At 32.7% G+C, this 72,089-nt stretch overlaps 2 protein-coding genes across 2 annotated transcripts; both read right to left on the reverse strand.

The window, feature by feature from the left end:
- Positions 1-15,723: 15,723 nt before the first annotated feature.
- Positions 15,724-18,625, reverse strand: LOC104900728 (uncharacterized). Its single transcript, XM_048634678.2, has 6 exons — positions 18,535-18,625; positions 18,228-18,402; positions 17,899-18,065; positions 16,820-17,117; positions 16,484-16,653; positions 15,724-16,241 (listed from the first exon to the last, which is right to left on the reverse strand). The coding sequence occupies exons 1-6, from the start codon at positions 18,551-18,553 to the stop codon at positions 16,081-16,083; spliced, it is 990 nt and encodes a 329-aa protein (XP_048490635.1). The 5' UTR covers positions 18,554-18,625; the 3' UTR covers positions 15,724-16,080.
- Positions 18,626-38,815: 20,190 nt separating this feature from the next.
- On the reverse strand, positions 38,816-41,715 carry LOC104900727 (uncharacterized). Its single transcript, XM_010688224.4, has 6 exons — positions 41,625-41,715; positions 41,318-41,492; positions 40,989-41,155; positions 39,919-40,216; positions 39,583-39,752; positions 38,816-39,338 (listed from the first exon to the last, which is right to left on the reverse strand). Exons 1-6 carry the CDS (start codon positions 41,641-41,643, stop codon positions 39,178-39,180), a joined length of 990 nt encoding a protein of 329 aa, XP_010686526.2. The 5' UTR covers positions 41,644-41,715; the 3' UTR covers positions 38,816-39,177.
- Positions 41,716-72,089: the final 30,374 nt, after the last annotated feature.

Below are 72,089 nucleotides of genomic sequence, written 5' to 3' on the forward strand. Positions count from 1 at the left end.
TATATATGTTAATTTTCTTCTAACATTATGAAATTGGAGTTGTGTTTGCTATGGAGACGTTGCAATACGTGTCAATATGAGGTATGGTATTAGTTATAGAGACGTTGCAATAGTTAATACGATGGTGTTGCAATATATTTGGAGGCGTTGCAATAGACGCCAAAATGGGACACAATGTGAGTACTAGGAGCGTTGTAATAACTATTGTGTGGCGTTGCACAAACAATATAGGCGTTCCAATAGGTTTTATAGCTGTTGCAACGATTATTTACACCTATTGCAATGACTATTTCGTAGCCGTTCCAATAGGCTAAAAAGTCGTTGCAATAGGTCTAATGCAGTGGCAGCAACAACAATGGTTGTTGGACCATTGCAATAGGAGCTATTGCAACAATTTTTAGCTTTATTGCAACGGATTTTAGGGGTTCCAATAGGTCAATTATGTAGTAGTGGTATATTTAGTCTCTCTATTCACGACAAACTCTTATGCATAAATTTTGAAACTCTTGTACTCTGTCTTAGTTTTCTATTGTCTTCAAAGTTTTGAACTCGACGCAAATTAAGGACAGATGATCTGCGTCGAATTAGGACTCGACGCAAATATCAAGCTATTTTGTGTCAGACTTAATCGATGTCCGATGCACATGACCCGTGAGCCCCACCAGCATTATTTGCATCGCATGTTGCACTATTGTGTGCGATTCAAATCTGGCATTTTTATTAAAAAAATTGAATCTGCTTCGGACTTCACCAATCATCCGACACAAAAATGATAATTTTTTATTTAAATAATGGAATCTGCGTCGGACATCACCAATCATCCGACGCACATTTCTTCTGCTCCACCAATTTTAACAAAAAAAATTCAATTGTCACAAATCAGGCACAAAAATTCGTTTACAGCGTGGTCTACAATTGGTAAACAAGCGCACCATCATCATGAGTTTACAACATAATGTAAATTAATTCAAACCACCATCATCAGTTTACAGCATGAGAGAAACAAATGAAAAACAAAAATTTCATATCTAAAATGATCGAAATGCTTGGTCTGGAGATTTCATCTCCTCCACCAAATAAGCAAATTCAACAAATTTGATTTTAATTGAGTTGAGAAACTGAAAAAAAATACTAGAACTACCAAAAATAATCGAACAATTGAGGAAGAATACTTTAGATAATTCACAAAGAAGACCCAAAAAACTTCATCGAACAAACAAGCGCACTCAAAGAAAAACACACAAATATTATCAAGTCTTATATTTTTCTCAAACAATCAAATTTTAGATTTTGCTACCACCCCCCATTTAAAACAAAATTATAATAGTTTCAAAAAATCATTTAACCCTAATTCCCCAAAAAAATTCAAAAAAAAAAAAATATACATTATTGGAGATCTAATATTTTCCTCAAAATATGCAAATTTTTATTCAAGCAAAATAACGCATTTCAAAAAAAAATTAAGGTGTTCTACCAATCAACAACCACACTTTAGGGAAGAAACATCGAACAAAACAATTAAGTAAAACTCAAAAACTGTAAATTAAAGATTTTTCAGCGAATGTAAAACAAATCAATCCTAATTCCCAAAAAAACTCGACAAAAAAGAGAAATTATAAATTTTGCCTCCACCACACATTAAGAAAAAGATTAAAAATTTACCTTAGTGATATGCATCGGCTCCTAAAGCCCATCCGACGCGCTTCGCTTCAAGGCTCCTATAATTTGGCTCGCGAATTTACCACCTCAAAGATCTGCGTCACACCATGGGACAGTCCGATGCAAATGGTCTTAATCATCTACGTTGCGTGCTCTGAATTAAACATCCGACGCAAATCTTTTTTATACTTATGTGTTGCGGTTAATTGTTTCGGACCTTCGTTAACATCCGATGCAAATCGTTTGTTCTGCAACATTTGCGTCGGTCTTTTCTATGTTCGACACAAATAGGGTGACGCAAATTATCATTTTTCTACTAGTGATATATATGCATAAATATCTTTTTGTTTCTTTCAAACTCTTATAATTTTATATTTATTACTTATTAAATTACAGTACATCTGCACTTTATCTTAAAAGTTTATATTTGATACTTATTTTTATAGCTTATTGGAACATATGGTATCTTGTTTTTACAAATATAGAAACTTGTCTAAATTAAGTAAAAATTATCAAAACTAATTTTTCCAAACAAATTTTCCTTGGATCATTTATAGTTAAATGTGTTTGTAAGGTGTGTGTATTTTATGTTATACTTAGGAGTTGCGGAGGTCATTTAAGGGTAAGCGACAGGCTTGTGTTGCATCTCGCGCCGTACTTCACAACTCACGAAGAGTGTCTGTCCGCAAATCTAGAAATGCAACATTGTTGGACAAAAGTGCACCGCACCTCGCACGGGAGTTCACTATTATAATATGTGCTTAGTGAGTCGGCAAATAACATAAAAGAAAAGCATATATGATATGTGCTTGGAAGTTTATCCGGTTACTCGCTACTATACCCATATACATCTCGAACATTTTTCAGGTGGAAAAAAATGCACGTATGACAAGGATGCACTTATGACAAGGATGTCCTTATGACAAGGAATATGAATAAGAGCAGTGACAAAATTACGTCATTCGAATTTAAATTGTCTTTGGCATTTGCATTGTGTATTGTGTACATGCTTGTTATTTTATGCTAAACGACTGTTGTTCTTTAATTCTTTGTTGCTTTATACATCCATGATAACAACTTGTTATACTAGACGATACATCAAGTGGAATATAAATAATCTCTACGTTCTTAGTCAGTTAATGATATATCTTACACATCCCTACCACCCTGTATGTTATCCTCATATAATAGTATTTTTTTTCAATATGAGGATGTCTATATTTATTTAGAAGGTATTGTCTCCTATAAGTGTATACTCTATCTATCTTTATATTTATATTTAGTCACCCCAAGTTAATTATTATCACTAATATGTAATAATGTATAATAAGGAGGCTTGAATTGACTAATAGTTTAAAATAATTAATGCTACTAATGAAGTCATTTTTTATGCTTTGCTCGTGAATCTTATCAAAATTTGGACAGAGTATTATGACGTACTCCTACGTATTAAGTTTGGTGTCAAAAGTCAAACCATTTGATGCCAATATTAACTATTCTAGATTACTTCATGTTTCTCAAAATGTAGTTCTATTTTTTTTTATGTGTCCTATAATATTGTTCTTATTTTAATTCTTTCTACCTTGATTATTTACCATTTTTTAATCCCTATTGGTTGTTTCAATTCACTTAAATACATTTTATTAATTGAAATAATCAACGTAATTAACCTAAAATTTTAATAAATATTATTTTGTTTTTTACATAGTAAAAGAAAAAATGATTTACGTACTAACACAAATACACTGTTATGAAACGGAGAAGTAGTAAATTATAATAACGATATGCAATTTTCTTATTGAAGCTTACAACACTTTGTGTGTAGAGTTTTTTTTTATAATATATTTGTGTTAGAGTTCTCTTATGAGATTATCTTTTTTATTACGTCGGTTTTCTTAAGCAATTGGAATGAGAGTATTTTTTTTATTCAATTTCAAATGAAAATTTGAAATCACTTTACGCTTAAATTTAATTTCTTTTGTGAGTTTGAAATCAACATTAATTGTTGTCACCTTTTCCCAACAAAATAATTAGTCTGGTTATTTTTTTATGATTTAAAGTTTCATTTGTAGATTTCTTTCCTTCTTGCTCTGGTGATTTGGAGAAAACAAAGTACTCTTTCGTCGTCAATGAAACTTTGAGTTATAGAAAATTTTGAAGATCTTTTTTTGTGACCGAAACTCTCATTAAGGAAACATATTAAATGTTTATTTGGTATCAAAGACTAATAACGTGTATCACACACACTTTTTAAATATCACACTAGTGAGTGCCCTAGGTTATTGCTTTTCGTCACTTTTTATCCAGTAACGAAAAATGTTAGGCCTAGATGAGTAGATAAATTGCTTTGTTGTAGCATATTTTGCAGCTTGTATGCTTATCTTTTTAATGTTTTATACTTTGCAGTATTTTGTCAGAGTTATAACTGAATTTTCTCAAAATAAGCTTGATGAGCTTAGAGACTTATGGATCAAATATGTGGATGAATATAAACAAGTGGATGAAGAAGAATCAGAACATAATGACCATTTTAATTAGGATCTGTGTATTTTCTTTTTGAGCGGGATTAGGGAGGTGCTTTTATTTTTGTGCACATGAATTGGAAGAAACATGCCTAGGTGCTCTATTATTTTCTTATAACTTAGTTGAATTTTTTGGAATCTTCTAACATTATATTGATATGCATGTGATTTTGTAGTGAATGATATTGAATGAATGAAAAGGTATTCCAATTTTAAAGTCATCTGAATTATCTCAATACAAGTGTCTAGATGTTCTATATATATGTAAATTACTTGTAGATTATGAAAGACACGCATAGAGCAGGTGAAACGGATTGGAAAAGCGTATACTAATATTGAAATATTGCCGTTTTTGAAAAAAAAAATATAAGGTTAAAGAGACCACATTTTCTTTTCAGGTGGTGTTTTCAGGAATGATCAAAAAGACCACCTACATATTAAAAATAATTTCTTTGTAAGATAAAAAAGACCACCTATTTGTAAAATGTGGCGCCTTATCCTTCTTCTTTTTTCCTATTAAATTCATAAATAACCACTCATTTTAAGGAAGTGGTCTCTTCTATCAAATTAAGAAACCACCCGCAATAAGTGGTTATTTATCCGAGAGACCTATAAGCTGAAGACCACCTCTCATGCGGTCTCTAAATGAGATTTTGAGGGTCTCTTTAAGCTTTTTTTGTAGTAGTGGAACCACGATTAATCTTATGTCTATTGTTCTTTTATTCTTTGTTGCTTTATGCATCCATGATAACAATTTGTTATATTAGACGATACATCAAGTGAAATATAAATAATCTCTACGTGCTTAGTCAGTTAGTGATGTATCCTACACATCCCTACCACCCTGTAAGTTATCCTAATATAATAGTGGAACCACGATTGATCTTATGTCTATTGTTCTTTAATTCTTTGTTGCTTTATGCATCTATGATACACTAGTAGAATAAATGCTATTTGTTGCGGTTAAAAAGTGCCCTATTGCTGCGGTTTTGGGTGCGCAGTAATTAAGGGGGCAGCAATAGGTAATAATTATATTGCTGCGGTTTTAAACCGCAGCAATATCTACAAATATTGCTGCGGTTTTTAGGCCAAACCGCAGCAATATTATTATGTATCATCTAATTAACACGAAATATTGATGCGGTTTTGGGTCAGAAACCGCAGCAATATGCTATAATTAGCAATAAAAAATAGGGATATTGCTGCGGTTCCTATTGAAAAACCGCAGCAATATGTACTGCTACAGACAATTTTTTTTTTTTTTTTTGCATATTTTCATCAAATTTGATAAATAAAAATGCTGAAAAAAAATAAAACACAACAAATTCAAAGTAATGATAAACAAAACTTTCTCAAATAATTGAGATACCAATTTTAACTAAAGCAACACAACATATGCATACACAAAAACTGACTTCAAACATTTACATTGTTCTTTACAAATCTGATAAATAACCCTTTTCATTTCTTCATTTGTTTTTGGTCGACTCTATCTGTCATATTGCTCAAATAAGTTGTATTTTTCGCAGTCTTTTCTTTCACCTGAAATTCTCTTGAACCTTCCAACAAACACAGAAGACATACAGAGAGAATTACGGGTGAAAAAAAAAATACACAAAAAAGAAACAGAACTGGATCTATATATCCAAGTATTGTCTATCTGAATCTAAAGACTCTGGTATCTCATAATATGTACGCACAAACACAGAAGACATAAGAAGTATTGATATCAACTCCTGAGATACATCTCAAGTGGGTCCGTGCTGACTTCTGTTGATGAATAGTAATATGTACGCACAAGCAACAGTTCCAAGTTTCCCAAAAACCTTCAATTGGAAATTGTCGACGGCGAACGGGCGACGGCGAACACGGATGACGGAGAACAACCGGCGACGACGAACACGGGCGACGGAGAACAACCGGCAACGGCGAACACGGGCGACGGAGAACAACCGGCGACGACAAGTAGAACTAGAACTGAAGCTTGTGACGGCGACGGCAAAAGGGCGAGACCACAAGGGGAAATCTGAAAAAATCAAAAAAATGAAAAAACCGATCTAAAATAATAAAAAAGGGAAAAAAACAGATCTGAAATATAAAAAAAACGAAAAAAATACACAAATATGAAAAAATCGAAATGAAAACAAAACGAGAAAAGATAAAAAAAAATGCAAGGACTTTCGATCTGAAAACGAGGAAATCTTCGAGTCTTCATGAAATCTTCGAGCCTTCATGAAATCTTCGAGCCTGATAATGACAGAACGGCCGACGAAGAGGAGAGAGGAGAGAGGTCGCGTGAGGGAGCAACGATAAAGACGAAGAGGAGAGATATCAACGACTGAGGAGAGAGGAGAGAGATGAGAGAGAGGAGAGAGGAGAGAGAAGCGCATGAGTTGGAGAGAGAGGCGCATGAGTTGGAGAAAAGGTTTAGGGTTTGGATTTTATCAGTGGGGAGGCGCGAGAATGAGGAGCGTGTCTTAAGTGGTTGGTTTATATTGCTGCGGTCCTACGTGGAAACCGCAGCAATATTAGCTCGCTTGGCCCCGCATTTTGTTAAAAATTAATCCGTTGGATAATATTGCTGCGGTTTTGGGTGGGAACCGCAGCAATATTGTCAATTTCTATTTTTTTTTTTGGCGTGTTATATTGCTGCGTATAGGTAAAACCGCAGCAATATCACCCCAGCAAATATCATTTATATTCTACTAGTGATAGCAACTTGTTATACTAGACGATACATCAAGTGAAATATAAATATTCTCTACGTGCTTAGTCAGTTAGTGATGTATCCTACACATCCCTACCACCCTCTAAGTTATCCTACTATAAAAGTATTCTTTCTATATGAGGATGTCTATATTTATTTAGAAGGTATGTATTGTCTCCTATAAGTCATAAGTGTATACTCTATCTATCTTTATATTTATATTTAGTCACCCCAAGTTAATTATTATCACTAATATGTAATAATGTATGATAAGGAGGCTTGAATTGACTAATAGTTTAAAATAATTAATGCTACTAATGATGTCATTTTTTATGCTTGGCTCGTGAATCTTATCAAAATTTGGACAGAGTATTATGAAGTACTCCTACGTATTAAGTTTGGTGTCAAAAGTCAAACCATTTGATGCCAATATTAACTACTCTAGATTACTTCATGTTTCTCAAAATGTAGTTCTATTTTTTTTTATGTGTCCTATAATATTGTTCTTATTTTAATTCTTTCTACCTTGATTATTTACCATTATGTAATCCCTATTGGTTGTTTTGATTCACTTAAATACATTTTATTAATTGAAATAATCAACATAATTAACCTAAACCACATCCGTTTCATTCTTGATTCCAAAGCCATACCACTATATGGACCGAACTCCCCCTAAAAGTTTGGGGATCGGATGAATGCAATAATTCAATTTTTTCTACAAGGAATGGAGTAAGAGTTTATGTCTATAATACTACCTCTGTTTCCTAAAGATCTTCCTTGTTACTGTTACTACAGATACCAATGAGAATTAATTTGTGTGGGGTGTGGGGTGGGTAAAGTAGGAGAGAGAAAAGGGTTAAGATAAATAAACAAATAAAAAGAGGTTAAAGTATGAGAGAGAAAGGGAGTAAAATTGAATTAATAATGTAATAGTGGACCATATGATATGGACATGAGAGGGTAAAAAGGGAAAAAAAAATTCAAATAAGGAATAAAGTAAAAGAGGGAAGATTTTTTTGAAAACGCACTTAAACGGAAAGAGTGAAGATCTTTAGGAAACGGAGGGAGTAGTATCTTGTTATTATTATAAAAAAGGATAGGTATTTAACTGCTTGTGCAATTGTTTTAAAGAGATATAATTATAAGACCTTATGATAATTTATTTTCAAATACTAAACAATGGTGTTATGATGGATTAATGGTTAACCTTTAACTTTTGTTTCAAAGGTTACGTGTTCGATACCTTGTACAATATATTTTTTTTAATTGAACATAAAGCATTTGCATTAGATCCTTATAAAAGAGTACTACGTGACACACAAACTTTTTTATGAACACCTTAATTTTAAGATAAATTAACTAGTTATTAGGCACGAGCTATGCCCCGGGTAAGAAAAAAAATCATTTATTAATATAATACTTTATGATACACTAAATACAACGTAGCCTAGTGGTTAGAACTTTAATATATGTACTTGAGGTCTCGGGATCAAACCTTATACTATGAAATTTCTTAATTTTTTTTATTATACATGGATTACATGAACTAAAACTCCCTAGGGAAAGCGCCACGTGACACAGTTTCTTGTTTTCGCACGCCTATTATTTGTATAGATTATTGTACTTGTATATTAGCACAATTGGTATAAATAATATTGAGTTGTAACTATTAATGTGACTATATCCCGTCATAAGTGTATATCAATATAATCATTGTATATTTTCAGTCACCCCGAGTTAGTTATTATCACTAATGATGTATAATTAAGAGGCTTGAATTGATTAATACTTTAAAATAATTAATGCTGCTACTGATCGAAGTCATTTTTTATGCTTTTTTTTTATAGTTTGTTAATTTTTCATTGCACCATTTTTTTTTGTTTTGATGATTGGTGTTATTTTATTATTCCATTCTCAGCTTTGAAAAAAGTACTTGAATACAAGTCTGTTGCCATACAATTAGGAACAATACTACTGCAGACTTAAAGTGAAATAGCTAAATAGTTGCCTGAGTTTTGGCTACACCAGACTACAAAGTCATCTAGCCTCAATAGTCCCTGTTTAGCTAGTGAATCCGCAACCATGTTCGATTCTCGAGACTAGTACACAATCTGAATATGCTGGCTCGAGTTGAGATGATGTCGAATGAGATTGATGTGGAAGGTAAGGTTCCATGTACCATTATTCTCTCCATCGCACCATTTGACTTCGTTGGCCGAGTCTGATTCTATTATGAGCCCATGAGATTCAATGCGATTTGTTGTGATAGAAATCTTCAAGGCTCGGCTTATAGCTAGGACTTCCGCATTATTAATGTCCATGGACCATAAGTGGGATTGGACTTGAAAATAGACATTTGAAATGCCCATGATGATCACGGAGTACGCCACCTATTGAGGATTTCATTAGTCCCTAATTTAGCGACGCACAAACAATTTTGATGGTGTGCCTCCAAAGAAGAGGAATACCATGCTACAGTAACAGATCTAAGTACATTGCAATGGGCTACATGCCTACATCCACGCTACAAATTCATCAATACGACAGCAAGCTTTGCTTGGCGAGGCTATCCGCCACGGCGCCACCACATTAGTCTCTCTATTCTTGTGTATGATGGTCACTTGGAGTTCCGATTTCATGGTGTTTCGGATAAAATTAAGGATGAAGTTGAGGTTCCATGGCCCCCATGACCTTCACTACACCATCTAACCACATTACTTGAATCAGATTCCACTATCAACATAGATGGGTTGATTCTATTATTGCAACTGAGAGTAAGTTTTAATGCTCGGTGGATGGCAAGTATTTCTGCTGAATTAATTTCAATGGGAGGTATGGGGGAAGAGAAGTCATTTTTTATGCTTAGCTCGTTAGAAATTTAGAATGTTTAATTTATTACTTCCCGTGTCTTCAAATAAAGTTCATATTTTAAAATTATTTTTGTTCATTTAAGTTTAATTTATTGGTTGAAATAATCAACATAATTCACCCTCAAATTTTAATTAATATTGTTTTTCTTTTTTTACAGAGTAAAAGAAAAAATCATTTATGTACTAATACAAATACACCATTGTGAAACGGAGAAGTAGTAAATTAGACAGTATGGACTTTTCTTATTGAAGTTTGCAACACTTTATGTATAGAGTTCTCTTATGAGAGTACATATCTTTTTTTTTACTACATCAATTTTCTTATGCAATTATAAGGAGAGTATTTTTTTATTTGACCTTTCAAATAAAATTTGAAATCTCTTTAAGTCTAAATTTTAAATTTTATATCTGAGTTTCAATTCAACATAAATGGTTGTCACCTTTTTCCAACAAAATTTTAAGAAATTATTTTAGTCTAATTTTTTTACCGACTTTAAATTTTATTTGTAGGCTTCTTCCTCTCTTGCTCTGGTGATTTGGAGAAAACGAAGCACTATTTTCGTTGTCGTGAAACTTTGAGGTGTAGAAAATTTTGAAATATTTTCGACACAGAAAACTCTCATTAAGAATACATATGAAATGTTTATGTTGAACCCTAGTTTTGATAATGACAAAGAAACAAAGGAACAAACTAAGTAGTGAACTAATGAATTATTTAAGTGTATGGTGTCTAAGGTATCAATGCAAGGAACTGGGAGAATACAAGTCAATGAAGAAGTCAAGAGAGGATTTCAAAGGCTAAGTAAAGAAGTTTCTATGTTGATACTGGAGCAAGCATTGGATCAAGAATAATAGAAGCTAGGCGTTTTATTTTCTAGTTCCAATGTAAAGGAACAAAGAAAGAATGGTAAGGAACTTGGCAGAATATTTGAGAATGAAGCGTTTGTTCCTCTGTAAGGAACAAACTCAGTGGCACTTAGTAAATATGTTAAAGGAATGAACTAATTAAGGAACTAGACTTAGGCGTGTAACGGTTATAAAGATAATGGAGTAAGTCATGCCTAGATTATAGGAAATTAGTTATTTCTAATTTCAAATGATAAAATCAGTTTTATAAAAAGAAAATCTGTTTTGAAAGATATTATTTTTCGGAAAATAAGAAAAATAAATATCCGGTTGTTAGAAAGATATTATTTCAAAGATATTATTTTCTTAAAGATTAGAAATTCAGATTTAAAGATAAAAAGAGTTTATAAAAACTGATTTTCGGATAATGTTGAAGGAACTCCTATTATTTAGGGTAATGGCTGCATTTTATCCACGTTACATTTTGAGTTCATGGGATCATGGGACATGATGTATAACGTGTTCCTTAGGGGAAGGAACATCATGGGTAAATGGATTAAAACGTGTACTTGAACATTACTCCCACGTTCTTCATGATTACCACTATAAATATAGAAGTCTAGATAAGTTCCAAATTGTGTCTGACTAAGTAATTAAGTGAGTTTAACTTATTAAGTGTCAGTGCCTTCATTCTCTCATAATAGCCATTTGTTCTTTGCCTTCTTACTCTAATTCCACTAAGCTTATTTGATCAATTGTATTTTGGTTTTTGGGGTAAGGGGACTTTGAGTGAAGTTCTGTAAGAGAAAGGCTTTGAGTGAAGCTTGTATGTGTGAGAAAATTCGAGTGAAGTTGAGAGGAACTGCTGTTAAGGGAACAGTGGTTCAGGAACTTGAGTTTAGGAACTCAAGGTAGGGCTCGAGTTAGAATTAGGTTGTAACAGAGTTGTTTGGCCTAATTAGTGAAAGTGTTGAGTTTAAAATCCCTAGTGGTCGAGGTTGTTTCTTCTTGTTGGGCCCAAGAAGTTTTTCCTCGTAAAAATCCCTTGTGTTCCTTTAGCTTGTTTATTCGTTTAAGTTTTAATTTCCGCAAAAAGTTACGTTTATTTCTACACCTACAATTCACCCCCCCTCTTGTAGTGTTCCTAGGGAAATAACAGTTTATTTGGTATGAAAGACTTATAATACACTTTTCAAATATCACATTAATTAATGTACATATATATTAGCACAATTGGTATAAATAATATTGAGTTGTAACTATTAATATGACAATACCCCCATCATAATTGTATATCAATCTTTATATATTTTTAGTCCGTCCAAGCTACTCTCTCCGTCTCATATTATAGTGCTTTTTTCTCTATTTTGAGGTCAAACTGTAAAATCTTTGACCAAATATTCTCACTTGTATATGTAAAATTTTAAAGAACATATTCATGTCGCATTTTATTATGTTCGCCTCAATGTATAGTTTCATAAATCAATATTTATATTTTTATCAAATAAAATATCGAATATATCGAAGGTCAAAAGTGTTGGAGACTATTTACAAAATTACAAGGATTATATTATGAAACGCAGGGAGTTGTTATTATTAGTTATCACTAATGATGTATTTACCTTTTCGTAATTCCTATTGGCTGTTTTTTTCATTTAAGTTAATTTTATTGCTTGAAACAATCAAAATAGTTTACCTAAAATTTTAATTAATACTATTTTGCTTTTTTCACAGAGTATAAGGAAAAATCATTTATGTTCTAATACAAATACACCATTATGAAACGGAAAAGTAGTAAATTACAATAACAGTATGGACTTTTCTTATTGAAGCTTACAACACTTTATGTACAAAGTTATCTTATGAGAGTATATTTTTTTATTACATCACTTTTTTTTATGCAATTGGAGAGTATTTTTGAATTTTGAAAAAAAAAAAATGAAATCACTTTAAGTTTAAAATTTATATTTTATTTTTGAGTTTCAATTTAACATCAATTGATGTGACCTTTCTCCAACATAATAATTAAGAAAGTAGTTTTAGCTTAATTTTTTTTACTAACTCCAAATGTCCTGTAGCTTATTCTCACCAGTAATGCTCCATTTTCTGATTGCAAGCCTATAATTCTGAAACCTTGGGATGCCAAAGTTGATTTTTTAAAAGATGAAATTCGAACAATCCCTACATGGATTTAACTCAAATTAGATTTTAAATACTAGGGGGAGAGTTGTTTGTTTAAAATTGCAGGGAAATAGATAAGCCTATTAAATTAGAGGCCACAATAAAGAGGGAGAAGCTTAGATCTGCTCCAATGATGATTGAAATTATGTTGGATCAGCAGTTCCCTAGTTATATTTCTTTCATTAATATGAGTGGAAAAGTGAAAATGGTGAGGCATGTAAGAGGAAGGCTGGTTATAAAGTTTGGAAGGCCAAACAAGTTCCTGTAGAAGCTGCTGTTAGCCTGTTAGTGAGCCTCATCGGGAGGAGGAGTTTCAGCCTGTAAGATGTCCAACTCGGAGAAGATGGGAGAATCAAATCCCTCCTGTTCTACATAAGGGTTTTGAGGCATACTTGAGATCATTAAGTCCAGGAACTATCAAAAAGATCGAAATGCTTAGTCTGCAAATTTCTTGTCCTCCACCAAATCTTCAAATGCAACAAATTTAATTTTAGTTGAGTTGAGAAACTGAAATAAATACCAGAACTATAAAAAAAAATCGAACAAAGGAGGAAGAATACTTGAGATAATTCATAGTGAAGACCCAAAAAACTTCATCGAAGAAACAAGCGCACTTAGAAAAAAACACAAATATTATCAGATCCGATATTTTCCTCAAACAATCAACTTTTAGATTCTGCCACGATCACGCATTTAAAAAATTTATAACAGTTTCAAAAAATCATTTAACCCTAATTCCTCGAAAAAACTCAAAAAAAAAACACATTAATGAAGATCTAATATTTTCCTGAAAAGATGAAAATTTTAATTCAGGCAAAATAACGCATTAAAAAAAGAAAAATTAAGGCGTTCTACCAATCAACGACCTCACTTTAGAGAAGAAAAATCGAACAAGAAAATCAATTAAAATCCCAAAATTGTAAATTAAAGATTTTTCAGCGTTTGTAAAACAAATTGACACTAATTCCCAAAAAAAGTCGACAAAAAAAAAACAAAATTATAAATTTTGCCACCACCACACATTATGAAAAAGATTAAAAATTTACCTAGAGTAAAGGAGCTCAACGACATGACGTTTAGATTTTGACTAAATAAGTCGTCGGAAAGTGAGAGTGAAGGACACACTTAACTGAAAGTGACGATTCATTGGGGAGACGCTTTCGGAGGAGTTAACGTGGAGACAGAGTGCGAGAAGAGTTGCGGAAATCGTCATCCATGTTTGAGACGAGTTGGGGAGAGAAAGGCGTAAGGGGAGATTGGTTTTGTCGGCTGGTGAGAGAATGAGAGATTGAAAGTATGTTTGGTGAAAGTCCAATAAATATAAAACGGGGAAAAGTGGGCTGAGCTTAGTGATATGCGTCGACTCCTAAAGCCCATCTGACGCATTTCGCTTCAAGGCTCCTATATTTTGGCTCGAAAATTTACCACCTCAAAGACCTGTATCGCACCATGGGACAGTCCGACGCAAATGGTCTTAACCAGCTGCGTCGCGTGCTCCTGAACATCCGACACAAACCTTTTTTTTTACTCATTTGTTGCGACTATTTGCATCGGACCTTCGTCAACGTCCGATGCAAATCGTTTGTTTATGTACGTTTGCTTCAGTCTTTCTTATGTTCGACGCACATAGGGTGACGCGAATTGTCATTTTTCTACTAGTGATATATGCGTAAATATCCTTTTTGTTTCTTTCCAACTCCTATACTTTTATATTTATGACTTATTAAATTATACTCCCTCCGTCCTTAAATACAGTTCTCATTTCCCTTTTTTCATGGTAATTTATGCCAGTACTAGAATCTAAGAGGGATAGTAAAGATTTTTTTGTTTATTTAAATAAATGTAGTATGGGAAAAGATGATTTTAGGAAAGAGAATGGGGAATAATTAGTGAAATAGCATTAATTGTAACATTTTGGTTGAAAAAACAAAGAAAAAACCAAAATTCAAGAAGCAAATAAATGATGGGACACGATTTTTCTAGACAAACTACGAAAAAATGTGGAACTAAATATGGAAATGGGAACTATATTTTGGGACACCAAAAATGGAAATGAGAACTATATTTTGGGACGAAGGGAGTAGTACATTTACACTTAATCTTAAAACTTATGTTTGATACTTATTTTTATAACTTATTGGAACATATGGTATCTTGTTTTTACAACTTATTCGAACTTGTCTAAATTAATTAAAAATTATCTAAACTAATTTTTGCAAACAAATTTTTGTTGGAATATTTATAGTTAAATGTGTATGTAAGGTGTGTTTATATTTTATATTATACTTAGGAGTTGCGGAGGTTATGTAAGAGTAAGAGACAGACTTGTGTTGCATCTCGCGTCGTACTTCGCAACTCAGGAAAAGTTTCTGTCCGCAAATCCATAAATGCAACATTGTTGGACAGAAGTGCACCGCACCTCGCACGGGGCTTCACTATTATAATATGTGCTTAATGAGTCGGCAAATAACTTAAAGAAAAGCATATATAATATGTGCTTGGAAGTATATCCGGTTACTCGCTATTATACCCATACACCTCTCAAACATTGCCCGTATGACCAGGATGTCTGTATGACAAGGAATATGAAGAAGAGCCGCGACAAAATTTCATCATTCGAATTTAAATTGTCTTTGACATTTGCATTGTGTATTGTGTACTGTGTACATGCTTGTTATTTTATGGTAAACGAAAATACTTCCTTGCTTACATGCGGAAAAAACTACTGATAAATTGTTTCAAATGCTAATTTTGTGATGGCACAATATGTCAATATTGGTACTTTCATCTTATATTTTGTTTTTGGATCAAGTTCTTCAACATGTCGTCCATCGAATTAAGCTTTTTTTTGATCTGATCTTCCATCAATTTTTTTTTTCTTTCTCTAATGACGAGAAATAATAATAGTTAAGCAAAAACATATTAAATAAGATCATGATTAACAAACATTACATTAAAATTCAATTAGAAATACAAGCCAAGAAGAAATTGAAACACACTTCCAAATGAAATACAAACGATAAGGCAAATATTATGATATGAAATCATCAGTGTATCTTGAGCATATATGAAAGTGATCCAATCTCATTTAGTAGAATAACAACTTCAAATATTATGATAAGAAAAACTTTGTCTTGAGATTGGACCCAACTTTCATATAATTCAGTGATAAACAAAAACAATATCTCAAACATATATTTGCCTATGTTATTATAAACTTGAAATTAGAGAAAACCAATAAATGGTGAGCAAGCAATGTATAATGCTTTATAGATGGTAGATTGTGACCATCTTAACCTTCAGCATCATCGATTATGAAGATGGAATTAAAATGAACTTTCACATCCAAACTTCCTCCTTCGAAAAACCTGTTTGTCGAACTAAAGAGCTCATTTCCTTTAATAAATTCAGGAAAACCAGATGAAACCTTAGAATGTGTGAACCAGTCAATTACTGCAAGAAAAAAAAGTTGATTTGTAAATATAGGATGAAAACTGAAAAATCCTTGAACCAATAAGCATAAAGATTTAATAATTTTAGTACAGACGCTGTTGTCTATCGTCTTGGATAGACGTACTTGTTTCCAAAGACACATAATATTAAGCAATAGTGTGAAGGATAAATGAAATTTAGAAATACTAATTTAATTAGGGTAAAGAAAGTTGAGCATGAAATTCAAAAAAAGATCAACTTACAAGTTTTTTCATTAGCGTATGCTCCGGTATATTTGTTCAAAAGACTGAGCTCAAAATTAACAAGCATGGTGTTTCCATTTGAGAGCTTGTCATTGTCCACAAGTACCAAATATAGGGAAAAATGGGTGCCATTTCCAGATCCATATCCTTCACGATATAATTGTAGTTTCCTATACATATATAATATGTTAAAGTTAAATTTAAAAGAAAATATATAGTACAAAAAAAACAATGGAAAATATAGTAATAATTATAATGTACGACTTGTATGTAGCACGAATCGACAAAATTTTTTTTGAGAAAATTGGGAAGATAATAATTTTCATTAATACGCACCAAGTGTAAGGTTCACCGTCGAAGCTAGTAACAAATGTGATATTAGAATCCACTGGTTCAGGAGTGTTGTTATCGAAAGGTCCTAGTTTGATAATATTAAATGTACTTCTTGAAATGGTGGTGACATGAGACATCTTTGAGTAGTGAGGTTCAGTGCTGGTAATAGAAATCTCAGCCCCAATGGTGCAACTGTTGTCAACATAAAATCCATTGTCTGGATTCTTAAAATGTTTGAACTCAAGAGCTTGTGCAATTCCCCATTCTTTACCGCGAACATCAAAATGCTTTTCTCCCAAATCTGCATGCCACACATTATTATATTTCGGTACACATATACTTCATTCGTTCTGAAATAAGTGAAACATTTTTACGGATCTGGATCAGCTCTAAGATTCATTAACATACTAAGTACATGAACTTAGCAGTTGATTTTTGGGTTTGCTAGTTAAAACTCCCACCAATTTGCAAACTCAATCCCTTAAAATTAAATCCTTTTGACTAACAGAAAGTTTGCAGTCCTTCTTTCTCACTTGTTGGATCATTTATTACTTAATGTCAATCAAAACACACATTTCAAAACTATAAATAATTTATAATATTTTTTTTTGTTTACATAGCTAAAAATATTAGTATTAATTAGATTTCATCGGAATGTAAAAATGCGACAGGGTGAAATGCATATTGCACGTTTTGGATGATATAATATGCAAATATCATGTTTTTCCTAGCCCTTGACTCTTGAGGGTAGATTTGAATGCTAATCACTCAAGGCCCATGGCCATAAGAAGGGCAAAAAAAATCAAAATAGCGTATATATACTGTTTTAATTCATATTTTACTTTTATATTTGTCACACCTTACTTTGACCATTAATTTCTTGAAGTACTCCTATTATGTTAGGAAAAATTCTTAAACCTAACAAAAAATTTACATCCTCTCACATTTTCTACCTATATATTCATGTTCTAAGTACATGATGGAGGTCAATACGAGAGGATGTACACTTGGGTATAGGATTAATGAGGTCCTTTATGTCTAACTATTGCATTATTATTGTTCCTGAAGTAAAAGGAGCGTACCTTCAATGACTAGATATTCACCACTAGTTTGATCTAATATGAAAAATTTGATGGCGACATTAATTTCTTTGTTTCGACCCGCACTATTTTTTTGCCTCTTTACGTACATGGAAATGTATCCTTTGCCACCTTTTGCCACATTCCCTTCAGGATAGAAGCACATAGTCCTGATCAATTAAAAACAAATAGTAGATCAGTGAAAAGTAAACATTATGTGCCCTAAACATGTAATAAAAATTAATGCAACTAAGTGTGATTATGAATCTTTCAACTCAAACATTTATGTGCCTTAGACCCTTATAACTATTATTTATAAATAGAGGAAGTACCATTTTTCATTTCCAGTAGAAAATTCTGGTGTCTCAAATGAAAACTTGTTGGCTTTTTTAAGTGATGCCACAAGCTCATCATACGATTCAATTTCGAAGATGAAGTGGCAAGGCCTTCGTGATCTGAATGTTCGAACTGGTTTACTTGGATCAGTGAAGTCGAAGTCGTAGTTCCCTGAATATTATATTCATCATTCATGGTAGAATATGACCACGTAATTATATTAGGCAACAATTAAAAACATCCATAATAGACAATAATTAAATATATAACATGAAACTTAAGATGTAATAAAATGAAACATACTGCCTTTCCATTCTTTCATGGTGGAATGAGTGAGTTAGTTTGCACAAAGTGTGAGAGAGAGAGTTGACAATGCGACAACAGTGTGTTCCTTGTCTTAATTGTGTGGAGAACAGCAAAGGGTGAAGCCGTTTATATAGTGTGATCAGTAGCTAGGGAGTGGTTGAAGAAATGATTAAAAATTAAGATTACTTGACTTTAGAGTATTGTCATTTTTTAATCTCATATTAATCAATATTACAACTAGTTCTAGTTTTGTTACACTTGAGCCAATAATAATATGATAATGATAGGTACTGGGGTTCAAACCTCAATCTTGTATTATGGCCAATGGCCTTGAACCATATCATTAATAACATCCCAAATTATCAAATAATAATAATAATAATAAGACAATTCTTCAGCGTTTTAGTTTCGAATCAAAAATGAAAACCAAGGTGGTACAACTTTGGAACTTGATACCTAACATGTGTGTTTGGTTTTATTAATGAATAATATTTTTCTTTTATTTGATATCTAGAGCTATTGATATAAGCTATACCCACTCCATCCGCCTTGGGTTTCTAAACCCCTTACCTTATGGATTTCAGTTTTGGGTTTTAAATCTATCAATTTATTGAAATAAACACTAATTATGAGTTTTGCTTATTCTAAACACATACCTCATACCAAAGTCATATAAATTAAACGATTTTGTGAGCGTTTAACGTGTTGGCCGTGTCTTAGTATATTAGGATTTCTGAGCATGTCAAGGAAGTATGAAAAAAGTATTATCTTTAAGAAGGTATTGCATATGATGCAAACTAATAAATTAGTGTTGTTGTAAAAATGTTATATTTGATATTCCCTTTGTTTTCTCTAAACTTATCATTTTTTTGTGCATTTTTTAATGTACTTTTTTGAATTTAAATATCTTTCCTTATATATTAGTAAAAACTATAACGATTGGATATTAATAAAGTACTAATTGAGACTAATAAAACAAGACTCTACATGACTATATTTTTTTCTTATAAATTGAGAAAAATTGACAATATTTTTTCTAAGTATGAATAGTGTCATGATGCCAAACGAGAGAAAAAAAGGGAGAAAAAGTAGATAAATAATTATCAATCATATAAATGTTTTTATTTGATATTGAGTAGGACATAAGGAATAAGAATTACAATAAAGAATATCATATATAATAGCTAATCGCCTAATCCCCAAATTTACATGTTTAGATAAGAACAAGTATGAACCTATGGAAGGGACTTGAAAGGTGCAAAAATGGATTAGAAATACTACTCTTATGTTTTGCGATGCAAACATTGAATCTCTATAGAACATTCAAAAAGGCACTCATTATTTTCCATCTCTCTTCCGGTCTCCAAGTAAACTTTCATAAAAGTTCTCTAATTGGAGTTAACTTGCCCCCTTCATGGCTTCATCATGCGGCACGTTTCCTTCATTGCAAGATTGGCACTATTCCATTTACCTATTTGGGCTTTCCCAAAGTTGGAAGCCCCTCTAGGATCCAAGCGTGGGATCCCATCGTTGAAAAATTATCAAAGAAGCTTGCATCACGGAAAGGCAAGATACTTTCAATAGGGGGGAGATTGACTCTCATCAAAGCATCATTATCGAATCTCCCTCTCTATTTCATGTCGATTTTTCCCATTCTGAAAGACTTGATTGAAAAGATAAACAAAATCACTTGAGCTTTTTTATGGTGTGGTGAATTGGAGAAGAAAGGTATTCCTATGGTCTTATGGGACATGGAGAGATGGCAGTGGGTAATGGACCCTATCCGGATCCATGAATCCAGATCCATTTTTGACGGATCTAGATCCTCAAATTTTGGACCCTATGGATCCGGGTAGGATCTGGATCCTTCTTAAAAAACGGATCTGGACCGGGTCCTAAATTATTACCCAGATCCAGATTCGTTTACCCATTTTTATAATATTATTATATTTTGATAATATTATGATATTAGTTAGTACACGTAAAACGGATTTTCGCTTGAATTTCGGATTATTATTTTAATTAATGTGTGAATTTTGTGCGAATTTACAGGATAATTAAGTTCGAAAAATGGGTTGATAACTAATCTACAGTTTGATAAATGAATACTTGTATGTAGTTCCAATGGTTATTTTTCAAAGATTAAACTAGTTATTAGGCCCGGACTATGTCCCGGGTAAGAAAAATATTTCATTTATTAATATAATATTTTATGATCATAACACTAAATACAACTTAGCCTAGTGGTTGGAACTTTAGTATATATACTTGAGGTCTCGGGATTAAACCCTATACTATGCATTATGTAATTTTTTAATTTTTTTTATTGTACATGGATTACATGAACTAAAACTCCCTAAGGAGAGCGCCACGTGGCACAGTTTCTTGTTTTCGCACGCCTTTTAATATATTTGTGTATATGTATTTTTTTTTGTTGATATTAGATAACTATATCATTTAAAATCTTTAACTATTGTGAAAATTAGGTTAGTTTGAAGACAATAGACAAGGATCCGTTTTGGATCCGTTTAGGACCCGGATCCATACGGATCTAGATTTGGATCCTCATTTTTATTACCCAGTGGATCCGGGTAGGATATGGATCATTGTCTAAAAAACGGATCTGGATCTGGATCCTAAAGGACCCTGTCCAGATCCTATCCATTGCCATCTCTAGACACATGGTCCAACTTCCCAAATCAATGAAAGGTCTAAGCATTGGGAATATTCTGCCTAAAACCCTTGCGCTGCTTTTCAAGTGGCTATGGAGGTACGTTAGTGATCCCTCACCTCTTTGGTGCGATGTCGTTACAGTGATAAGAGGTTTTTAGTGTGTCGTGAAAACACCAAAAATCATTTTCTAAACAATATTTCTAAATCCTAACAAGCAATTACCAAGAAAATAGTAAGGGCAAGTTAAGGGTCGATCCACAGGAAAATGGGATTAATTAAAGTCTATCAAGTCCAGACTACCTAATTGAATGTTATTTGGGGGGTTTGAAAGAGGTTTGGTAACAATTAAGACTAGCTAACTAGCAAACAACAAGAGTTAATTTATCAAATAGGAAGTCACTAGGGTTAAGGTTACCAGTATGAATAAGAACGGATAATGATTGTTGATGCGATTGTGAAGAAATTGAGACGATCATGCAAGGTTTAGTTTCCCTCTAAAATACTCGAGTCTTCTCTCGAATGGTCCTCAAGAATAATCACTTAATCAATCAACTAAATCCTCTCTCGAATGGTGTTTAGTTAATTGATTAAGAGATTCAATAAATTCGGAAAACCCCTAATAAAGGATCCCCTTAATTTCTACCCAATATCTTGGCATAGAAATTAAGTTGATTCTCGGGGATGATAAAAGAGTTCAAAATTCGATTTGAGAATATTTGAGTTCAAAATTCGATTTGAGAATATTTGAGTTCAAAATACCAAAGTATAAATGTGATCAATATCTATCCTAAGGTTTCGATCAAAACACCAAGATCAATGCATAACTTTCTTTAGAACGTCACAATCTCATCAACAGAACATTTAAAACCCTAATTTAACCCTAGATATGAAACTACTCAGTAATCATGGATTCTAAGCAATTAAACATAAAATATATGACTAATTTAAGGCTAAACATGATTAAAAGATAATTAAACTAATAGAAATCGCAATTATAAGAATATGAGAATGAAGATCTAAGAATAACTAAGAACAAGAACAAACACGAAAAGAATGAAATAAAAACTGAAACTTCAAATTAAATTGAATGAAAAGTACCTTGAATGTTATCGGAATCACAAACTATGATTAATAATCTCAATAAAACTCAAGTGTTTATCTCTAGTATGAACCCTAAAAAAATACTCTCTAAAAACTAGAAGAAAGCATCTGTTCCAACTAAAAATAAAACTATATCGTTTTTAATGAAGGCTTGATTTTTTTCTTTTCGGAAAGGGTGGTGCGGGCGCACCCAACAGAGGTCAGTGCGCACCAAAGTCAGGTGCGGGCGCACCTCACCCTTCTGCCTCAAACTTGGATAGTTCAACTTAAAACGAGCATAACTTCTTCGTTTTATATCCAAATCAAGCTTATGACCAGTCGTTGGAAAGATACCGAAACTAGGTTTCACTTCCAACTGGAATTACCTTCATCCGATTTGTGGTATGAAAGTTACGTCCATTTGAAGTTCTCTGTTCAAGATTCTATCGTGCAATGTTGTGCTCCTTTGTGCGAGCGGACATGGGGAATGGTGCAAGCGCACCATTTCTCAATATGTGCTTTGTTTTCATTACTACCTTTTCCAACTAAACAAACCGTATCCATATTAGTAGTTTCACCTATATCAAGAACATGGCAAAACAAGGTGAAAGCAAATGTACTAGAAATTCGGTCAAAAATGACTAAAAATCTAGCAAAATGTCACTATGATCAAGTATGATCAAGTGAATGAAATAGAAGGGGAAAAGGAGAAGAAAGAGGGAATAAAGGGGAGAAAGAGGATCAAAATGATCTAAAAGGAGTCCATAAAGTAGTCTTTGAAACGCACTTATCATACAGCTACATACAAATACTCCTCATCCCTTACCATCTTGGACCTCAAAGTTCCAAAAACAGGTGGTCCGTGGCGAATGATTTGCGCCGCCATGCTGAAGCAAAGTCACTGGTATTAAATGATGGAGTCCGAAAGTCAATGGATAATGGTTTAAATTCATTATTTTGGCATGATTCTTGGCTATGTAGCTCTCCTTTGAAAGTAATGTAAGCAAGGCTATTCTCAATAGCTATTAATCAAGATGCACATGTAGCCTCATATGGCTTTTGGTAGGGTTTCAAGTGGATATGGAGCTTCTCTTGGAAAAGAGAATTGAGTCCCCACGATGCTGCTGAAAAATCTTGCTTAGATGCATTGCTGCAGTAGGTCTTCGTGGATCAAGATACAAATGACAAGTTAATTTAGGCCCATAGCAAACTAGGCCAATTCTCCACCAAATCCTTTACAAATTTTAGCTTTGTTCCTGACAATGGTTCCATACTCATCTAGTTTATTCCTAAACACCCATTTTAAGCCAATTACTTTTTGTTGTTTACAAGAAGGAACTAGATGCGATACCTTGTTTCTTTCGAACTCATCTAATTCAGCTTGCATGGCAGTGATCCAATCAGAGTCAATTAGGGCTTCTTCATGATTTCGTGGTTCCATCATTGATAGGAACGCATGAAATGCAAAAAAAATTCTTAACTGAGATCTAGTTTGCGTACCTTTGGATATGTCACTTATCATGAGTTCCCCTTGGATGTGACTTTTGTTGTTTCCAAGGTTTTAGTTGAAAATTCCTTATAGGAAAAGTTTGTTCCTCGTGAGTTCCTTGAGTAAATGAGGAGCTATGATCAGTTGTTCCTCTGTTAGCAATGGTAGACTCAGCTTTTTCACCTTGAGGAATAAGAACATCATTGTTGTGAATGTTTTCATTTTCTTCGTTCCTTTCCTCTTTTATTTCTTCTTCTTCATTTGAATCTGTATTTTTCTCATTTGGTCGTACCAACCCAATCTCATAGTCATCAACTTGTATGCTTGGATTGCATTTGTCAGATTTATCAAAGATTATGTGAATACTTTCTTCAACACACATAGTTTCTTATGTAAACTCTATAAGCTTTACTATGTGATAGTATCCTAAAATATTGCTTCATCACTCCTTGCATCAAATTTTCCAAGATTATCTTTTCCATTTATTGACAAAACATTTGCACCAAATGTTCTAAAGTAGTGATATTGGTTTCTTTCCAAAGTAAAGTTATAAGGAGTTTTGTTAATGATAGGTCTCATCATGGCACGATTAATTATGTGACAAGCAGTATTAACAGCTTCAGCCCAAAAGTTCCTTGGAAGTTCACTAGCAATTAACATGGTTCTAGACATTTCCTCCAAAGTTCTATTTTTCCTTTCTACAGGGGCAGAAAAATTATGATCTAGGCCATTATCTCTGCTTAAGTCATCAAATTTATAATTTTCAAATTCTTTCCATGATCGATCTATATGTCATTATTTGTGACCACTCAATGTTGAACTCTTTTAGCAAAGACAAGGAACTCATCATAAGTTCATCTTTACTAGAGAGAAAAATAACCCAATGTATACCTAGAGTATCATCACAATAACTAATACATACTCTTTCCACTTCTACTTTGAATTCTCATAGGTCCACATAAGTCCATATGAATTAATTCTAATGGTTTAGTGGTGCTTACTATATTTTAGATTTGAAAGAGGATCTTACTTGCTTTCCTCGTGCACATGCATCACAAACTTGATCAATATGAAATTTTATGGATGGAATCCAAACAAGATCTTTTGATCTAAGTTTTCAAGTAATGAAAGCTAGCATGTCCTAGACGCTTGTGCCAAAGGAGTGAATCATCTTCAATACACTAAGACAGAGATTGATTTTAGGAACAAGTCAAGATCCACAATATATGTGTTCCCTTTCCTTGTTCCTTCCAAGATAATTCTTTGTTTTAATGTTGATGATCAAGCATTTTTCTTATTAAATTTCGACACATTTCCCTTTCACAGAATTGGGAAATCTCAATAGATTATTTTTAGACCTTCAACTAAAAATACATTTTCAATGGAGTGTGATGGTGACTTACCAACCTAACCCATGACAACTATGTTACCTTTCTTATTGTCATCAAATGTCACACTTCCACCTTCGTAGGTTGAGAGCGAGAGAAACTTAGTTTTGTCTCCTGTCAATGCTTGAACAACCACTATAAAGATACCATGTGTTGTTCCCCCTCACTCCAACCTGCAAAAATCAACTAATTGTTAGTTGTAGGAACCCTTCTTTCGTGGGTTCCTGTTCTTGACTAGGACTTGATTTGACAACCCATTTCTTGTTACTTACTTCACATTTTTCCAATCATTTAGTTTTTGTTGACATTGATTTATGTAATGACCTACCTTCCACAAGTACATACAAAATTTATCACGGTAGGTAACATATTTTTTGTCTTGTTCCTTTTCTTGTAGTTTTCAAACCAAGACCTTCTTTTATTCTAGTCTGTGGTATCTCAATCCACTTAGGAACATCCATCATTTTGCCTCTGTTCCTTGCAATAACCAGTTCCTTCTTAAGATTACAGATTTGTTCCTTCAAAACATTTTTCTTTATTCAAATTTTCGATCTCAGATCTGTATCCTTTCAAAGGGGTTGATCCAATATCAAAGGAACTTAGAACAGGGACAAATTCCTTTAAGTGTGAAATTTCTAAATTTATTAGATAATTTTCATTTTTCACATTCTCATAGAATTCTTTGATTTTTATGTTTTTCTCAAACAAATCAAAGAATCTGGTTTCAACATATGTTCTCATTTTCTTAAGCCATTCTATATGTTCTTTGCAGACTTTAAGAGCTTGTTCAGTTTGTTCAAGTTTTTCACGTTCATCTCTACATTCAAGAATTGCATCATAAAGAAGATCATATATTTCAGGCCTAGTTTTGCAATCTAAGTCTGACTCAAGTCCATGTTGCTTACCTCAACATTTTCTTCATCTTCTTTTTCATCAATGTTTGCCATGAGGCAAAGTATTTGCTTTTCTTCAGTTTTGTTCTTCTTCTCTCTTCCGTCTCTAAACCTCCCCAAGCAGCTATCATTGCCTTACGAACGTTTGCCTTAGAGAAGGGTGTCTTTGATTCTTTGTTCCTTTCAGCAAAGCGTTCCTTGTTCCTTCCTTTGGTTTTATCTTTTTTTAAAAGTGGACATTCCTTGATGAAGTGATCTGTACTCCCACATTTATGACAAGCAGCTTTGTTAGAAAACTTTTTAGTTTTACCTTTGAAGTTCCGTTCTTCATGTTCCTATACATCTTTCGAAATTTTCGAACCATGAGTGCTTCTCTTCTTCTGAGTCAGAGTCATCTTCATCATCTTCTTTGAGAGCAATGATTTTGATTTGGAGCTTTCACCATACTCAGTGTCAAGGTGAAGCTCATGAGTCATAAGTGACCCAGCCAGCTGTTCCAAGTTGAATTAGTGAAATCTTTTGTTTCTTGTAAAGCAGTGACCTTAGCCATCCATTGTCCTTAGGAAGACTCCTAAAACCTTTCGAACTGTTCCTCTGATGAAATAAACTTTCCAAGAGAAGCTAACTCATTAATAATGTTAGTAAAACGAGTAAACATTCTGAATGCTTTCCTTGGTCTTCATGGAGAACAGTTCATATTGATTCATTAGTAAATCAATTTTAGATCTTTTGACTTCATTAGTTCCTTCGTGGGTTACTTCTAGTAAATCCCATATTTGCTTTGCGGATTTGCATCCCATGATCCTATTATGTTCATGGGTCCAAGTCCACAATGCAACAATTTAACAGCCATGCATTTACTTCCATTTTTTCAAAATCAGTTTCATATTCAGAGAAGGGTTTCAAATTACCTCATTTTTGTCATTATAGTTGTGACTCGAAATCACCAACTTCAATGACTCTCCATGTCAGGTAGTTTTCAGCCTTGATGAATATCTCCATTCGGTTCTTCTAGTAGGAGTAGAACTTCCCATTGAACATGGGAGCCTTTGCGTAGAGTAACCTTCCTCAAATTTCTTGGTGGTATTCATTGTTCCTTGGATCTCTTTCTGAATAGGTTTCTATCTTCGTGAGTTCTGCTCTGATACCAATTGTTATTTCACTAGGAACACTACAAGAGGGGGGTGAATTGTATGTGTAGAAATAAACGTAACTTTTTGCGGAAATTCAATCTTAAACAAATAAAATAACTAAAGGAACACAAGGGATTTTTACGAGGAAAAACTTCTTGGGCCCAACAAGAAGAAACAACCTCGACCACTAGGGATTTTAAACTCAACTCTTTCACTAATTAGGCCAAACAACTTTGTTACAACCTAATTCTATTCACGAGCCTCACCTTGAGTTCCTAAACTCAAGTTCCTGAACCACTGTTCCCTTAACAGTAGTTTCTCTCAACTCCACTCGAAGTTTTCTCACTTTTACTTGCTCCACTCAAAGCTTCTCTCTTACAGAACTTCACTCAAAGTCCCTTACCCCAAAAACAAAATACAATTGATCGAATACGCTTAGTGGAATTAGAGTTAGAAAGCAAAGAAAAAATGGTTTTTATGAGAGAATGAAGGCACTGACACTTTAATTAGTTAAACTCACTAACTCACTTAGTTAGACACAATTTGGAACTTAATTAGACATTAATATTTATAGTGGTAGTAATTTAGAATGTGGGATTAAAACATGTATTTGTTAAAAACCATTCCCATGATGTTCCTTACTCTGAGGAACACTTTCCTCAAACATCCCGTGATCCCCATGATCACTGTTAAATGTGGGAGTGTTTTTTAGTTACTACTCCTTAATTTTAGCAACCACTTTAAGCATTACTCGAAAATCTGATTTAATTAAAAACATATTAATTATTAAATCTGAAATTAAATCATTTTCATAAAAATATTATATTTTAATTACTTTCGTAATAACCGAAAAATATTTTTATTATCTTTGGAAAAATAAAATCTTTTCCTTAAAAAGATTTTCCATAAAATCAGATTTTTCCTTAAATAAAACGGTTACCTACATTCTATGCACAATTTTCTCAACTGCCATCAATGTACCGTTGTAATGCTTCAACCTAAGTCTAGTTCCTTTTAATTTGTTAGTTCTTTTAACTTATACGTTTAGCGCCAGTTCATCTATTCCTTACCAAGGAACAAACTATCATTCTCATTCAAAATTGTCATAGTTCCTTACCATCTTTACTCGTTCCTTTACAATTGAACTAAAAATAAAAAGCCTCGCTTTAGTCTTCTTGCTCCAATGCTGCTCCAGTATCAAATAGAGAAACATCTTCACTTAGTTTTCAAAATCCAAACTTGATTTCTTCCTCGACTTAGTATTCTCTTTGTTCCTTTCAATGATACCTTGAAATTCACTCACTTAAACAACTTGTTAGTCCAGTGCTTAGTTTGCATCTTTATTCCTGTGTCATCATCAAAACTAGGGTTCAACAAACCTAAACTATCGTACTATGTAAATTGACTATAACTTTAGCTACATAATTTTCATATTATTGGAGGGTGATTGAAATATGATTCAAAATAAAATATATATTATTGGAGTGCTTAGCTTTTTCGATTATGATTATATATATATATATATGATCTTAAAGAGTGGGGAGGCGACATGTTTTTATCCTCGAATAAAGTTTGGATTATAATGGTAAAGATAAACAAAAATTAGAGCCTGAATTTACTAATTTACCTAAAAATTTGATAATCCTGACTGAAATAATTTTGTTATTTTCAATGTTAATCATTGATAATTTACATTTGAAAGCATCTCATAAATCAAAAAAGGATTATGTACATAGAAAAATAAAAATAAAAGAAATATATAATTTTTGTTATTTATTTTGACACATAATGACGTATCGTGAAAGTACTTTGGCTAACCACGAGTCTAGAGAGGCAACGTGGGAAGCCGAAGATGAAATGAAGAAGAAGTATCCAGAATTGTTCTTTGAGGTGAGTTATGAGGGGATAACTCATTTCCTCTAAGGGGCATAGAATGCGATAAAATTTCACGCTTTTTACCTATTTTTATGATGTTTTTATGCATTTTTATGCTTATTTTGACAATTTGCACGTGTATGGTGTAAAATAAATAGATTCTCCGCATGGAAAATGTGTTGAAGAGTAACACAAGTGAGTTTTGAAGTTGTTAAAGTGTGCACATGAGTAGCACAAATATTTCTCAAATGAAAGTTTAGTCCAATTTTTTTTCAAAATATGGGAGTTTTTGTGCCAAGTTTCGGGACGAAACTTCTTTTAAGAGGGGTAGACTGTAATCCCCTGTAAATTTATGGATTTTATAAATATATTTTAGAATATATATATTTATTTTTAAATATAATGTAGTTTAAAATAGTTTATTTCTTTAAAAGGTTGACTATTTGAAAGCCAAAGGAATTATTTTAAGGATTTGAGGAACTTAAAATATTTTGTTAAGACATGCTTTGAAACCATTTAAAATATTGTTTGGATTTGAAAAGGAGTTTAAATAGGCTTGAGGAATCCAAATACTAATTAGATTAGGAAAATAATTTCTAGTGATGTTATGAGTTTCAATCATCAATCCTATATTTAAAGCCCAATTTTCTTTTCCTAACCCCACTAGGAAAACACATATATAAATACACTAAACCCAAATTTTTCCCCGCACATAATTTTCTCTCTCCTCACCCTCACGAAAATCGGCGCCCATAATTCCTTGCTCTCTCTCACGTTTTCTTCCTTTCTTCCTTTCTTCTCTTCCAAGAAATGATTTCTTCCTCAACAAGAAATCTTTCTCCCTCAATTGGAACCACCACCGACCACCAAGAGTGCCGCTGCCCCTGCCATGTCACCCAGCCGACGCCTTTTTGCCTTTTCTTCCTTTGTGTTGGTTTGATTACCTTTCTTCCTCCTCAAGTTTTATTTGAAGATTATGTTTTAAGATTTGTTTTTAGTTTAATTATGTTTAGAAGTTTTAATTTAATGATTTAATTATGAATTTTTGATTATATAATTTATGTATTGAAGAAGAAAAAATTTAGATTTAATTAGTATGTTTAAATTGGATTTTTAACGGATTTTTAGGGTATTAAAGATCGATCATAGTAGTATGTTATGAACGATGTAATTGATTATACTTATAAGTTTAAGTATGTTTAAAGGGAATTTTAATAAATTATATGTTGCTAGTATTTTAAAAAGGATGTAATTAATGGAGTTTTAAGGATTTTAATGACTAGTATAGTAGTACTATGTTAGGAAGTATTAGTAATTGATGTTTCAATGATGGAAACAACTTTTAAATATTTTTAAAGGAGGTTTGAAGTATTTTTATAGTTGCTAAAATTTATTTGAGTATTGATTATAAATTTCTATTGGTTTTTTTAGACGGAGAGTTCTCTCTAGGCGACTTATAAAGTTGTTAAAGTAGCCTATCAATTTGTCCACACAAGGTAAGTACATATCTATGTGTTGATTGATGTAGTATCATGATTTTAGGAAGGAAAGTTATGTAGTATCATGTATAGGAACTTGTGAGTTCATATATGATTGATATATATGTTCGATTTTGCATGTTTTATGCCTATGTGCGAACATGTTAAGTAGAGATTTATATTATGGTTGTATGAAAGATTGATGCACGCATGTTGGTTGGGAGCTTTATTTTATCAATTCACATGGGGAATTAATATATTTATTGGTATAGATCATGCATGATTTCGTAAGTTGATATTTTATACCTTTAAAAGGTAAGTTGGTTGTTGGCTAGGTTCAACAAATAAGGAAGATTGGATTAAAGAAGAAACTAATCTTCGGTTGTAAGTTATGTGATCACTTATTTAATCCTAAGATAAAAATGTGGTTGTGAATGTTTGATTATATATTATGTGCGTTGCTTGTGTGTCATAACAAGTAATAAATAATCATGTAAAGTGAAACTTGGATAGTAATAAACTTTAGACTGACGCACATCTGAAGTTGGACAATCAGGAGTTGAGGTACATGGTGAGCTTGCCATGACTTTTTATGGGTTCGGATTGATCACTGTTCCTATTTTTATCTAAAAAGTTCCTCGATATCGTAGGTCATGGTAATACGGAGTCGTGCTTGTATTTTGTCTTCCAAAGGAAAGGCTGGTTTTAGCTATACAACTCGGTCCAGTGACTATTCCATTTAAAGTAATAAAAATATTATTAAAGTTTAGTTCAGTCTAAGTTATCTGCAAGTTATTATGTTACTATATATCACTGCTTACTATTCATTAGTAGCATGTTAGGAATGTTTATTTATTCATCATGTAGTAATCAACTTTGTTGATTACGTGCTTTGTTTGTGTGTGTTGATCATGGTTTTGCTTTATTGATCCTGTGATGATCCATTCTTGGTGAGCAGATTCAATCTCTAGTGCATTGTCATTTACATGAGTGAAGATGATGCATTATAAAATTCGGGAATGGAGAGCTTGTGTAACATGTTGATTAATTTATTGTACTTTAGATGATACATTTATGTTTAAGTTTGGTTTGATGTTAACGTTAACTTTGTTGGTTGGTTTTAAAGTTGTCTTTATTATTTACTAAATTTTCATTCTAAAGTTAGTTATATGTTTTTCGCTGCAAAATTTTGAATAATCCGATACGTTATCAATCACACGGGCGATAATACTTTGATGATTATCTAATTTTATGTTTGAAAAGTATTTTTGGAAAAAGAGAGAATTATCGGGATGTTACAAATTATATTTTAATTTGTAAGTTGATTATTTACTTAGTTTATTCTAAAATATTTGAACGAATATTGAAAATCATTATTTTTGTAAAAGTATTTTTTATGTTAGTTAGTTTGGTTTATTAGTTAATTTCTCTAGAGATTAGATGACAATATTTAAGTGTAAATTAGGATAATGTGAGTAATCTTTCTCGGTTTCATGCTTAAGCTTATAATATAAACGAGTATGTTGATAACGATAATAATTTAGGGACAATTAAGCAAGAAATAGTTATTAATGGGTAGTTTTCCTAATAAGAGGTTTTATTGATATTAGAGTTATGATTTTGAGGAGAATATGTACGACAATTCTTGGAAGCTAAGTTATGACGATACTTAAAGAATAAGGAAAGGAATATGAGGTAACCTTTCATGTCCATCATATATGTGTATTCCCGTATATGTTTTATGTGATATTTTATGTGTGTATGCATGAATACGATTATATGCAGTGGCGGATTTACTTAGGGTCACGTGTGGTCACGTGACCAACTATTATTTCTGGAAAAAAAATTCATTTGCAGCGTTTTCACACGCAAAAGCAGACCCTTTCTCTTTCTCTCTCTTCCTCCTTCGCGAATAAAAAAACCCTAAGTAGTAGAAGTGTAGCGGCGCCGCAGCCCGCACGGTAAGTTTGCCGACAGCCCAACGCACTTCAGCCAGATTGAGCGAAAAACCCTAACTAGTAGCACAATAGCAGCGCCGTGTACTCGTCTCGCAATTCGCAAAACAAAGTCGACTCGATTTGTTGGAGAGTTTTCCGGTGAGTTTGTTATTTGCTTGATTTTGTTTGATTTTGTTTTGTTTGATTTTGTAAGGATTTCGATTTATTTTTATTTGATTTTGTTAGGGTTTTTTTTGTCTCAAAAGAATCTGATTTGTGTCTTTGATTTGCGAATTGCGACAGACCAACACACCAACACAGGGCGGCAGGCAGACGGGCGGCAGCGGGCGGCGGCAGCAGGCGGCAAACCTCAGGTATTCTTCTAAAGTTCTAATTCAACCTTCTTAATTGAATCATTCTTGAAAATTGTTGAATTATTCTTCATTCAATCATTGTTGGGTTGTAAGTTGTTGCTGAAAATTTATGTTTATTTGTGAATTTTTGTCAATTTGATTTCATTAGTATTGTGTTGTGATTTGGAAATTAGATTAGGATGCCATTACGATTGTAAATAGTATAAATCGATATCAAAATATGAAAATTCGTACTCGTCGAGAACAATTGTAATATTTTCTAAGTACTATTTGGTTGTAATAAGTAGTATTTTTAGGTACTATTTTATTGTTATATGAACTATTATTAGTCATAAATTGATTTTATTTGAAGTAGTTTTCTTTAAATTCATGGATTATCTTATATGGATACGTGTATCCGAAACCCGTACCCGTAGCCATTTCTGTGCAACCTAGTCGGTAGTGACCAACTATTCATAAATTCCTGAATCCGCCACTGTATCCAAAGATGTTTCGTCATTTGTGAAAGACTACTCGCCTACATAATATAATGGAAGTTAAGATGATATTTCGTTTATTGTGAAAGACTAGTCACCCGGATAATGTTTCATCTCATTATCTGTAACAGTTTCCACATGCTTAGGAAACTAGAATGTAACTCCATTTTATTGCCTGTGTTCGGGTCAAGTGTCAACGTCAATAAGAATAATAAATAATGCCACTTTCTTAATTATATAGCATGTGATATTATTCTCGACATTAAAAGCTTAATGTTATTACAATTATATTTACCCAAAAATGTATACAATGAAGGGCCAAGGCGATTAAGACTTGATTTGCGTCAAGTCGTTTATTGTATCTTATTAGGATTTCTTTGTGTAATAGACTTTGTATAAGCATACAAGTAGGTTGTATTATATTTATGCTTATCTATATAAATATATTAAGAGGTGTTTCTAAAGACGTTTATATGTCATATGGTATTTTTTTTCAAACTTATAATTCAAATGTTTTACATTCATGTGAACTCCTCAATGTAAAATACATAAATATTTTGTAACTGCAATGTATTGAACACGTGGCCTTTGAAATGAAAGGTGAGAGTTTAGATATCAATACACTATAATTTTATTGTCTAATATTTTGACTAAAATACGATAAAGCCTTATAATAATCATATATAACTAAAAAGACTCAAACAAGTATTTACATTTCGAGCACTCTTATTTCAGTACTAACAAAAGACTATTAATGATATATTATCTTACCCGAATTCCTTTTAGATCATTATTGTCAAAATCAAACAAACTTTAAGGTTGATTTTACCTATCACCTCATGATGTTAAATTTTCAATTTTTCATTGAACAAAAAAATACAAAAAGTAACAAAATTAATTATGAAATTTATGAGTAATAATATTTTTGTTTATTGTAGTCGATCCCAGATTACGCTCACTAAAATAATAGTTGTTTTCATAAAAGCTGAGCCATTTAGTCCAAAAACTTGGACATATGTGGTAGCAAAAGATGTGCTCCTTGGGCACTTCCTTTCTACATGGGACGAAGCTAGGATGGACATGGGTACAAGAAATCTAATTTTAGGATATGGGTCCAATTTTTTCAGGACCCTAAGCGGGGTAGATCCGGGTCAAAGTAAAACTCTGAGGGTCTTGGTTTGAGTCTTAATATTCTAAACGACTCAGAACCTACTCAAACCTTACACTTGGACCGTAAAGTTATTTAATATTGTTTTGTCTTTTGTATTTTAGATATAAAAAACCTTTCTATTTATCCTAAAATTATAACTTTTGTCATTTTGAACCTATATCCTAGACCCATACCCTAAACCCTACAGATCATAATCACTATCTAAGGTCAAGAAATATAAATGGTATTATAAATTTGACAAAAAATAAAGAAAATAGCCTAAACCCTAGACTCTATAGACCTAAGGGTTTGGATCCGCGTCCAACTTTTCTAGACCCTTCGTGTCCATGTTTGGATCTTGGTCCAGCAAAAATTTTAGAGTTCAGGTCTAGAGTCTAGCCTGACCTGACACAGCCCCTACCCACGCCCATCCATAGACAAAGCAAGCTACACAAGGCAAACAATGATAAATTACTAAATGTTAGTGGCTTCAGAACTACTAATAAGGACCTTTTAAAAAATAAATTTGGAGGATTCAAACAAAAAGGTGGAAAAGTGCACTAGTTGAATTTAAAAAATTGTCTCATCCGATCCGGTATTATTCAACGGATTTTAATATAAGATAGAAAAATACAAAAGTACATCAAGAATCCTTGTCTGTGTGTTTAAAACATTTGGTTTAAGGAACCAACCCCTCCTTATATGTTTAAGACATTTGTTATTATAAACCAACCCTTGTTTCTGCGTGTTAAAGCTTACTTTTTGTCGAAAAGTACAACTGCAATATGGAAAAAGTAAAAGTTACATCGATTAGAGTGTTTCACCAACTTTTTTTTACCAAAAAGTGCTACTGGTCATTTATAAGAAACATTGTTTATGTATCTAAGACACTTGTTATTTAAGACAATTGTTATTTATAAATCAACCCACGGTTGTGTGTTAAATCTTATTGTTGATAAAAAAAGTACAATTGTAATCCCTGAAAAAGTAAAAGTTACATCGATTAGCATGAGTTATAAGAACTCTTGTTTGTGTGTTTGATACACTTGTTATTTATACACCAACCAATGTTGTGTTTGAGACACCTCTTCTTTATAAATCAACCCGTGTTCATGTGTGTGAAATCATAATTATTATGAAAAGTACAATTTTATTATATGGAAGAAAACCAAATAACAAGTTTTCTGCTAAAAGCGCAGCCCTTCGTTGTAAAAGCGTAGCCCTTCGTTGTGAAGGGCTGCGCTTGAAAAGCGCAGCCCTACTTAAAAAGTGAAGGGCTGCTATTGAAAGGGCTGCTGTCAAAAAGCGCAGCCCTAAGGACCTTTTTTAGCGTAGCCCTTCTTTATTTTTCCACTAGTGGTATGATAATTTTCTATTGCAAGAATGTTCTTGTTGGTGTTTTATCATGGCTCCTATTTATACACGACCCATATTTATGTGTTTGAGACAATTGTTATTTATAAATCAATGTATGTATGTGTTTTTTATATTACTTTTGGTCAAAAAGTGCAACTGTAATATCTGAAAATAGGTAAAAGTTGCATCGATTAGCTAGATTTGCCAGCTTTCCCCCCAAAAAGTGCAATTTATAAGAACCTTAGTTTGTGCATTTAAAACACATGTTATTTATAAACCAACCACTATTGATGTGTCTGAGACACCTGTTTTTTATAAGTCAACTCATGTTATGTGTGTAAAATCATACTTATTGTTAAAAAGTACAATTGTAATCTCTGGAAAAAAAAAGTAAGTAACAAGTTTTCTCTTAAATCCTCTGATATTGTTTTTGCAACAAGGGCCCTTGTTAGTGGCTTTGAAACCACTCATCGTTAGTGTTTTATCTTGATTTGTATAAATAGCAAGTGTCACAGATACACAAACAATGGTTCTTATAAATGACCAATTGCACTTTTTGGAGAAAAAGGTGAGCAAACACGCTAATTAATGTAACTTGTACTTTTCCTAGATTACAGTTGTACTGTTTGACAAAAATTACGCTTTAAACACATAATCATGGGTTGGTTTGTAAATAGCCCTTAGTTTTGAGATAAATGAAGGTGTCGGAGTTTGAGATCAGCAGTTCCCTAGTAATATTTCTTTCATTAATATGAGTGGAAACTAGTCTTTTGCACTAATTGCAAAAGGATGGGTCATAATGGTGAGGCATGTAAGAGGAAGGCTAATTATAAAGTTTGGAAGGCCAAACAAGTTCCTGTAGAAGCTGCTGTTAGTGAGCCTCATCAGGAAGAGGAGTTTCAGCCTGTAAGATGTCCAACTCGGAGAAGATGGGAGAATCAGATCCCTCCTGTTCTACATATGGGTTTTGAGGCATACTTGAGATTATTAAGTCCAGGAACTATCAAAAAGATCGAAATGCTTAGTCTGCAAATTTCTTGTCCTCCACCAAATCTTCAAATGCAACAAATTTAATTTTAGTTGAGTTGAGAAACTGAAATAAATACCAGAACTATAAAAAAAAAATCGAACAATGGAGGAAGAATACTTGAGATAATTCATAGTGAAGACCCAAAAAACTTCATCGAAGAAATAAGCGCACTTAGAAAAAAACATAAATATTATCAGATCCGATATTTTCCTCAAACAATCAACTTTTAGATTCTGCCACGATCACGCATTTAAAAATTTTATAACAGTTTCAAAAAATCATTTAACCCTAATTCCTCGAAAAAACTCAAAAAAAAACACATTAATGAAGATCTAATATTTTCCTGAAAAGATGAAAATTTTAATTCAGGCAAAATAACGCATTAAAAAAAGAAAAATTAAGGCGTTCTACCAATCAACGACCTCACTTTAGGGAAGAAAAATCGAACAAGAAAATCAATTAAAATCCCAAAATTGTAAATTAAAGATTATTCAGCGTTTGTAAAACAAATTGACACTAATTCCCAAAAAAAGTCGACAAAAAAAAACAAAATTATAAATTTTGCCACCACCACACATTATGAAAAAGATTAAAAATTTACCTAGAGTAAAGGAGCTCAACGACATGACGTTTAGATTTTGACTAAATAAGTCGTCGGAAAGTGAGAGTGAAGGACACACTTAACTGAAAGTGACGATTCATTAGGGAGACGCTTTCGGAGGAGTTGACGTGGAGATAGAGTGCGAGAAGAGTTGCAGAAATCGTCATCCATGTTTGAGACGAGTTGGGGAGAGAAAGGCGTAAGGGAGATTGGTTTTGTCGGCTGGTGAGAGAATGAGAGATTGAAAGTATGTTTGGTGAAAGTCCAATAAATATAAAACGGGGAAAAGTGGGCTGAGCTTAGTGATATGCGTCGACTCCTAAAGCCCATCTGACGCATTTCGCTTCAAGGCTCCTATATTTTGGCTCGCAAATTTACCACCTCAAAGACCTGTATCACACCATGGGACAGTCCGACGCAAATGGTCTTAACCAGCTGCGTCGCGTGCTCCTGAACATCCGACACAAACCTTTTTTTTTACTCATTTGTTGCGACTATTTGCGTCGGACCTTCGTCAACGTCCGATGCAAATCGTTTGTTTATGAACGTGTGCTTCAGTCTTTCTTATGTTCGACGCACATAGGGTGACGCGAATTGTCATTTTCTACTAGTGATATATTCGTAAATATCCTTTTTGTTTCTTTCCAACTCCTATACTTTTATATTTATGACTTATTAAATTATACTCCATCCGTCCCTAAATACAGTTCTCATTTCCCTTTTTTCATGTTAATTTATGCCAGTACTAGAATCTAAGAGGGATAGTAAAGATTTTTTTGTTTATTTAAATAAATGTAGTATGGGAAAAGGTGATTTTAGGAAAGAGAATGGGGAATAATTAGTGAAATAGCATTAATTGTAACATTTTGGTTGAAAAAACAAAGAAAAAACCAAAATTCAAGAAGCAAATAAATGATGGGACACGATTTTTCTAGACAAACTACGAAAAAATGTGGAACTAAATATGGAAATGGGAACTATATTTTGGGATACCAAAAATGGAAATGAGAACTATATTTTGGGACGAAGGGAGTAGTACATTTACACTTGCATTGTGTATTGTGTATTGTGTATTGTGTACATGCTTGTTATTTTATGGTAAACGAAAATACTTCCTTGCTTACATGAGGAAAAAACTACTGATAAATTGTTTCAAATGCTAATTTTGTGATGGCACAATATGTCAATATTGGTACTTTCATCTTATATTTTGTTTTTGGATCAAGTTCTTCAACATGTCGTCCATCGAATTAAGCTTTTTTTGGGTCTGATCTTCCATCAATTTTTTTTTCCTCTAATGATGAGAAATAATAATAGTTAAGCAAAAACATATTAAATAAGATCATGATTAACAAACATTACATTAAAATTCAATTAGAAATACAAGCCAAGAAGAAATTGAAACACACTTCCAAATGAAATACAAACGATAAGGCTAGGCAAATATTATGATATGAAATCATTAGTGTATCTTGAGCATATATGAAAGTGATCCAATCTCATTTAGTAGAATAACAACTTCAAATATTATGATAAGAAAAACTTTGTCTTGAGATTGGACCCAACTTTCATATAATTCAGTGATAAACAAAAACAATACCTCAAACATATATTTGCCTATGTTATTATAAACTTGAAATTAGAGAAAACCAATAAATGGTGGGCAAGCAATGTATAATGCTTCATAGATGGTAGATTGTGACCATCTTAACCTTCAGCATCATTGATTATGAAGATGGAATTAAAATGAACTTTCACATCCAAACTTCCTCCTTCAAAAAACCTGTTTGTCGAGCTAAAGACCTCATTTCCTTTAATAAATTCAGGAAAACCAGATGAAACCTTAGAATGTGTGAACCAGTCAATTACTGCAAGAAAAAAAAGTTTATTTGTAAATATAGGATGAAAACTGAAAAATCCCTGAACCAATAAGCATAAAGATTTAATAATTTTAGTACAGACGCTGTTGTCTATCGTCTTGGATAGACGTACTTGTTTCCAAAGACACATAATATTAAGCAATAGTGTGAAGGATAAATGAAATTTACAAATACTAATTTAATTAGGGTAAAGAAAATTGAGCGTGAAATTATATAAAAAAGATGAACTTACAAGGTTTTTCATTAGCGTATGCTCCGGTGTATTTGTTTAAAAGACTAAGCTCAAAATTAACAAGCATGGTGTTTCCATTTGAGAGCTTGTCATTGTCCACAAGTACCAAATATAGGGAAAAATGAGTGCCATTTCCAGATCCATATCCTTCACGATATAATTGTAGTTTCCTATACATATATTATATGTTAAAGTTAAATTTAAAAGAAAATATATAGTACCAAAAAAACAATGGAAAATATAGTAATAATTATAATGTACGACTTGTATGTAGCACGAATCGACAAAATTATTTTTGAGAAAATTGGGAAGATAATAATTTTCATTAATACGCACCAAGTGTAAGGTTCACCGTCGAAGCTAGTAACAAATGTGATATTAGAATCAACTGGTTCAGGAGTGTTGTTATCGAAAGGTCCTAGTTTGATAATATTAAATGTACTTCTTGAAATGGTGGTGACATGAGACATCTTTGAGTAATGAGGTTCAGTGCTGGTAATAGAAATCTCAGCCCCAATGGTGCAACTGTTGTCAACATAAAATCCATTGTCTGGATTCTTAAAATGTTTGAACTCAAGAGCTTGTGCAATTCCCCATTCTTTACCGCGAACATCAAAATGCTTTTCTCCCAAATCTGCATCACACATATTATATTTCGGTACACATATACTTCATTCGTTCTGAAATAAGTGAAACATTTTTACGGATCTGGATCAGCTCTAAGATTCATTAACATGCTAAGTACATGAACTTAGCAGTTGATTTTGGGGTTTGCTAGTTAAAACGCCCACCAATTTGCAAACTCAATCCCTTAAAATTAAATCCTTTTGACTAACAGAAAGTTTGCAGTCCTTCTTTCTCACTTGTTGGATCATTTATTACTTAATCAATAACATTTCAAAACTATATATAATTTATAATTTTTTTTTTTGCTTACATAGCTAAAAATATTAGTATTAATTAGATTTCATCGGAATGTAAAAATGCGACAGGGTGAAATGCATATTGCACGTTTTGGATGATATAATTAATATGCAAATATTCATGTTTTCCTAGCCTTGACTCTTGAGGGTAGATTTGAATGCTAATCACTCAAGGCCCATGGCCATAAGAAGGGCAAAAAAAATCAAAATAGCGTATATATACTGTTTTAATTCATATTTTACTTTTATATTTGTCACAACATACTTTGACCATTAATTTCTTGAAGTACTCTTATTATGTTAGGGAAAATTCTTAAACCTAACAAAAAATTTACATCCTCTCACATTCTCTACCTATATATTCATGTGCTAAGTACATGAGGGAGGTCAATACGAGAGGATGTACACTTGGGTACAGGATTAATGAGTTTCTTTATCTCTAGCTATTGCATTATTATTGTTCCTAAAGTAAAAGGAGCGTACCTTCAATGACTAGATATTCACCACTAGTTTGATCTAATATGAAAAATTTGATGGCGACATTAATTTCTTTGTTTCGACCCGCACTATTTTTTTGCCTCTTTACGTACATGGAAATGTATCCTTTGCCACCTTTTGCCACATTCCCTTCAGGATAGAAGCACATAGTCCTGATCAATTAAAAATAAATAGTAGATCAGTGAAAAGTAAACATTATGTGCCCTAAACATGTAATAAAAATTAATGCAACTAAGTGTGATTATGAATCTTTCAACTCAAACATTTATGTGCCTTAGACCCTTATAACTATTATTTATAAATAGAGGAAGTACCATTTTTCATTTCCAGTAGAAAATTCTGGTGTCTCAAATGAAAACTTGTTGGCTTTTTTAAGTGATGCCACAAGCTCATCATACGATTCAATTTCGAAGATGAAGTGGCAAGGCCTTCGTGATCTGAATGTTCGAACTGGTTTACTTGGATCAGTGAAGTCGAAGTCGTAGTTCCCTGAATATTATATTCATCATTCATGGTAGAATATGACCACGTAATTATATTAGGCAACAATTAAAAACATCCATAGTAGACGATAAATAAATAAATAACATGATATTTAAGATGTAATAAAATGAAACATACTGCCTTTCCATTCTTTCATGGTGGAATGAGTGAGTTAGTTTGCACAAAGTGTGAGAGAGAGAGTTGACAATGCGACAACAGTGTGTTCCTTGTCTTAATTGTGTGGAGAACTGCAAAGGGTGAAGCCGTTTATATAGAGTGATCAGTAGCTAGGGAGTGGTTGAAGAAATGATTAAAAATTAAGATTACTTGACTTTAGAGTATTGTCATTTTTTAATCTCATATTGATCAATATTACAACTAGTTCTAGTTTTGTTACACTTGAGCCAATAATAATACAATAATGATAGGTACTGGGGTTCAAACCTCAATCTTGTAATATGGCCATTGGCCTTGAACCATATCATTAATAACATCCCAAATTATCAAATAATAATAATAATAATAATAAGACAATTCTTAAGCGTTTGAGTTTCGAATCAAAAATGAAAACCAAGGTGGTACAGCTTTGGAACTTGATACCTTACATGTGTTTGGTTTTGTTAATGAATATTTTTCTTTTATTTGATACCTAGAGCTATTGATATAAGTTATACCCACTCTATCCGCCTTGGGTTTCTAATTCCCTTACCTTATGGATTTCAGTTTTGGGTTTTAAATCTATCAATTCATTGAAATAAACACTAACTATGAGTTTTGCTTATTCTAAACACATACCTCATACCAAAGTCATATAAACTAAACGATTTTGCGAGCGTTTAGCGTGTTGGCCGTGTCTTACTATATTAGGATTTCTGAGCATGTCAAGGAAGTATGAAAAAAGTATTATCTTTAAGAAGGTATTGCATATGATGCAAACTAATAAATTAGTGTTGTTGTAAAAATGTTATATTTGATACTCCCTTTGTTTTCTCTAAAGTTATCATTTTTTTGTGCATTTTTGAATGTACTTCTTTGAATTTAAATATCTTTCCTTATATATTAGTAAAAACTATAACGATTGGATATTAATAAAGTACTAATTGAGACGAATAAAACAAGACTCTACATGACTATATTTTTTTCTTATAAATTGAGAAAAATTAACAATATTTTTTCTAAGTATGAATAGTGTCATGATGCCAAACGAGAGAAAAAAAAAGAGGGAGTACTAAAGTAGAAAATTATCAATCATATAAATGTTTTTATTTGATATTGAGTAGGACATAAGGAATAAGAATTACAATAAAGAATATCATATATAATAGCTAATCGCCTAATCCCCAAATTTACATGTTTAGATAAGAACAAGTATGAACCTATGGAAGGGACTTGAAAGGTGCAAAAATGGATTAGAAATACTACTCTTATGTTTTGCGATGCAAACATTGAATCTCTATAGAACATTCAAAAGGCACTCATTATTTTCCATCTCTCTTGCGGTCTCCAAATAAATTTTCACAAAAGTTCTCTAATTGGAGTTAACTTTCCCCCTTCGTGGCTTCATCATGCGGCACGTTTCCTTCATTGCAAGATTGGCACTATTCCATTTACCTATTTGGGCTTACCCATAGTTGGAAGCCCCTCTAGGATCCAAGCGTGGGATCCCATCGTTGAAAAATTATCAAAGAAGCTTGCATCATGGAATGGCAAGATGCTTTCAATAGGGGGGGAGATTGACTCTCATCAAAGTATCATTATCGAATCTACCTCTCTATTTCATGTCGATTTTTCCCATTCTGAAAGACGTGATTGAAAAGATAAACAAAATCACTTGAGCTTTTTTATGGTGTGGTGAATTGGAGAAGAAAGGTATTCCTATGGTCTCATGGGACATGGTCCAACTTCCCAAATCAATGGAAGGTCTAAGCATTGGGAATATTCTGCCTAAAAACCTTGCGCTGCTTTTCAAGTGGCTATGGAGGTACGTTAGTGATCCCTCACCTCTTTGGTGCAATGTCGTTACAATGATAAGAGGTTTTTAGTGTGTCGTTAAAACACCAAAAATTACTTTCCAAACAATATTTCCAAATCCTAACAAGCAATATTACCAAGAAAATAGTAAGGGCAAGTTAAGGGTCGGTCCACTGGGAAAATGGGATTAATTAAAGTCTGTCAAGTCCAGACTACCTAATTGAATGGTATTTGGGGATTTGAAAGAAGTTTGGTAATAATTAAGACTAGCTAACTAGCAAACAACAAGAGTTAATTTATCAAATAGGAAGTCACTAGGGTTAAGGTTACTAGTATGAATAAGAACGGACAATGATTGTTGATGCGATTGTGAAGAAAATGAGACGATCATGCAAGGTTTAGTTTCCCTCTAAAATACTCGAGTCCTCTCTCGAATGGTCCTCAAGAATAATCACTTAATCAATCAACTAAATCCTCTCTCGAATGGTCTTTAGTTAATTGATTAAGAGATTCAATAAATTCGGAAAACCCCTAATAAAGGACCCCCTTAATTTCTACCCAATATCTTGGCATAGAAATTAAGTTGATTCTCGGGGATGATAAAAGAGTTCAAAATTCGATTTAAGATATTTGATTCAAAATACCAAAGTATAAATGTGATCAATATCTATCCTAAGGTTTCGATCAAAACACCAAGATCAATGCATAACTTTCGTTAGAACATCATAATCTCATCAACAAAACATTTTAAACCCTAATTCATACTTTCACCCTAACCCTAGATATGAAACTACTCACTAATCATGGATTCTAAGCAATTAAACATAAAATCTATGACTAATCTAAGGCTAAACATGATTAAAAGATAATTAAACTAATAGAAATCGCAATTATAAGAATATGAGAATGAAGATCTAAGAATAACTAAGAGCAAGAACAAACACGAAAATAATGAAATAAAAACTGAAACTTCAAATTAAATTGAATGGAAAGTACCTTGAATGTTATCGGAATCACAAACTATGATTAATAATCTCAAATCTCAATAAAACTCAAGTGTTTATCTCTCTAGTATGAACCCTAAAAAATACTCTCTAAAAACTAGAATAAAGCATTTGTTCCAACTAAAAATAAAACTATATCGTTTTTCATGAAGGCTCGATTTTTTTCTTTCCGGAAACGAAGGGTGTGGGCACACCCAACAGAGGTCAGTGCGCACCAAAATCAGGTGCGGGCGCACCTCACCCAGCTGCCTCAAACTTGGATAGTTCAACTTAAAACGAGCATAACTTCTCCGTTTTATATCCAAATCAAGCTTATGACCAGTCGTTGGAAAGATACCGAAACTAGGTTTCACTTCCAACTGGAATTACCTTCATCCGATTTGTGGTATGAAAGTTACATCCATTTGAAATTCTTTGTTCAAGATTATATCGTGCAATGTTGTGCTCCTTTGTGCGAGCGGACATGGGGAATGGTGCAAGCGCACCATTTCTCAATATGTGCTTTGTTTTCATTACTACCTTTTCCAACTAAACAAACCGTATCCATCTTAGTAGTTTCACCTATATCAAGAACATGGCAAAACAAGGTGAAAGCAAATGTACTAGAAATTCGGTCAAAAATGACTAAAAATCTAGCAAAATGTCACTATGATCAAGTGAATGAAATAGAAGGGGAAAAGGAGAAGAAGGAGGGAATAAAGGGGAGAAAGAGGATCAAAATGATCTAAAAGGAGTCCATATAGTACGTTTGAAATGCACTTATGATACAGCTACATACAAATACTCCTCATCCCTTACCATCTTGGACCTCAAAGTTCCAAAAAACAGGTGGTCCGTGGCGAATGATTTGCGCCGCCATGCTGAAGCAAAGTCACTGGTATTAAATGGATTCCGAAAGTCAATCGGTAATGGTTTAAATTCATTATTTTGGCATGATTCTTGGCTATGTAGCTCTCCTTTGAAAGTAATGTATCCAAGGCTATTCTCAATAGCTATTAATCAAGATGCACATGCAGCCTCATATGGCTTTTGGTAGGGTTTCAATTGGATATGGAGCTTCTCTTGGAAAAAAAGAATTGAGTCCCCACGATGCTGCTGAAAAATATTGCTTAGATTCGTTGCTGCATCAGGTCTTCGTGGATCAGGATACAAATGACAAGCTAATTTAGGCCCATAGCAAACTAAGCCAATTCTACACCAAATCCTTTACAAAATAATCACTCAAGCCTCCTCTTCATTGTGACGTAGTTAAGGGTGTCTGGAAAGGACTTGTGCCACATTATTGAGGTCTTCGTGTGGATTGCCCCCCTTGGCAAAATTAATACACGGCACAAGCTAGCATCTATTGGTATCATACCAATTGATCAAGATGTATTCCCTCTTGTCTCTCAAGCCCGGAATCAAGTGATCATCTCCTTCTCCACTGTGTTGAATATACACAATTACGGGTGTGTTGGTTGAACCTATGGGAGTATAAAGGGTTGTTCCCAAGTAGTATAAAAGATGCATTTGCTCAATGGAAATTTCTGGAAAAAAAGAATTAGTTTTTTTCTGAAAGTATGGGTTGCCTCCTTTTTCATCATAGTATGGACGATATGGAAGGAAAGGAACCTCAGAATCTTTGGTGACTCATCCTCAACCATCAAAGATCTTCAAGACATGGTGCTTCTTAGAATCGGATGGTGGATTAGTGGATGGGAGGATGGCTTTCCACATATTCTCCCTCCGATGTTCAAAGGAATCCTCGGTGCTTGGATTGGAGCGGCGGTCCTAGTGAATCAGGTACTATAATCCCTAAACCATCTTATATTCCATGGTCTCCCCCAAGCATGAATATTCTCAAGTGGAATGTCAATGCTTCAGTTGCATTATCTGATTCATGTACGACAATTGATGGGGTGTTGCGAAATCATTGTGGGAGTTTTATGTGCCTATTCTCATCTCCCATCCCCTTCATTGAGATCAATTGTGCTGAAATACTTGCTATTCATAGAGCAATCTTAATATCTCTTCATAGCAATATAATTACGCAAAAGGAGTGTGTCTCCTCCTTGAATCTGACTCGGAAAATGCAATGTTGTGGTGCAATAGTGAAAGTGGTGGACCATGGAACATGAATTACCATCTCAATTTCTTGAGAAGTGCCCGAAAAAACTCCTTAAACATTTCGATAGCCCAAAAAGGAAGAAGCTCCAATTTTGTGGCGGATGCGCTTGCTAAATAAGGATTGAGGCGTCAAGATAAATTCATAGCGTGGCTTTAAAATGTTATGTGGTCGGGTTTTGGTTCTTGATTCATCCAGCTTTGTAAGCATCTGAAGGAAATGATTGCTAGTGCCTGCGTGCACTATTTGTTTAAGTTTATTTCATTATTTATACCAGCAGGTTTTATTTTCATTGTATGTAATAAGCTCCTTGTATTTGAGACTTGGACGTAATTGTTCTATGGAGGGGGACTCCTCTATATAGGGTGTGCTTGTACACTATTAAAACTTCGCCCACCTAGTGGGGGAATACCCTATTTTGAGTAGAGGTCTTTTCCATTGTGATTTAGTTAATGAAACGAGACTCCTAATTTATCAAAAAAATAAATAAGAACAACAATTAGAATTTCTGAACCTAAACATAACATGATTTATGCTTTCGAGCCAGATCCATATGTTATATACTTATTGAGCTTAATTATGAGAAGGAACATTTTATTGATTACTCCCATAATAAAACTCGTGCATATAAAGGATTGGGTTTTTTTAAAAGCAAAGGATCCGCATTGTCAATGATAATCAATCTAATTTACAACCGAACTGGATTACTATTTATAATTAAAAACTAACAATAATAAAAAACACTCAACAATAACATAACATAATTCAGAAAATCAAATTTTAATAGGGAAAACATAAAATTTATTTATAGATGAACAAAATTAATATCTTCGGATCTAAACATATATATAAGAGGAATTTTTCGAAAGAATAGAGAGCTCTCCAAGATTTTAAGAGCTTAGAGAGCACCACATAATCGTGCCGGCCATGTCATTATATTAAATTTTATATTTAAAAAATTACATATATATATATATATATATATATATATATATTAATATTTATATATATATATATATATATATATATAATATATATATATATATTATAATATATATATATTATAATATATATATATATACACATATATATATACACATATATATATACATATATATATATACATATATATATATATAAGGAGCTTTTGATAAAGGAAAATAAGAGTTTGATTTTGAATAAACAAACTTGTAGAAATAAACGTAACTTTTTGCGGAAATTCAAACTTAAGCAAATAAACAAGCTAAAGGAACAAAAAGGATTTTTACGAGGAAAAACTTCTTGGGCCCAACAAGAAGAAACAACCTCGACCACTAGGGATTTTAAACTTAACTCTTTCACTAATTAGGCCAAACAACTTTGTTACAACCTAATTCTACTCACGAGCCTCACCTTGAGTTCCTAAACTCAAGATCCTGAACCATTGTTCCCTTAACAACAGTTCCTCTCAGCTTCACTCAAAGTTTTCTCACTTTTACTTGCTTCACTCAAAGCTTCTCTCGTACAGAACTTCACTCAAAGTTCCATTACCCCAAAAATCGAAATACAATTGATCGAATACGCTTAGTGGAATTAGAGTAAGAAAGTAAAGAACAAATGGTTTTTATGAGAGAATGAAGGCACTGACACTTTAATTAGTTAAACTCACTAAATCACTTAGTCAGGCACAATTTGGAACTTAATTTGACATTAAAATTTATAGTGGTAGTAATTTAGAACGTGGGATTAAAACATGTATTTGTTAAAAACCATTATCCCATGATGTTCCTTACTTTGAGGAACACGTTCCTCAAACATCCCATGATCTCCATGATCACTGTTAAACGTGGGAGTGTTTTTTAGTTACTGCTCCTTAATTTTAGCAACCACTTTAAGCATTACTCGAAAATCTGATTTAATTAAAAACATATTAATTATTAAATCTGAAATTAAATAATTTTCATAAAGATATTATCTTTTAGTTACTTTCGTAAAAACCGAAAAATATTTTTATTATCTTTGGAAAAATAAAATCTTTTCCTTAAAAATATTTTCCATAAAATCATATTTTTCCTTAAATAAAACGATTACCTACATTCTAGGCACAATTTTCTCAACTGCCATCAATGTACCGTTGTAATTCTTCAACCTAAGTCTAGTTCCTTTTAATTTGTTAGTTCCTTTAACTTATAAGTTTATCGCCAGTTCGTCTTTTCCTTACCAAAGGAACAAACTATCATTCTCATTCAAAACTGACATAGTTCCTTACCATCTTTACTCGTTCCTTTACAATGGAACTAAAAATAAAAAACCTCGCTTTAGTCTTCTTGCTCCAATGCTGCCTCAGTATCAAATAGAGAAACATGTTCACTTAGTCTTCAAAATCCAAACTTGATTTCTTCCTCGACTTAGTATTCTCTTTGTTCCTTTCAATGATACCTTGAAATTCACTCACTTAAACAACTTCTTAGTCCAATACTTATTTTGCATCATTGTTCCTTTGTCATCATCAAAACTAGGGTTCAACAAACCTAAATTATCGTACTATGTAAATTGACTATAACTTTAGCTACATAATTTTTATATTATTGGAGGGTGATTGAAATATGATTCAAAATAAAATATATATTATTGGAGTGCTTTTCTTATTATGATTATATATATTATTATATATATATATATTATATATATATAATAATATATATATATAATATATATTATAATATATATATATATATATATATATATAGAAGTGAGTTCATATGAGAATGCATACTTATATGAGAAATGAGAATGAATTTTACACGCTATAACTCTTATGAATAAGTGATGTAACTCTAATGAAAAAGTGATGTAACTCCAAAAAAAAAAAATTTGAAAAAAAAATTCAAAAATAACAATTTTTTTTTTTGAATTCAAATTTTTTTAGAGTGATATAACTCTAATGAATAAATGTTGCAACTCTAAACCAATCGTGTGGTTGAGATTCATTCTCATTTCTTATATAAGGAGCATTCTCATTTCTTATATACTTCCTCCGTTTAGAAATAGTTGCACCGTTTCTACTTTTCACGCATGCCGATGTATGATTTCAACCATTAATATCTTTAATTATCAATAAGTAAAAATCAATAAGTAAAAATTATAAAAAGTTGATATTAAAAAAATTTACATCGAGACAAATCTAACAAGATCCCACATGACTATGTTTTTCCTAAAATATAAATCACCAAAGACAATCTAAGTGTAAGATGTGAATAGTGCACAAAATAGAAATGGTGCAACTATTTCTAAACGGAGGAAGTATATATAGAGGCAAGATCACATGAGAATGCTCCTTATATAAGAAATGAGAATGAATCTCAACCACACGATTGGTTTAGAGTTGCAACACTTATTCATTAGAGTTATATCACTCTAAAAAAATTTGAATTCAAAATTTTTTTTTGTATTTTTTTGTATTTTTTTTCCAAATATTTTATTTTTGGAGTTACATCACTTTTTCATTAGAGTTACATAACTGATTCATAAGAGTTATAGCGTGTAAAATTTATTCTCATTTTTCATATAAGTATGAATTCTCATATGAACTTACTTATATATATATATATATATATATATATATATATATATATATATATATATATATATATATATATATATATATATATGATCTTAAAGAGTAGGGAGGCGACATGTTTTTATCCTCGAATAAAGTTTGGATTATAATGGTAAAGATAAACAAAAATTAGAGCCCGAATTTACTAATTTACCTTAAAATTTGATAATGCTGACTAAAACAATTTTGTTATTTTCAATGTTAATCATTGATAATTTACGTTTGAAAGCATCTCATAAATCAAAAGGATTGTGTACATAGAAAAATAAAAATAAAAGAAATTTCTAATTTTTGTTATTTATTTTGACACATAATGACATATCGTGAAAGTACTTTGGTCTAACCACGAGTCTGGAGAGGCAACGTGGGAAGCCGAAGATAAATGAAGAAGAAGTATCCAGAATTGTTTTTTGAGGTGAGTTATGAGGGCATAACTCATTTTCTCTAAGGGGGGTAGAATGCGATAGAATTTCACGCTTTTTATCTATTTATATGATGTTTTTATGCATTTTTATGCTTATTTTGGCGATTTGCACATGTATGGTGTAAAATAAATAGATTCCCCGCATGGAAAATGTGTTGAAAAGAGTAACACAAGTGAGTTTTGAAGTTGATAAAGTGTGCACATGAGTAGCACAAATATTTCTCAAATGAAAGTTTAATCCAAATTTTTTTCAAAATATAGGAGTTTTTGTGTCAAGTTTCGGGACGAAACTTCTTTTCAGAGGGGTAGACTGTAATCCCCTGTAAATTTATGGATTTTATAAATATACTTTAGTATATATATATTTATTTTAAATATAATGTAGTTTAAAATAGTTTATTTCTTTAAAAGGTTGACTATTTGAAAGCCAAAGGAATTATTTTAAGGATTTGAGGAACTTAAAATATTTTGTTAAGGCATGCTTTGAAACCATTCAAAATATTGTTTGGATTTGAAAAGAAGTTTAAATAGGCTTGAGGAATCCAAATACTAATTAGATTAGGAAAAGGATTTCTTGTGATGTTATGAGTTTCAATCATCAATTCTATATTTAAAGCCCAATTGTCTTTTCCTAAGCCTACTAGGAAAACACATATGTAAATACACTAAACCCAAATTTTTTCCCCGCACATAATTTTCTCTCTCCTCACCCTCACAATTCGGCGCCCATAATTCCTTGCTCTCTCTCACGTTTTCTTCCTTTCTTCCTTTCTTCTCTTCCAAGAAATGATTTCTTACTCAACAAGAAACCTTTCTCCCCCAATTGGAACCACCACCTACCACCAAGAGTGCCGCTGCCCCTGCCATATCACCCAGCCAACGCCTTTTTGCCTTTTCTTCCTTTGTGTTGGTTTGATTACCTTTCTTCGTCCTCAAGTTTTATTTGAAGATTATGTTTTAAGATTTGTTTTTAGTTTAATTATGTTTAGAAGTTTTAATTTAATGATTTAATTATGAATTTATGATTATATAATTTATGTATTGAAGAAAAAAAATTTAGATTTAATTAGTATGTTTAAATTGGATTTTTAACGAATTTTTAGGGTATTAAAGATCGGAAAATCATAGTAGTATGTTATGAACTATGGAATTGATTATAATTATAAGTTTAAGTATGTTTAAAGGGAATTTTAATAAATTATATGTTGCTAGAATTTTAAAAAGGATGTTATTAATGGAGTTTTAAGGATTTTAATGACTAGTATAGTAGTACTATGCTAGGAAGTATTAGTAATTGATGTTTCAATGATGGAAACGACTCTTAAATATTTTTAAAGGAGGTTTAAAGTATTTTTATAGTTGCTAAAATTTATTTGTGTATTGATTATAAATTTTTATTGGTTGTTTTAGACGGAGAGTTCTCTCTAGGCGACTTCTAAAGTTGTTAAAGTAGCCTATCAATTTGTCCACACAAGGTAAGTACATATCTATGTGTTGATTGATGTAGTATCATGATTTTAGGAAGGAAAGTTATGTAGTATCATGTATAGGAACTTGTGAGTTCATATATGATTGATATATGTTGGATTTTGCATGTTTTATGCCTATGTGCGAACATGTTAAGTAGAGATTTATATTATGGTTGTATGAAAGATTGATGCACGCATGTTGGTTGGGAACTTTATTTTATTAATTCACATGGGGAATTAATATATTTATTGATATGGATCATGATTGAATCATGTTATTCCTTTTTTTTATTATTTCACTAATGTATGAGGATCGAGAGCCTTATTTGGTAAGTTGATATTTTATACCTTTAAAAGGTAAGTTGGTTGTTGGCTAGGTTCAACAAATAAGGAAGATTGGATTAAAGAAGAAATTAATCTTCGGTTGTAAGTTATGTGATCACTTATTTAATCCTAAGATAAAAATGTGGTTGTGAATGTTTGATTATATATTATGTGTGTTGCTTGTGTGTCATAACAAGTAATAACTGATAAATCATGTAAAGTGAAACTTGGATAGTAATAAACTTTAGACTGGTGCACGTCTGAAGTTGGACAATCAGGAGTTGAGGTACATGGTGAGCTTGCCATGACTTTTTATGGGTTCGGATTGATCACCGTTCCTATTTTTATCTAAAAAGTTCATCGATATCGTAGGTCATGGTAATACGGAGTCGCGCTCGTATTTCATCTTCCAAAGGGAAGGCTGGTTTTAGTTATACAACTCGGTCCAGTGACTATTCCATTTAAAGTAATAAAAATATTATTAAAGTTTAGTTCAGTAAAAGTTATCTGCAAGTTATTATGTTGTTATTTATCCCTGCTTACTATTTATTAGTAGCATGTTAGGAATGTTTATTTATTTATCATGTAGTAATCAGCTTTGCTGATTACATGCTTTGTTTGTGTGTGTTGATCATGATTTTGCTTTATTGATCCTGTGATGATCCATTCTTGGTGAGCAGATTCGATCTCTAGTGCATTGTCATTTACATGTGTGAAGATGATGCATTATGGGATTCGGGAATGGAGAGCTTGTGTAACATGTTGATTAATTTATTGTACTTTAGATGGTACATTTATGTTTAAGTTTGGTTTGATGTTAACGTTAACTTTGTTGGTTGGTTTTAAAGTTGTAATTATTTACTAACTTTTCATTCTAAAGTTAGTTATATGTTTTTCGCTGCAAAATTTTGAATAATCCGATACGTTATCACACGGGCGATAATACTTTGATGATTCTATAAGTTTTATGTTTGAAAAGTATTTTTGGAAAAGAGAGAATTATCGGGATGTTACAAATTATATTTTGTAAGCTGATTATTTACTTAGTTTATTCTAAAATATTTGAACGAATATTGAAAATCATTATTTTTGTACAAGTATTTTTATGTTAGTTAGTTTGGTTTATTAGTTAATTTCTCTAGAGATTAGATGACAATATTTAAGTGTAAATTAGGATAATGTAAGTAATCTTTATCGGTTTCATGCTTAAGCTTATAATATAAATGAGTATGTTGATAACGGTAATAATTTAGGGGCAATTAAGCAAGAAATAGTTATTAATGGGTAGTTCCTAATAAGAGGTTTTATTGATATTAGAGTTATGATTTTGAGGAGAATATGTACGACAATTCTTAGAAGCTAAGTTATGACGATACTTAAGGAATAAGGAAAGGAATAGCATATGAGGTAACCTTTCATGTCCATCATATATGTGTATTCTCGTATATGTTTTATGTGATGTTTTATATGTGTATGCATGAATACGATTATATGATGATGATTATGTGATATGATTATGTTTAACAATATTTATGTGGCATGATGAAATATGATATGATTCAATGATGTAAATGTATACTATGAACGATGATGTTATGACTTATGAAATCTTGTTATCATGATCTATGAAAATTGGATGGTTCTACTGGCCTGGCTTGGCATTATGAACTGACAAATGGGCAAGTTAGAGGTGGAGGAATTATATTACGATATACGAACAAACACGGACCAAAAGGGTCATATGATTATGTTAATGTTATGTCCAAAACATCTACTTGCCAATGAACTATGATCACGCAAATATTCCTTGCTAAAACCATTTTTACGTACTCCAGTGAAGTTACTGAGTTTTCAATCATTTTAGGTTATTTTTTGTGTTTTTTCTTTCCCTATTTCACAAAATTATTTAGGTATTATGAAGACAGCGCGGGATCAATTATGCCAAGGATGCTCCGGAAAGATTAAGTTGAAGTGACCCTATATATGTTTGGGATATCTAGAATACTCTGTATCAAGCGTAATTGTTATTGATCATTTGTATGTTTAAAAGATCCTTTTAGGCTATTGTATTAATGGTGGGCTCTAAACCACATGGTTAAGCTATGATTCCGCTGCCGATTAAAATTATGTATTTTTCGGAGTGTTACATCATGACTAACAACTATTAGCTTATTTTAATCAATTGTTTCTATACCGTTGCTAACCCTAATACACCTCTATTTAAATTATTAACCTTAATTTAACCACAATTAAATACCATCAATACCCCTTTTTATCTCGCTTCCTCCATAATATTCTACCCTCTTGGCTATATGTGATGTTTCAATGGTAATATAATTAGGTAGATGAGTTAAATATGGCTTAATTAAGATTTAGTAACGAAATCAACTGTTAAAGGATGTTCACAAATTATTAAAAGAGACGGTTTATATTTAATATAAAACTAGACCTTGTTACTACATGTATTAAACTAATCACTGAAAGAAATTAACCTAGTTATTATTGGGCTAATTCTCTTTTTGATATTGGATTTACTATTGCCTAATTTTAATTTAAAGATATACGGTCTCTTATAAGACATATCCAATGATGTTTCGTCATTTGTGAAAGACTACCCGCCTACATAATATAATGGAAGTTAAGATGATATTTCGTTTATTGTGAAAGACTAGTCACCTGGATAATGTTTCATGTCATTATCTGTAACAGTTTCCACATGTTTAGGAAACTAAAATGTAACTCCATTTTATTGCCTGTGTTCGGTGTAGGAAATCATAAGTACTACAAAGCGGAATTTCATGAATCTAATTCATAAGCACTTAAATCAGGATCATATACACATACAATTAAGGATCACATACAAGTTTAGAAATAACCTTTGTAGCGTGATTTCCACAAAGCTTGAATAACCCGGATTGAGAATCTCATATGTGATTCCTCTACTTAGTCCACCAACCCAGATCAACACTCCACCAATGCTAGTTGGAAAGGAATAAAACTTCTTTCTTGTTTTTGGACTTTTACGTGACTTTGAAAGAGAGAGAATAGGAGAGAGAAAATAATAATAGAATAAACTGACTATTATCTTTTCTGCCTAACCCAAATATATAAAAGTATTTAGGTCAGATTTATCTCCTTTTCCCCTCTCTTGGCCGGCCACCCTAGGGCCCTCTTGGGCTCTAGGTTTCTTTTGTTGATCCAAGTTTAATGTGTGACCTTGTAGGATCCGTTACATTGGGATTCGGGTTTATTTATTTACTAATCCGAAGTTTCTATAGCTTTCTCTAGCAAGACGTATAGACAACCCAATTTAACGAACTTATTATCTCTATAATATGATCCATTATACATTACTAATTGCATTTAAGTCGAGGAAATAAATCCTTCATTCGGGTCAAGTGTCAACGTCAATAAGAATAATAAATAATGCCACTTTCTTAATTATATAGCATGTGATATTATTCTCGACATTAAAAGCTTAATGTTATTACAATTATATTTACCCAAAAATGTATACAATCAAGGGCCAAGGCGATTAAGACTTGATTTGCGTCAAGTCGTTTATTGTATCTTATTAGGATTTCTTTGTGTAATAGACTTTGTATAAGCATACAAGTAGGTTGTATTATATTTATGCTTATTTATATAAATATATTAAGAGGTGTTCCTAAAGACGTTTATATGTCATATGGTATTTTTTTCAAACTTATAATCCAAATGTTCTACATTCATGTGAACTCCTCAATTTAAAATACATAAATATTTTGTAACTGTAAGGTATCGAACACGTGACCTTTGAAATGAAAAGTGAGAGTTTAGATATCAATACACTATAACTTTATTGTCTAATATTTTGACTAAAATACGATAAAGCCTTATAATAATCATATATAACTAAAAAGAGTCAAACAAGTATTTACATCTCGAGCACTTTTATTTCAGTGCTAACAAAAGACTATTAATGATATATTATCTTACCCAAATTCCTTTTAGATCATTATTGTCAAAATCAAACAAACTTTAAGGTTGATTTTACCTATCACGTCATGATGTTAAATTTTCAATTTTTCATTGGACAAAAAATACAAAAAGTAACAAAATTAATTATGAAATTTATGAGTAATAATATTTTTATTTATTGTCGTCCATCCCAGATTACGCTCACCAAAATAATAGTTGTTTTCATAAAAGGTGAGCCATTTAGTCCAAAAACTTGGACATATGTGGTAGCAAAAGATGTGCTCCTTGGGCACTTCCTTTCTACATGCATGGGACGAAGCTAGGATGGACATGGGTACAAGAAATCTAATTTTAGGATATGGGTCCAACTTTTTCGGGACCCTAAGTGGGGTACATCCGGGTCAAAGTAAAATTCTGAGGGTCCTGGTTTGAGTCTTAATATTCTAAACTCAGAACCTACTCAAACCTTACACTTGACCGTAAAGTTATTTAATATTGTTTTGTCTTTTGTATTTTAGATATAAAAAACCTTTCTATTTATCCTAAAATTATAACTTCTGTCATTTTGAACCTATATCCTAGACCCATACCCTAAACCCTACCGATCATAAGCACTATCTAAGGTCAAGAAATATAAATGGTATTATAAATTTGACAAAAAATAAAGAAAATAGCCTAAACCCTAGACTCTGTAGACCTAAGGGTTTGGATCCGCGTCCAACTTTTCTAGACCCTTCGGGTCCAGGTTTAAATCTGGGTCCAACAAAAATTTTGGAGTTCGGGTCTAGAGTCTAGCCTGACCTGACACAGACCCTACCCACGCCCATCCATAGACAAAGCAAGCTACACAAGGCAAACAATGATAAATTACTAAATGTTAGTGGCTTCAAAACTACTAACAAGGACCTTTTTAAAAAAAAAATATTGGAGGAGGATTCAAACAAAAAGTGGAAAAGTGCACTAGTTAAATTTAAAAAATTGTCCCATCCGATCCGATATTATTCAACGGATTTTAATATAAGATAGAAAAATACAAAAGTACATACATCAAGAATCCTATGTTTGTGTGTTTAAAACATTTGGTTTTAGGAATTAACCCCTCCTTATATGTTTAAGACATTTGTTATTATAAACCAACCCGTGTTTCTGCGTGTTAAAGCTTACTTTTTGTCGTAAAGTACAACTACAATATGGAAAAAGTAAAAGTTACATCGATTAGAGTGTTTCACCAACTTTTTTTTACCAAAAAGTGCTACTGGTCATTTATAAGAAACATTGTCTATGTATCTAAGACACTTGTTATTTAAGACAATTGTTATTTATAAATCAACCCACGTTTATGTGTTAAATCTTATTGTTGATCAAAAAGTACAATTGTAATCCCTGAAAAAGTAAAAGTTACGTCGCGATTAGCGTGATTTATAAGAACTCTTGTGTTGTGTGTTTGATACACTTGTTATTTATACACCAACCAATGTTGTGTTTGAGACACCTCTTCTTTATAAATCAACCCATGTTCATGTGTGTGAAATCATAATTATTATTTTTTTTTTTTTTTGTTTTTTGTTTTTTTTTTTTTTTGATTAGGAAATTAAGTTAGCCCAAGAGCTAACCCCTACAAGGCTACTAGCCTGTAGGAAACACCAACACATTGGCTGGTAAGGCATGCATAGCATGCTAAGGAAATACCCCAACATATGCTGGGGGTAAGGATCGAACCCCTGACCTCAAGGGCCAAGGGGGAGCGCTCTACCACTTGAGCTAACTCCCATGTGAAATCATAATTATTATGAAAAGTACAATTTTATTGTATGGAAAAAAAACCAAATAACAAGTTTTTTGCTAAACCCTATGATAATTTTCTATTGCAAGAAGGTTCTTGTTAGTGTTTTATCATGGCTCCTATTTATACACCAACCCATATTTATGTGTTTGAGACAATTGTTATTTATAAATCAACGTATTTATGTGTTTTTATATTACTTTTGGTCAAAAAGTGCAACTGTAATATCTGAAAATAGGTAAAAGTTGCATCGGTTAGCTAGATTTGCCAGCTTTCCCCCAAAAAAGTGCAGTTTATAAGAACCTTAGTTTGTGCGTTTAAGACACATGTTATTTATAAACCAACCACTATTGATGTGTCTGAGACGCCTATTTTTTATAAGTCAACTCATGTTATCTGTGTGAAATCATACTTATTGTCAAAAAGTACAATTGTAATCTCTGGAAAAAAAAGTAAATAACAAGTTGTTTCTTAAATTCTGTGATACTTTTTTTGCAACAAGGGCCCTTGTTAGTGGCTTTGAAACCACTCATCGTTAGTGTTTTATCTTGATTTGTATAAATAGCAAGTGTCACAGATACACAAACAATGGTTCTTATAAATGACCAATTGCACTTTTTGGAGAAAAAGGTGAGCAAACACGCTAATTGATGTAACTTGTACTTTTCCTAGATTACAGTTGTACTGTTTGACAAAAATTACGCTTTAAACACATAATCATGGGTTGGTTTGTAAATAACAAATGTCTTAAGCAATATATATATATATATATATATATATATATATATGTATATATATATATATATGTATATATATATATATATGTATATATATATATATATATGTATTTATGTATTTTAAAAAATAAAGTTATATAGTGAACAAACTACACATATATTAGAGTTTTAATTAGATCACGACAAATTTCAAAAAGCGTTTTATTATAAACAAACAACATTAGAATATTATACTATGTAAGTTGAGTACAGTTTTTTACATCTTCTAAAATATTATTATTTTTAGTATACTACTGGAGAGTCCTCGAAATATATTTCAACATAACATATTTTTTATCATATAGTTTGTTGAGCCTAATAGAATGTAAACTAGTTTTTTAGCCATGCAAAAATGCACGTGAGGTTTTATGTAAATAAATTTTGAATTCATGCATAATGCACAAGAAATTTTTTTGTAGATATAACATGTTACATGATTGTTTTGTTTATTTTCATCCAAATTTATTGAATTCATAATTGTTTGAATCCATGCATTTAAAGTTGAAAGAATATAAAATATAAATTATATTTCATGATATATTAAAAATCCTTTATTATAACATTTTAAAATTTTAAAAATCTTAAAATCGTGGTATATACGTTTATAAACATGTTAATGAAACAAATAATATATCAAAATGTGCGGGAATTTTTCGTTTTATAGTTTTAAGATTTTATGATGTTTTTCCAAAAAACATGGTTCAAATATTAGCTCATGATTTAAAGTTTTTATAATTATATCATGTATTAAAAATATATTCTAGACATAGCTTATCAAACTTGTATTCAGATGTAGCTAATGTCATGGTTGAACATGTTACTGACCTTTTTAAAACAAAAAGTTAATTAAAGAAGCTTTCGCTTTGCCCATTGCTTCATGCAGAGACTCATATAAAATCACTATTCGCACCACTATTGGTACTCATTCATGAAACTACTTCAGTTCCCCATGTACACAATCCCACTGAGCGCTTCTCTCTTGTTGCCTTGCACCACCGGGAAATATGACATGCGTGATATATAATATAATTTTGGCATATTGTACAATTTAAGAGAGTGATTGCACTAAATAAATGAGAATGCAGTAGCATGTCACAAAAGTCTTATCGTATTATTTTTGTTATATTTAATTGTTTTGTAGTCTTATAAATTGAAAATAAAAGGAAGAGAGAGTATGCAAGTGGCTCATCTATTATTTGTTAAATATGAGAGGGAGTGTGCAAGTGCGTGATTTATTATTTTTTAATAGGACAAATAATGTGGTTGTGAGTTCAAAGAAGTAGTGGGTCCATATGTTAGGGCAATTAGGTAATAGAATAATATGTTTTCTTGCCAATAATGGAATAAAATAGAAACTGGAAGAACTTTATGGAGCACCCATAAACGGAAAGTAGTGGGAGGAACTTGATTGAATGGAGGAAAAAAAAACCAACCAATTCATTATGATTTTTTTTTGCTAATAAATTATCAACCATATTATGTTACTTTAAGAGCGCACTATGTTTAGGTTAATTAGAAGAGTACTATATAAACAGTATAATTAACATTTACCTCTATTATTTTGTATTATGTACACTCTTTCCTAAAGATAATTAAAAACGTTTTTCTTCAATCTATGAGTGTAGCTAAAACATTATTAGTAAACCCCGTTAAATCTTATGTCTATTGTTCTTTATTTTTTTTGCTTTATGCATCCATGATAACAACTTGTTATACTCTACGATACATCAAGTGAAATATAGATAACATCTACGTGCTTAGTCAGTTAGTGATGTACCCGACACATCCCTATCACCCTGTAAGTTATCCTCATATAATAGTGTTCTTTCAATATGAGGATGTCTATATTTATTTACAAGGTCCCGTCTTCTATAAGTGTATACTCTATATATCTATCTTTATATGAAAGATGATACACATACATCTTGTTTGTGTGGGTCACATATATATTAGATGTATGTGTTACTATTAAAATATATACCTTTTGTATGTGTTATTACTAAAATGTATATTGCTACTAACAAAATTACAAATTTACAATCGTTTGAACCTGTTTTGTTATTCAACGATATTTGAATTTATATAATACATAGATGATTGAAATACTATATTTTGAATTGAATTTTATTACATGGTAGGGATGAAAATATAACATTATTTTCTACAAAAACAAATTAAATAATTGAAAACGACAAGAAAATTGAGTAGAAATCAATAGTATAAAAATGGTGAAGATGAAAAAGATGAAGCTAATATATCAATAATCTGAAGAAAAAATTGCAATTGTTTTTTTAGTTTTAAACAAAGGATTCATACAAATCTGAACAATGAAAATTTCATAAAACAGATCTATAAACAAAGATGAAAAATAAATCATTAAAAACAAAAATAATCTGTCGAAACATTGTAAATTTGTAATATTTTTAGTAACAATATACATATTAGTAGTAACACATACACCTAATGTATGTTTGGTGTATTTGTGTCCCACATACAACCAGTATATGTTTAGCCTTTGCGATCTTTATATTTATATTTAGTCACCCCACGTTAATTATTATCACTAATAATGTATGATTAGGAGGTTTGAATTGACTAATAGTTTAAAATAATTAATGCTACTAATGAAGTCATTTTTTATGCTTAGCTCGTGTGAATCTTATCAAAAATTGGACAGAGTATTATGAAGTACTTCCTCCGTGTTAAAATATAGTTCCTATTTTCATTTTGGGTGTCCCAAAATATAGTTTCAATTTCCATATTTAGCTCCATATTTTTCCGTAATTTGTCTAGAAAAACCGTGTCCAATCATTTATTTGCTTCTTGAATTTTGTTTTTTCTTTTGTTTATTCAACCAAAATGTTACGATTAATGCTCTTTCACCAATTATTCTTCATTTTCTCTCCTAAAATCATCTTTTCCCATACAATATTTATTTAAATAAACAAAAAAAATTTATTATCTCTCTTAGATTCTACTTGCATAAATTACCGTGAAAACAGGAAAATGGAAACTATATTTTGGGACGGAGGGAGTACTATGTATTAAGTTTGGTGTCAAAAGTCAAACCATTTGATGCCAATATAAACTAATCTAGATTACTTCATGTTTCTCAAAATGTAATTCATATTTTAGTTTTTTTATGTGTCTTGTAATATTGTTCGTATTTTTGATATGTATCTTATAACATAATTAACCTAAAATTTTAATTAATATTATTTTGATTTTTTACAAAGTAAAAGGAAAAATGATTTATGTACTAATACAAATATACTGTTATGAACCGGAGAAGTAGTAAATTATAATAACAAAATGCACTTTTCTTATTGAAGCTTACAACACTTTGTGTGTAAAGTTTTTTTTTTTATTGATAATTTCTTTGTGTGTAGAGTTTTCTTATGAGATTATCTTTTTTATTACATCAGTTTTCTTATGCAATTGAAATGATAGTATTTTTTATTGAATTTTAAATGAAAATTTGAAATCACTTTAAGCTTAAATTTAATTTCTTTTGTGAGTTTGAAATCAAAGTTAATTGTTGTCACATTTTCCCAACAAAACTATTAGTCTAATTATTTTTTAATGATTTAAAAGTTCATTTGTAGATTTTTTTTTCTCTTGCTCTGGTGATTTGGAAAAAACAAACACTATTTTCGTCATCAATGGAACTTTGTGTTATAGAAAATTTTGAAAATCTTTTTTGTGACCAAAACTCTCACTAAGAACACCTATTAAATGTTTATTTGGTATCAAAGACTAATCGTTTATCAAACACACTTTTTAAATATCACACTAGTGAGTGCCTCGGGTTATTACTTTTCGTAACCTTTTGTCCGGTGAGGAAAAATTGACGTAATGACATAATAAGTAATTGCATGATTTTTGAAAAATAAACCTTTAGCGTTTGGTTCATCTATATGATTTTGGTATGAGGTATGAGTTTAGAATGAGGAAAACTTATACGTAATGTTTGTTTAATAAATTGATAGATTTAAAATCTATACCTGAAACTCATAAGATATATATGGGGTTTAGAAACCCAAAGGGGAGGTGGGTATGGCTCATATCGATACCACTAGGTATCAAATAAAGAAAAAATTTCATTCCCAAATAAACCAAACACATAGTATTAGGTATCAAGCTTCGAACCTATGCCACCTTCGTTTCATTTCTGATTCCAAACCCATACCACTATATGGACCAAACCACCACCATCCCCCCCCCCCCCTAAAGTTTGGGAGTGAAAGCAATAACTCAATTTTTTCTACAAGGAATTGGAGTAAGAGTTTATTTCTATAATAGTCTCTTGTTATTATTATAAAAAGGTTAGGTATCTAACTACTTATATAAATCTTTTAATATATTAGTATAGATAAATTAATTATTGTACTTATATATTAGCACAATTGGTATAAATAATATTGAGTTGTAACCATTAATGTGATGACTATACCCCATCATAAGTGTATAACAATATAATCTTTGTATATTTTTAGTCAACCGAGTTAGTTATTATCACTAATGATGTATGATTAAGAGGCTTGAATTGATTAATACTAGTATAAAATAACTAATGCTGCTAATGAAGTCATCTTTTATGCTTAGCTCGTTAGAATATCAAAAGTCAAACCATAGTAAGCATTTGATAGAGTATTGGGTAATGTTATATAGGGGTGTTAATGAGCCAGGGTGGCTCGCAAACTATTCGAGCTCGGCTCGGTCAAAGCTCGGTCAAAGCTCGGCTCGAGAGGGCTCGACTCGAGTTCGGATCGGCTCGAGAACTTAACGAGCCAAGCCTGAGCTACCTTAAGCTCGGCTCGAAAGCTCGCAAACAGGCTCGATAATTTTTTTTTTACTAAAAATATTTCATTAATGTTTAATATAAGATAAAAAAACATTATTTAATAATCATGGTTAAAAGCTGTCATGCTAGTAGTCATAATATTTTCAAATTGTGATTTTTGATTTGAATAACAAAGTAGATATAGCCCGCTAAATTCCCACTTGTATACTTTCGCTTCATGGTTTGGGACAACTAGGGGTTGAGGTGGATCCACTATTTTAAGTTTGAGGGTCTTGAACAAACCATCTAATAAGAACATATTGAGTATAATGAGATATGAAACAATAATTTTATAACGCACTTATCGATAATGAGAACCAAGTTAAGCTCAAAGTTTATATTGTTCATGCCAGCTATTAGATTTAATTATATTATTTTTACTTCACACACCATCTCTATCTTTTTGGCATATGTAGCACTTTTACTTTATTTAAAAAATGGGAAAATTTAACTATAATACCTCAAACACACAACTTTGCCTATTAATTTCTTAATTACTTATTTATTAACTAAAAAAGTATAAGGAATTGATAATTAGATAGTTTACAAAGAGAATAACAAGTAGTTCAAATACTACATAATAATTTTTGTACTTAGTCAAATAGTATATAAAAAGTGAATGTAGTTGAGTAATCGGATTTATTTGAGAGCAAATAAATTAATTGTTAGAAATGTATGATTGAAAAATCACTTGTTAAATACTTAGAGCACATAAAAATAAATGAAAAAAGAAAAAGGAAAGAAATATTAGAAATGAAAATAGAAAAAGAAAAAAAAGAAAATAGAAAAAGAAAAAGTAAACTGCATAAGATGAAGAAAAGGAAGTAGGCAAGTTAGTAGCAGATGTTCAACTACCGTAAAAGAAGAATGTGGCAGATCACAAATGCAATATGCATCCCACATCGACAGGTTAACGTGAGGAAAATGCTTCACACTCTATAAAAGTAAATCCTTCGGCTAATATTTCCCTGCAGCAGCTATTTGTTTGGCCTTTGCTAACAACAATTGTTTAGAGAATGGGCCTTTGAATTATCAAATATTTGGGCTTATGATACTAACTTTGGTTGAAAGTGAAATTTGAGCTTTTCGCGCTCTAGCCGAGCTCTAATTTTTGGGTTCGAGCTCGAGCCGAGTCCAATATTTTAGGCTCGACGAGCTTCGAGCTCGAGCCGAGCCTAATAAAAAATGTTTTCGAGCTGAGCCGAGCCTAGTCAGGTTCGGTCTCGGTTTGGCTCGTTAACACCCCTAATGTTATATGTAGCCATATAAGCATTAAATAGATGTTTTAAAATAGAAACAGTTTATGAATTCATGATAAAATTTCACATTATTTGAGGTAATATCAGTTATTATCAGTAATCATTAATGATGTATGATTAGGAGACATGAATTGACTCCCTCAAAAAAGGGAATTAATTGACTAATACTATAAAATAATTAATGCAACTAATAAAGTCAATTTTTATACTTAGGTCGTGAGAATCTTATAAAAATTTGGACAGGTCATTATGAAGTATTAATCAAGTTTGCTGTCAAAAGTCAAATCATTTGATGCTAGTATTGGTAGATTCCTTCATGTGTCTCACAATGTAGTTCATATTTTAACTGTTTTTTTAGATGTCCTTAAAATTGTTTTATTTATATTTTTTACCTTAATTATTTACCTCTTTGTAACCCCTATTGGCTGTTTTTTTTTATTTAAGTTAATTTTATTGCTTCAAACAATCAAAATAATTTACCTAAATTTTTATTTAATACTATTTTTCTCTTTTCACAGCGCAAAAGGAAAAATTATTTATGTACTAATACAAATACACCATTATGAAATGGAAAAGTAGTAAATTACAATAACAGTATGGACTTTTCTTATTGAAACTTACAACACTTTATGTATAAAGTTATCTTATGAGAGTATATTTTTTTAGTACATCACGTTTTTAATGCAATTGTAAGGATAGTATTTTGTTATTTGAATTTCAAAAAATGAAATCACTTTAAGTATAAATTTTATTGTTGAGTTTCAATTTAACATTAATTAATGTGACCTTTCTCCAACATAATGATTCAAAAAGTACTTTTAGCTCAATATTTATTACTAACTTCAAATTTCGTGTAGAATTCTTCATTTCTTGCTTTGGTGATTTGGGCAAGATGCAACACTATTTTCGTCGTCGATGAAACTATGGGTTGTAGAAATTTTTGAAAATCTTTTCTATCACCGAAAACTTTCATTAAGAAAATATATTAAGTGTTTATTTGGTACAAAAAACTAATTAGGTTTATGAAACACAGTTTTCAAATGTCACATTAATTATTGTACATATATAGTAGCACAATTGGTATAAGTAATATTATTGAGTTTTAAATATTTGATATTTATATTGTATCAAAGCTCTTATTCTAGCATCATTAGGTTTACATTGAAATTAAAGACAAGAAAAAAAAATGTTAGCAAGTGAGGGGCAACTATTATATTAATAGATACGGGGTTATAGGATACAAGATTATAGAGTATGGGATTATAAGGGACATGATGAATTAGAGGATATCGGGTTATAAGTTTGAAAATATGAGTTCTTTTATAGAAATTAATATATTTTATATTTAAATTATGTTCACACCCTTATCGTGGCATTGCTAAGATTATATTGGAAAAAAAATATTAGCAAGTAAAAAGTGATTATTATATTAATAAACATGAGGTGATAGGCTACATCATTATAAAAATCCGTAGCTTTACCGACCGTCAAAAGCGGTCAGTGAAACACAAAAAACGGGCACTAATATATTTACCGACCGTTGAATGGTCGTTATAGTGCTTGTCGGTAAACCGACTAACGAACGGTCGGTAAATTAGCACCTACTGTTTTCTTAGAATTACCGACAACTACAAGACATTAGGTATTATTAAACGGTATGTAAAAGGCGGTAGGTAATTAACTCATACTCTATTGGTATTTACCTAACGTCTTTAAGCGGTCACTACTCTAGAGAACGGTAGGTAATTACCAATCGTTTTGATTATTATAACGATTGACTTTTGTACCTTCGTAGCGTACATTGTCGGTAAGCCTACCGTTTATTACCATGGAGAAGAGAGATCTTATTCTCACCAGTAATGCTCCGTTTTATGATAGCAAGCCTGTAATTTTGAAACCTTCTGTTGGATTGTATATTTAATATTTGTATATTTGGGCCTTAGTCATGTATGTATTAGGCTCTTACTTCTCTTGGCCCATATGTATTAAAAGCTATGGCAGTATATTAACTGCGGGACACGCATAGCAATACAACACACATCATTGAAAACCACAACACACCGACAGCCACCCTTGACATGGTATCAGAGCCGCGTTGACCACTTCACGCCGGCTGCTTATTTTTTCTGTTCATCTCACCGGAATCCTTGCTTCACACGCGTGACTCGCGAGGATTGTTATTGTTGTTGTAATGGGAGATGATAAGAAACTTATTGATGAAGCAAAGGGGGATTGGACTGTGACTCCCTCGTCCCCTTATTTTCTGGGTTCCGGGGATCAACCCGGCAACGTTATCACACATGTGATATTTACCGGCGATAATTATGTGAGTTGGGCCAGGGCTATGACCCTATCGCTTTGCGCCAGACGTAAATATGGTTTTGTTGATGGGAGTATCTCAAAACCGAGTGAGTTGAGTGCTATACTTGACTGGGACACCGTACATTCTATGGTGGTGTCGTGGATGCTTCGTAGCATGGAGCCTAAGGTGGCAGCCACCATTCCTTTGCACGATAATGCGAGGGATCTATGGACATATCTTGAGCGTCGTTTTTGCGTCGCCAATGGGCCGAGAATATAACAATTGAAAGTTGTTATTACCGATTGCAAGCAGACGGACACCATGACTATAGATGTGTATTATACAAAGCTGATGGGTTTTGTTGAGTTCCCTGTTTTGAGTTTTGAGTGATGACAAACCACATTGAACTATGATATTGCATGCATGTTTATGTTTACATGTGTAGGTGCCAAAGTACGAGTTCAATGGATAGAAAGATGAAGCTTGTGAAGCCAAGTCTTGAAGAATTGCATGAAGACCAAGATCATGTTGTAGCATTTAGGTCTTAGATGCAATGTAAGTGGTATAAAGGTGTTAATGCACTATAAAGCTTTCAAACTAGAGAGATGAGTTAGTTGTGGATGACAAGAAACCTCGGTTACTTGTCATACACAACTACAAGTAAACTTGGTTGATTGGAACAGTCTGGGAACAGATCTGAACCAGTCCTCTAGGGTTTATTTCATGCATTCGTATTTTAGGAAAGTTTTCTTTCCGTGCAAAATTGATTTTCAAAATACACGGATGCATGGTTTGTTGTGTGAGCAAGATTTCTTAAGTATGGTAAGTGTGTTAAATGATATTATACTGATTTTATTTGATATCAAATAAAATCAGTGAGTATATTTTCCTTGGAATAATTTCCATACTTCCAAGGAAAATATACTCTCATAATATCATGTAACATTTACTAACCAAAGACTTATTTAAGAAGTTCTGCTAGCACACAAACCGGGGGGCTTTTGCACGCATATTTTCATATACTCTAAGGAAAAGCATTCTCCCTCTCAAGTTCTCAAACCTAGCACAAACCCTAATACCACATAGATCTTAAACTACTCTCATTCTAAGCGTGTAAGGTTGTTTGTTCTTGAGAGAAAACTTGTTGTAAGTGAGCAAATTGTGAGTTCAGTTATGGGGAAGTTGATCGGGGATCAACTTCATTTGAACCATCATAGTTGGTGGTTGGGTCGAACTTCCATAGGTGGAAGTTGGGGAATCATCTTGTGCATAGGTGCATAAGTGATTGAGTGTAATTCTTTTGTTATTCTGAGTTGATTAATAAAAGAGTGAGTGAATGGAGGACGTAGACTTATTAGAAGTTGAACCTCGTTAAATCCTTGTGTTGTTTATTCATTGCTTTTATTTCCGCTGCTAGAGAACTGTTCCTTTACTGTTCTTACTATATTCGAAAAATTTACAACATTCGGACAAACACTCAATTCACCCCCCTCCTCTTGAGTGTCACTTGCATTTACAGGTTTATATGATGAATTAGCAAGGTTGAAACCGTTGCCTACTTGTGAATGCAAGAAGTGTGAGTGTGGGATGGCACTCAAATTATCGAAGGATCGTGACGACGAAATTTTCCATCAATTTCTCATCGGACTTGATGGGAAATCCTATGGGGCTGTCCGCACTAATATTCTTTCCCAGCAACCTTTAGGCGACATCAATCGCGCCTATCAATCTTTGCTCCAAGAAGAGCAATCTCGAGCTCTCGCTAATGGTCGTGGGGCGCTTGAAACTGTGCATGCTTTTTATGCTCACTTCGAGCGTGGGAAAGGAGGTTATACTCGGGTTGACAAGAGTAAGTTGTCCTGCTCTCATTGTAAACAACGTGGACACGAAATAGGGACGTGCTTCAAACTTCATGGCCCCCCTGCTTGGTATGAAGTGAGAGTCTGTGCGCGGCAGGTCGCACGTGGTGATGGAGCTGTCGAGTCTTCGAAGTCTGCTGGCGGGTCGACCGCATCTGCTGGTGGGAGTTCGACAGTGGGGGCCGCTAGTCTGCGTGCTGCAGACGGGGTTCGAGCACATGCTGTGCAGGATGTGTCCTTTCCCACGCCTGCTCCTCTTACTAGTCTCACGGCTGAGCAAATGTCCACCCTCATGACTTTAATTTAGAATGAGCAGACTAGTGACCGCATGATAGGTGAGCTTTGTGACATGGACTGAATTATAGACACGGGGGCCTCACAGCATATAACTGGCACGTTGTCTCTCTTGTGCAATGTGCGTGACGTTGCAGGTCACCCTGTTGGTCTCCCTGATGGGAGTTTTGTTAGTGCTAACAAGCAAGGTGATGTCTATCTCATAGATTGCCTTGTTTTGTGTGACGTGTTATTTGTTCCTGCCTTTCACTGTAACTTGATTTCTGTTTTGCATTTGGTGTCTGATAACAGTTGTATTATTCAATTCACTCCTTCTTTGTGTGCTATACAGGACCGACCTTCAGGGACTCTAATTGGAGCAGGTGAACGGCGAGGGGGACTCTATTATTTTCGCAAGGTGGCTGTGGTTCGAGCAGTTGGTGTTTCTGATGTGAGTGAGTTTGACTTGTGGCATCAAAGGTTAGGTCATCCTTCGGAGAAAGTTGTGAAGATGCTTCCTGCTATTCGTTTTAGCACTTCTAAGAAGAAATTACATAAAGTTTGTGATGTTTGTCCTATGGCAAAACAGACACGTGATAGCTTCCCTGTTAGTTTAAATAAAGCTCGTTGTTTGTTTGAGTTGATACATTGTGATTTGTGGGGGCCTTATAGTGTTCCGTCCTCGTGTGGGGCTACTTATTTTTTGACACTTGTTGATGATTATTCCCGTGATGTGTGGGTCTATTTATTGCAGAATAAAACTGAAGTTTATCATTACTTTCTCTCTTTCTTTGCCATGATTTCCCGTCAATTTAATGCTACTGTTAAGATTGTGAGAAGTGACAATGGGACTGAGTTTAATTGTATGCAATCTTTCTTTCGTCAAAGTGGTATCCTTTTTCAAACCTCTTGTACTAATACCCCTCAAAAAAATGGGAGAGTTGAGCGCAAACATCAGCATATTTTGAATGTGAGTCGAGCCTTGATGTTCCAAGCTAATTTGCCTATTACTTTTTGGGGTGAGTGTGTCTTTACGGCTGTTCATTTGATTAATCGTACCCCTTCTGGTGTTTTGGGTCATAAAACTCCTTATGAGATGATCTTTGGCCATGTTCCTGATTTTGATCTTTTGCGTGTATTTGGATGCTTGTGCTTTGCTCATAATCAAAAAGCTAAGCGGGATAAATTTGCTCCTAGGAGTCGTAAGTGTGTGTTTTTGGGGTACTCTACGGGCAAGAAAGGGTGGAAGGTGTATGATTTGGAGACCGAGGATATTTTTGTGTCCCGTGATGTTCAGTTTTATGAAACCTCTTTCCCTTACATTTCTTCTTCATCTCCTCCTCTCGCTGACTCTACTTCGTCTTTTCCCCCTCCTGCCGCCCTATGTGATAGCCCACCTCACCACAACCCATCTACTGCTGGCCCACCTCCAAACAACCATCCCCATGACAGCCCACCTCAAAACAGCCCCCCCCCATCCCAAAATCCCTCCCAGCCCATCTCGGATGACCCTGCCTTTTTGGGCCTTAGTCCCCCTCTACCCGCGGGCTCTGCACCCGTTTCCTCACCTGGGCCGCCTGATGCTGGGCCGCTCTTAGATGAGTGCTCTCACCCCTCGCCTGGGCCGTCTGCTCCTGAGTCGCCTGCTTCTTTGCCTTCCTCTCCTATCTTGGGCCGCGGGCAACGAGAGAAACAACCTAGTGTTTTGCTCAAGGATTATGTTATTCATTCGGTTGAATCTTCTAGTCCCCCTCCAGGTTCACTTCATGCTCCTAGTCCCTCAGGTACTACTCGTTATTCTATAGCTCACTTTGTGAATTGTGATAATTTTTCTGTTTATCACCGTGCCTTTCTTGCAGCAGTTGATGAGGGGGTTGAGCCTCAAAGCTTCTGCCAGACTATGGAGCATCCTCGTTGGCGGGAAACTATGCAGAAAGAGATTAGTGCTTTGGAGGATAATTAGACTTGGGTTACGACTACTCTTCCTCCTGGTAAGAAAGCTTTGGGATGTAAATGGGTGTACAAAATTAAATACCATGATGATGGTAGTGTTGAACGTCTCAAATTTCGGTTGGTTATTCTGGGGAATCATCAGGTTGAAGGGATTGATTATCATGAGACTTTTGCTCCTGTGGCCAAGATGGTCACCGTTCGTACTTTTCTAGCTGTTGCTGCTGCTTATAATTGGGAAGTTCATCAGATGGATGTTCACAATGCATTTCTTCATGGTGATCTTGATGAAGAAGTGTATATGAAATTTCCCCCTGGCTTTCATTCTTGCCATCCTGCTGGCCAGGTATGCAAGCTTCAAAAATCTCTTTATGGTCTCCGTCAGGCTCCACTGTGTTGGTTCGCCAAACTTGCCACTTATTTGCGTCAGTATGGTTTCTCTCAGTCCTACTCTGACTACTCCCTTTTCACTTATTATCATGGCTCGGTTCGTCTGAATGTGCTTGTTTATGTTGATGATCTTATTATCTCTGGTAATGATTCTTCTGCTTTGTCTTCCTTCAAAGACTATCTGGGTGCTTGTTTTCGTATGAAGGATCTGGGTCTCTTGAAATATTTTCTTGGCATTGAGGTTACTCGTAGTCCTACATGCTTCTTTTTGTCTCAACGCAAGTATGCACTTGAAATTATTTCTGAGACTGGTC

This window comes from Beta vulgaris, chromosome 8, assembly GCF_026745355.1.
Source record: "Beta vulgaris subsp. vulgaris cultivar EL10 chromosome 8, EL10.2, whole genome shotgun sequence".
NCBI lineage: Eukaryota > Viridiplantae > Streptophyta > Magnoliopsida > Caryophyllales > Amaranthaceae > Beta > Beta vulgaris.

Coding starts and splice junctions, on each gene's coding strand:
- LOC104900728 (XM_048634678.2), bottom strand. Junction 17,118..17,898: donor TGAATATCTAGTCATTGAAG/GTACGCTCCTTT, acceptor TGTGGCATGCAG/ATTTGGGAGAAAAGCATTTT. Junction 16,242..16,483: donor ATACGCTAATGAAAAAACTT/GTAAGTTGATCT, acceptor TTTTTCTTGCAG/TAATTGACTGGTTCACACAT.
- LOC104900727 (XM_010688224.4), bottom strand. Junction 41,156..41,317: donor TCTACTGGAAATGAAAAATG/GTACTTCCTCTA, acceptor TTAATTGATCAG/GACTATGTGCTTCTATCCTG. Junction 40,217..40,988: donor TGAATATCTAGTCATTGAAG/GTACGCTCCTTT, acceptor TGTGTGATGCAG/ATTTGGGAGAAAAGCATTTT.